The sequence below is a fragment of the Chiloscyllium plagiosum genome, unplaced genomic scaffold (genome assembly GCF_037043375.1).
Source record: "Chiloscyllium plagiosum isolate Xiang-an unplaced genomic scaffold, Cpla_swu_hap1 HiC_scaffold_84, whole genome shotgun sequence".
In the NCBI taxonomy this organism is placed as follows: Eukaryota; Metazoa; Chordata; class Chondrichthyes; order Orectolobiformes; family Hemiscylliidae; genus Chiloscyllium; species Chiloscyllium plagiosum.
The window spans coordinates 218353-289861 of NW_028270223.1; the positions used below are offsets into that span (position 1 = coordinate 218353).

General features: G+C 45.5%; 7 non-coding genes across 7 annotated transcripts; all 7 read left to right on the forward strand.

The window, feature by feature from the left end:
• Positions 1-18370: 18370 nt before the first annotated feature.
• trnal-cag (transfer RNA leucine (anticodon CAG)) lies at positions 18371-18452 on the forward strand. The gene has a single exon. It is a non-coding gene; the product is annotated as a tRNA-Leu (tRNA).
• A 1211-nt stretch (positions 18453-19663) lies between these two features.
• Positions 19664-19736, forward strand: trnag-ccc (transfer RNA glycine (anticodon CCC)). Its single transcript has one exon. It is a non-coding gene; the product is annotated as a tRNA-Gly (tRNA).
• A 7796-nt stretch (positions 19737-27532) lies between these two features.
• trnal-cag (transfer RNA leucine (anticodon CAG)) lies at positions 27533-27614 on the forward strand. The gene has a single exon. It is a non-coding gene; the product is annotated as a tRNA-Leu (tRNA).
• A 1211-nt stretch (positions 27615-28825) lies between these two features.
• Positions 28826-28898, forward strand: trnag-ccc (transfer RNA glycine (anticodon CCC)). Its single transcript has one exon. It is a non-coding gene; the product is annotated as a tRNA-Gly (tRNA).
• Positions 28899-53532: 24634 nt separating this feature from the next.
• On the forward strand, positions 53533-53605 carry trnag-ccc (transfer RNA glycine (anticodon CCC)). The gene has a single exon. It is a non-coding gene; the product is annotated as a tRNA-Gly (tRNA).
• Positions 53606-56589: 2984 nt separating this feature from the next.
• Positions 56590-56662, forward strand: trnag-ccc (transfer RNA glycine (anticodon CCC)). Its single transcript has one exon. It is a non-coding gene; the product is annotated as a tRNA-Gly (tRNA).
• Positions 56663-68802: 12140 nt separating this feature from the next.
• trnag-ccc (transfer RNA glycine (anticodon CCC)) lies at positions 68803-68875 on the forward strand. The gene has a single exon. It is a non-coding gene; the product is annotated as a tRNA-Gly (tRNA).
• Positions 68876-71509: the final 2634 nt, after the last annotated feature.

The following is a 71509-nucleotide window of genomic DNA, read 5'->3' on the forward strand; positions in this document are numbered from 1 at the left end:
TTTGTCACTGAGTCATTTCTTTGTTTTTGTTCAAATCCGGTGAGCAGAGGGTCCCAGTTGGAGCGTGCTGAGCCCATAACCCAGAGGTTAGACCATACTCTGTGAACTGTACTCTGCTTTTCATCATTTCACTAACTGCATGTAGATGTATCTATGCTCTGCAAATGTTCACGCCTTTTTTAAGAAGCAAGATAAACAGTTCCTGGTTCCTGCTTTTGTTGTCACACAGACTAAGATTGTAAATGCAGGGAACATGCACTGGTCGTGACTATTTGCTCTCCCACATCCGTTTTCTGCCCAGCAGGTGGTAAGATGATGGTCTGAATCGCTTTCTTCTGTTCCCTGTCACTGCGGGATGATGCGAGCTGTGAAATCTGTTCTCTGAGCTGGCGATAACGTGATAAAACATATGCACATCAGGTGCAACGTGCCTGAGCGACAGGACTCGCTGCAGTAACATTCCATGCTGATTCAGACAGCAGAGCCCTCGCTATGACTTCGAGAAGGACAAAGACACAGATGACTGGAAGAGATTCTCTCTTTCCCTGCAGTTCTTCACATTTCTATCTGTCTCAGATGGCGTTATTTGCACAAGTTTCCCTAAAGATTATTAAGTCCTGTGCATGCGCGATCTCTCTTTTGTACAGCTTTCCAGAATTTCCATAACTCCCACTACCTCTAACCCCCTCCCGCGCTCCACAACCCCGTGTTTGATAGTGGGCTGAAAAGCGTGTTCATGTTTCTCTCCCACAACACTAATTGCAAATTGAAGATGAGTTCGTCCAGCTACCAATTATGGGAGCCCGCTCGCAAAGGAAGTGGCTAGCACAGCCTCCGGGGAACCGGAAGTCAGAATGGCAAGGATCTGCTATTAAAACTCAGTGTGGCCTTCCCTCCGAAACAACAGAAATACCCTATTTTTTAAACAAGGAAACTCACCTGATTTATGGATCATGCTTCTGTTACGGTTCCGGTTTGTTGGTCTTGGTTGTGATATCGCCTCGGGTGGGTGATGTTCGTGTGAGAAGTCACACTTGAGCACTGGAGTTTTGCATTTGGTTCTATGTATGACGCAGAATGTATAATTTTGATGGGCTCGAGTTCAGACCAAGGCACCGAAGCTTAAAGACACACAAAAGCAACTTCTTCGAGGTCGTTACAAGACTGAGAAATGGATTCCCTAACTTCAAATGATGCTGATCCTGTTAATGTGGATTTTGCCGAGTGCACGTCCTGTGTGGAGTAACCTGAAAGCCTTAATCTGTCCAAAATTTTGTTTTACTTATGCTGTGATCTGCATGTCCTTGATTAGTATGATCTGCCTTTACCAATTGCAGACAAAAGTTTTCACTGTACTGAGGTTCATGTGATAATCAATCAATCAAATAAAGTCAATCAATCGACCGATATAGACATTTCCTTATTGTTTGGGGGCTGCATAGCCTCACTTTGCACTGTGACATATTTTGTGATTCTGAGTGAAATAACAGTTAAACCAACAGAATATGGCAAGTTAGTCACCGGTTATATTGACACAGCCAGGACACATCTGCGCCACATTGTGTCACACAATAATAGTGAAGACCTTTTGAAATCATTCTCTGAGGTACAAGCCACACGCCAGACCGAAAAGCTGAAGACTGTGTGAGACTGCTGTGGTCAGCGCTAACAGAGCCGCCCAGTGGGGCGTATTGGGCTCATAACCATGAAATTAATGGATTGAAAACATCCTCTACTCGTTGACAATTCCATGTTTCAGTGTGTGTACTGCCCCCTCCAGTGTTTCTCTATAATAGATCTCCATTCTACGCATTGCGTGCTGTGTCATTTCTGCTTCCTTTCATTCAATGTATCTGAAATGAATATTTCATACCGATACACGGGGGAAATTTACACAAATGAGGAAACACACTTGTGAAGTTCTGGAACATCTTTTCCTGTTCTCTGTCGGTGTGCTCTGATCTGATTCGCAAAATCTCTTGCCAGAGCTGGGAATAAACTGGTGAAGGTGAGATACATCAGTTGTAGAGTGCTCTATGTGCATGACGCCCTGCAGTTATTCCCCACGCCGTTTCACACAGCAGTGTTCTTCCTGTGAAATGAAAAGCTGTGAATTACAATTGGATCAATTTGTTGGAGACAGAATTGCGATACAGGGACAGCTCTGCATTATTAGGACATACATCACCAACTATGAATAACCACAGGGATATACAAGCGTCAGAGAGTCGCTAGGGACTCGATGGGCTGAACAGCTTCTATCGGCGCGTGACTGACGCCACGGATTGATGCTGTCCCTCTTCCTGTCTCTGTGCCAGAATGGCTGATGGTGAAACAAAGTCTCATTGTTAACCCTATCTTCTGCGTTAAACTGTCCCCACGTCCCTGCAGCTCAGGGACGTGGGGATGGCTCTCAGTGAGTGAGACTTTCAATCGGATTGTCTTTATCTAGGAAAGTTGGGGATCAGATGTTCACTGATGCCCGATTGCAGCAAAGAAGCCGATGTTAGTGTTACAAAAGCCTTTCTGCAGGATTGCTGTGTGAAGATGGATTTTGAACAGCAATCGGGCTGCACAAACATGCCCTCACATGACTTTACCTGAGGGTGGAGAGTCCGGATTACATTTGTGTCTTACCCACCAGCTCAACGTCTTTATCGTTGGCTCAGATAAATGATATTTACAGGAAGCTCCCAATCAAATTTGCTGATTCGCAGCACTTGATGGAACTGGCCGTGCCGATGACAGCGAGCTTTAGAGTGTAACCACACTTGCCTCTCCTCACACTACTTGCCGGTGGAGGGAAATAGCTGAATACTCTGCCGATGTAGACAACTTAGTCCAAGCAGAAGGGATAAACAGTACTGTTCTGTGAACAAGGAGGCAAAATGTCAAGGCAATATTCTGAAAACACTTTGATGCTTAAAAATCTGAGAACAAATTGGGATGTAGTTGGACCTGACCGAATCTCAGCAGGTTTGGTGTGGCAATGTAAGAGTGTCTAGGCCATGATCTTCGCTCAGCAGCTTGTGTTAATACTGGCATGGGAGAATGTCTTACTTCAAGTTGCCATCGAGCCTTGGTTGTTTGACTTCACTTTTGCACGGTCGTCCTATCAACTGTCTGATAAAAAGATGTAAATCATTAAGTTGCACCCTTTGAACTAATTTTAAGTTTTGGGGTCAGAAGTGTCATTGTAGTGGGCATGGCACAGTACCACATGTGGTGGAAGTCAAACAAGTGTTAGAGGATTTTCACCCACAGAATCCCACTCTGAGTAAATCCACCATCTGGATATTCGCATAGTTCTGGGTGTGAAACTTTAGGAAGTGGGGACGTGAAATGATTGAAAACAGCGCTGAACAGGTTGATGAGAATGGTGTGGTATATGAGGAATATCAACAATAAAGGTCATTTGGAAAGTTGGGGCAGGACTCCTTGGAGAGCAGAAGGCCAAAAGCTGGCCTTGTTCAATCTTTCCAAGACATGAGTAGGTGAGACAGGGGGAATAAGGAAGGGGGAATGCTCCTTACGCTTGAAAGGATCGAGAACGATTCGGCAGAGTTTTAAAGATATTAGTAAAAGAAGAAAATGTACATGAGGAGAAATGTTTTCACATCGGTAGTGGTTAGGGTCTGACATTGACAAAGACGCAGTTTCAATCGAGTTCTTGAAAAACTATTTCAATGTTCATGTTGAAAGCAAAAATGTGTAGAGTTACAGGGAGAAGGCAAGAGAATGATTCGAAAAGAGAAGCAGATTTATCTCTGTAGAGAGCCAGCACAGCTAAGGTGTTTTGTTACACATTTGTGATTCTGACTGGAATCACAGTTCAACCAACAGGATGTAGGGAGTTAAACAATGGTGATATTGGCAAAGCCGGGACACATGACACAATAGAAGGTTATCCAGCACGTACATGGCACAGGGAGGATGGCGCTGTCTGAAAATACAGCAGGATGTCCTGCGGAGCAGACACAGGAAATTTCACTATTCGAACCGAATCAGCCCGATGAAGGGGAGCCAAGGAGCCGGATGCGCCTGCTTCAGAACTCAATTACTAAAGAAGCTTAGGCTCGAGTCCCCCCACTGCAATTTCTGTGGCTGTGGCGTGTTCAAATAAAAAGCAGGTCTGGGAGTTTGCTTTACAGAGACGGGGCACAGTGTGCATCTTGTCATGATCGTGTTCGCTTCCCACACGGTAAATCGTAGGCTCAAGCTGCTTTACGTTCCTGGCAAGTTGAGGTATTAACAAATTGGGTACGATTCCTGGAGAGTTAACTGTGGTGTGGGAGAGTGCAGATTGTCTCAAAGTGTCTGTGCTGTCATGGTAGTACTCGCTTCCAGCACAAAAAACCGCAAGCAGCTCTACTGCTGCTTTATGTTCCAGGCAAGTTAAGCTTGTACTGGAACCGAATGCAGACTGTTATTTCATCGCTGTTGTGAAACAAAGTCCTGCGGTGACTCGACTCGCCCTAATTTGGTTTTCTGGCGAATGGAAAAATCGTTCCGAAGAATTTCGGTGTTATATGTTATTGAATTTCTCCCATTTCGTTCATTTCCGTCCTGGAAGGGACAGTCGAGTCTGTGATCTAATCGAGACTGTAAGTGGTGAAATTCACTTTTAATGGCCCATTCTTATTAGGTTCTTTCTTTCTCTCTTTGCAGCATTGTCTGTGAAATGGTGGTGCACGAAGTCTGCAGTATGTTTGAAAGAGTAGTTTGGAATTGCCCTGTTGTTAGTTGTGAGATAACTTTATAACTCATGCCGTCGGGCTGTCTCACATTTAGCATTCATGCATCTCTGTGTCTGAAAATGCATGAGGTATGCCAGTTTTGTTTCTGTTCCGTGTTAAATGCTTTCAGTTTTGCGATTCGCTCAAAACATTACGAGGTAACAGGGTTTCTGAGGTAACTTCCAGCAGCAAAAATTCTCAACTGAGAATCTGGGAAAATTTCACGGAGTATGGTCAGTCGGAGCAAAAGTAAGAAAGTCGTTCGTTTCTGCAGTGTTTCACAATACTACCTCTCCCGTGAGCAGTCGAACAGATTAAATGATAGTGCCACAGACTGCGACGGCAAGCTCCGCTAAAAAGTAATCCTTTAAAGCAGGTGGAAGCAACATGACGTAATTGGGGTACATCGTGGAAAAAGATACTTCAGTGGACCTCATCCGTGCTCACCAGATCGCCAAAGTTCACTCAGCAACCAGAGACGTGAAGGTGACTCAGGCGTGAAAGCTCTTCACATCGAGAACAAAAAGCACTCAAGGGCAGTTAGCACCTCTTCCGGAGTGGGGGGTGCGGTGAGGTAATTACCTTGTGACTTCTGTTACTATGTTCAGAAACTGCCGTTTTGATTGAGGTGAACAGAAACTGCATTTCTAAAAAGCACCATGGAATTTAACAAAATTTATCGAGTCGCTTGTCGTCGATTCCCACATAGGTTTCCAACGCAGTTGGTATCCATGTGGCTCATGTCCAGGTGTGAACATCTCTGCAGCACATTGCACGGTTAAGGTAAAAGGCAAGGAAAGTGGCTTCTAGAACTGGCTCCGAGGTCAGAGCATCCTCACAATGTGATCTGTCGTTCTCGGATTGTAATGTTACCTCCGGTTTTCGAGTGGAGAACATTCTTTGGGACTCTTATTCTGAAAAAAAAAACAGACACAGTGACTGAAACTATGCTGCACGGTATGATGTGGATTACGGCCTGCTCAGGTTTGTGCATTTTCCCTGTAGTCCGGTGTGTTTGGTGTTCCGTGTAAACGTGAAAGTCGTCCTGTTTCGAGCAATGGGTGAAATCATTTAGCAAAGCGAGATTCGAAATTGCAGTAATGTCAAGCAGCTCATGGTTATTTGACCAAATCATAAGCGAACCCATATTCTTAAGCACTCACAGATACATTTGTAGCTGAAAAGAGTCTGAGAAGATAGACTCAGTTTACCATTGATTTTTGTCTGGATTGATGGGCTATCAATATCTGCTGCGAAATTGACATTGTAGCTGTGCCAGTCCGAGAGGACATCCCAGCAGCTGTGCGAGTCCGAGAGGAATCATGGAACCCTTATCATGTGACTTTGCATCTGTTGTTATGCAGGAGCACAATTGGAAATACAAGAAAATGAGGAGGCGCGGCCGGCTGGTAGTATGGCCGAGCGGTCTAAGGCGCTGGATCCAGGTTCCAGTCTCGAAAGGGGCGTGAGTTCGAATCCCACCACTGCTATTTCTGCTGATCAACTCCAACGCTGCAGCTTGTTAAAATGCTGTTTCGGTGCCCACTGAAAATTGATGTTGAAAACAAAAGTAAAAGGGGTTTGCTTCCCAGGGAACTAACTGTGGTGTGGGATACTGCCAAATATTTCAAAATGTCTCTACTGTCATGATCGTGTTCGCCTCCCGCTCGGAAAATCGCAAACAGTTCTGCCATCCCAGGCAAGTTGAGCTTTTTGAAAGAGTCGTTTGGAAATGCCCTGTTGTTATTTGTGAGATTACTTTATGACTCATGCCCTCGGACTGTATCACATTTAGCATTCATGCATCTCTGTGTCTGAAAATGCATGAGATATGCCAGTTTGTTTGTGTTCCGTGTTAAATGCTTTCTGTTTTGCGATTCGCTCAATACATTTCGATTTAACAGGGTTTCTGAGGTAACTTCCAGCAGCAAAAATTCTCAGCAGAGGATCTGGGAAAATTTCGCAGAGTATGGTCAGTCGGAGCTAAAGTAAGGAAGTCGTTCGTTTCTGCAGTGTTTCACAATACTACCTCTCCCGTGAGCAATCGAACAGACTAAATGTTTGTGCCACAGACTGCGATGGCAAACTCCGCTAAAAAGTAATCCTTTAAAGCCGGTAACATGACGTAATTGGGGTACATCGTGGAAAAAGATACTTCGGTGGACCTCATCCGTGCTCACCACATCGCCAAAATTAAACAAGTCCCGTTCCCCAGCATTTGGCCCCAATCCCTCTAAACGCATCATATCCAGAAACTCACCCGATTACCTTTGCAATTTTCTGAGTGTAATAGCCTCCTCCACTTCCTCTGGTAGATCATTCAAAACACGCACAACCTTCTTTGTGGGAAATGCGCCTCAGGTCCTTTGTCACTTTCAGCCCAATCACCTTAAAGCTATGCTCTCGAGTTTTCAACTCACACCAACTTGGGTAAAACTCAGTTAACCACCCTTCCATAAGGTCATGTTGCAGCTGTTACGCTGCAGGGAAAGTCGTCCCAGCCTATTCCACCTCGCCCTACGGTACAAACATCGACGACAGCTTTGTCTATATTTTGTCATCAATTTAACGTGTCTTTTTTTTTTACGTTTTCAAGATGTCAATTACGCTGGACAACAACGAGCTATTGGAAACAAAAAGGTGAAACGTAGAACGGATTCAACTTTCAGTGTTGGACGCCATTGAGTCGCAGCACTGCCGACTCCGGCTTGTTTCTGTAGTGTAGTGGTCATCACGTTCGCCTCACACGCGAAAGGTCCCCAGTTCGAAACTGGGCAGAAACTGCTTTGTTCTTCAACTGCAGCCTTTTACATGGACAAGAGCTGAGCTTTCTTGCATGCTTTCCCATCTGCAAACCAGCCTTCGAATTTGCTTGAACAAATCTGCTCTGGGAGTGAAATGTAATGCAATTCCATTTAATTACAGTGCAAAGCGTTGTTAAGTTTTTCTCCAACCTGGTTCTGATCATATGCCATTCTGTTGGAGAGTGTAGTTACCGCCTTCTGATCCTTCCACGAAAAGCAGTACCGCATTTGCCTTCCTTGCGCAGGCGGCTCGGTTCAAAGACAGGAAAGAAGCAGATGCTCTGGTGTCACAGCGCACCACGAATTCCTGAACTTGTCTGTTTGTCAAATGTACCCCAAGGTCGTCTCAGAAAGACCTCATTTGGAAGCTGTCAATCGTGATTCAACGTGCGAGAATTGGCACCAGATATCCTGAATCATGTTTTGGAGCAATTCGCACGTTAGTGGCTCATTCAATCAGCAACAGCAATGAAAGAAATTGCACTCTCAGAGGAACCTTTCGACTTGCGCATTCATAGCGTCGCTAGTATTAAGGTCCGCCCCGAGATCTAAGTCATGTTGGAACTGAAACGGAGGAATCGACAGAGAGGCTACAGAATGACATCGCATCCATTTGGTTTTCTTTAAATTACTGACGAGCAGGAAAATGTAAACGGGGAGGGCGAGTGGAGAAGTGAGGCAGTTGCGGCTCTGGTGAAATTCCTTCTTTGTGATTCACTCAGCAACCAGAGACGTGAAGGTGACTCAGGCGTGAAAGCTCTTCACATCGAGAACAAAAAGCACTCAAGGGCAGTTAGCACCTCTTCCGGAGTGGGGGGTGCGGTGAGGTAATTACCTTGTGACTTCTGTTACTATGTTCAGAAACTGCCGTTTTGATTGAGGTGAACAGAAACTGCATTTCTAAAAAGCACCATGGAATTTAACAAAATTTATCGAGTCGCTTGTCGTCGATTCCCACATAGGTTTCCAACGCAGTTGGTATCCATGTGGCTCATGTCCAGGTGTGAACATCTCTGCAGCACATTGCACGGTTAAGGTAAAAGGCAAGGAAAGTGGCTTCTAGAACTGGCTCCGAGGTCAGAGCATCCTCACAATGTGATCTGTCGTTCTCGGATTGTAATGTTACCTCCGGTTTTCGAGTGGAGAACATTCTTTGGGACTCTTATTCTGAAAAAAAAACAGACACAGTGACTGAAACTATGCTGCACGGTATGATGTGGATTACGGCCTGCTCAGGTTTGTGCATTTTCCCTGTAGTCCGGTGTGTTTGGTGTTCCGTGTAAACGTGAAAGTCGTCCTGTTTCGAGCAATGGGTGAAATCATTTAGCAAAGCGAGATTCGAAATTGCAGTAATGTCAAGCAGCTCATGGTTATTTGACCAAATCATAAGCGAACCCATATTCTTAAGCACTCACAGATACATTTGTAGCTGAAAAGAGTCTGAGAAGATAGACTCAGTTTACCATTGATTTTTGTCTGGATTGATGGGCTATCAATATCTGCTGCGAAATTGACATTGTAGCTGTGCCAGTCCGAGAGGACATCCCAGCAGCTGTGCGAGTCCGAGAGGAATCATGGAACCCTTATCATGTGACTTTGCATCTGTTGTTATGCAGGAGCACAATTGGAAATACAAGAAAATAAGAAGGCGCGGCCGGCTGGTAGTGTGGCCGAGCGGTCTAAGGCGCTGGATCCAGGTTCCAGTCTCGAAAGGGGCGTGGGTTCGAATCCCACCACTGCCATTTCTGCTGATCAACTCCAACGCTGCAGCTTGTTAAAATGCTGTTTCGGTGCCCACTGTATATTGATGTTGAAAACAAAAGGAAAAAGGGGTTTGCTTCCCAGGGAACTAACTGTGGTGTGGGATACTGCCAAATATTTCAAAATGTCTCTACTGTCATGATCGTGTTCGCCTCCCGCTCGGAAAATCGCAAACAGTTCTGCCATCCCAGGCAAGTTGAGCTTTTTGAAAGAGTCGTTTGGAAATGCCCTGTTGTTATTTGTGAGATTACTTTATGACTCATGCCCTCGGACTGTATCACATTTAGCATTCATGCATCTCTGTGTCTGAAAATGCATGAGATATGCCAGTTTGTTTGTGTTCCGTGTTAAATGCTTTCTGTTTTGCGATTCGCTCAATACATTTCGATTTAACAGGGTTTCTGAGGTAACTTCCAGCAGCAAAAATTCTCAGCAGAGGATCTGGGAAAATTTCGCAGAGTATGGTCAGTCGGAGCTAAAGTAAGGAAGTCGTTCGTTTCTGCAGTGTTTCACAATACTACCTCTCCCGTGAGCAGTCGAACAGACTAAATGTTTGTGCCACAGACTGCGATGGCAAACTCCGCTAAAAAGTAATCCTTTAAAGCCGGTAACATGACGTAATTGGGGTACATCGTGGAAAAAGATACTTCGGTGGACCTCATCCGTGCTCACCACATCGCCAAAATTAAACAAGTCCCGTTCCCCAGCATTTGGCCCCAATCCCTCTAAACGCATCATATCCAGAAACTCACCCGATTACCTTTGCAATTTTCTGAGTGTAATAGCCTCCTCCACTTCCTCTGGTAGATCATTCAAAACACGCACAACCTTCTTTGTGGGAAATGCGCCTCAGGTCCTTTGTCACTTTCAGCCCAATCACCTTAAAGCTATGCTCTCGAGTTTTCAACTCACACCAACTTGGGTAAAACTCAGTTAACCACCCTTCCATAAGGTCATGTTGCAGCTGTTACGCTGCAGGGAAAGTCGTCCCAGCCTATTCCACCTCGCCCTACGGTACAAACATCGACGACAGCTTTGTCTATATTTTGTCATCAATTTAACGTGTCTTTTTTTTTTACGTTTTCAAGATGTCAATTACGCTGGACAACAACGAGCTATTGGAAACAAAAAGGTGAAACGTAGAACGGATTCAACTTTCAGTGTTGGACGCCATTGAGTCGCAGCACTGCCGACTCCGGCTTGTTTCTGTAGTGTAGTGGTCATCACGTTCGCCTCACACGCGAAAGGTCCCCAGTTCGAAACTGGGCAGAAACTGCTTTGTTCTTCAACTGCAGCCTTTTACATGGACAAGAGCTGAGCTTTCTTGCATGCTTTCCCATCTGCAAACCAGCCTTCGAATTTGCTTGAACAAATCTGCTCTGGGAGTGAAATGTAATGCAATTCCATTTAATTACAGTGCAAAGCGTTGTTAAGTTTTTCTCCAACCTGGTTCTGATCATATGCCATTCTGTTGGAGAGTGTAGTTACCGCCTTCTGATCCTTCCACGAAAAGCAGTACCGCATTTGCCTTCCTTGCGCAGGCGGCTCGGTTCAAAGACAGGAAAGAAGCAGATGCTCTGGTGTCACAGCGCACCACGAATTCCTGAACTTGTCTGTTTGTCAAATGTACCCCAAGGTCGTCTCAGAAAGACCTCATTTGGAAGCTGTCAATCGTGATTCAACGTGCGAGAATTGGCACCAGATATCCTGAATCATGTTTTGGAGCAATTCGCACGTTAGTGGCTCATTCAATCAGCAACAGCAATGAAAGAAATTGCACTCTCAGAGGAACCTTTCGACTTGCGCATTCATAGCGTCGCTAGTATTAAGGTCCGCCCCGAGATCTAAGTCATGTTGGAACTGAAACGGAGGAATCGACAGAGAGGCTACAGAATGACATCGCATCCATTTGGTTTTCTTTAAATTACTGACGAGCAGGAAAATGTAAACGGGGAGGGCGAGTGGAGAAGTGAGGCAGTTGCGGCTCTGGTGAAATTCCTTCTTTGTGATTCACTCAGCAACCAGAGACGTGAAGGTGACTCAGGCGTGAAAGCTCTTCACATCGAGAACAAAAAGCACTCAAGGGCAGTTAGCACCTCTTCCGGAGTGGGGGGTGCGGTGAGGTAATTACCTTGTGACTTCTGTTACTATGTTCAGAAACTGCCGTTTTGATTGAGGTGAACAGAAACTGCATTTCTAAAAAGCACCATGGAATTTAACAAAATTTATCGAGTCGCTTGTCGTCGATTCCCACATAGGTTTCCAACGCAGTTGGTATCCATGTGGCTCATGTCCAGGTGTGAACATCTCTGCAGCACATTGCACGGTTAAGGTAAAAGGCAAGGAAAGTGGCTTCTAGAACTGGCTCCGAGGTCAGAGCATCCTCACAATGTGATCTGTCGTTCTCGGATTGTAATGTTACCTCCGGTTTTCGAGTGGAGAACATTCTTTGGGACTCTTATTCTGAAAAAAAAACAGACACAGTGACTGAAACTATGCTGCACGGTATGATGTGGATTACGGCCTGCTCAGGTTTGTGCATTTTCCCTGTAGTCCGGTGTGTTTGGTGTTCCGTGTAAACGTGAAAGTCGTCCTGTTTCGAGCAATGGGTGAAATCATTTAGCAAAGCGAGATTCGAAATTGCAGTAATGTCAAGCAGCTCATGGTTATTTGACCAAATCATAAGCGAACCCATATTCTTAAGCACTCACAGATACATTTGTAGCTGAAAAGAGTCTGAGAAGATAGACTCAGTTTACCATTGATTTTTGTCTGGATTGATGGGCTATCAATATCTGCTGCGAAATTGACATTGTAGCTGTGCCAGTCCGAGAGGACATCCCAGCAGCTGTGCGAGTCCGAGAGGAATCATGGAACCCTTATCATGTGACTTTGCATCTGTTGTTATGCAGGAGCACAATTGGAAATACAAGAAAATAAGAAGGCGCGGCCGGCTGGTAGTGTGGCCGAGCGGTCTAAGGCGCTGGATCCAGGTTCCAGTCTCGAAAGGGGCGTGGGTTCGAATCCCACCACTGCCATTTCTGCTGATCAACTCCAACGCTGCAGCTTGTTAAAATGCTGTTTCGGTGCCCACTGTATATTGATGTTGAAAACAAAAGGAAAAAGGGGTTTGCTTCCCAGGGAACTAACTGTGGTGTGGGATACTGCCAAATATTTCAAAATGTCTCTACTGTCATGATCGTGTTCGCCTCCCGCTCGGAAAATCGCAAACAGTTCTGCCATCCCAGGCAAGTTGAGCTTTTTGAAAGAGTCGTTTGGAAATGCCCTGTTGTTATTTGTGAGATTACTTTATGACTCATGCCCTCGGACTGTATCACATTTAGCATTCATGCATCTCTGTGTCTGAAAATGCATGAGATATGCCAGTTTGTTTGTGTTCCGTGTTAAATGCTTTCTGTTTTGCGATTCGCTCAATACATTTCGATTTAACAGGGTTTCTGAGGTAACTTCCAGCAGCAAAAATTCTCAGCAGAGGATCTGGGAAAATTTCGCAGAGTATGGTCAGTCGGAGCTAAAGTAAGGAAGTCGTTCGTTTCTGCAGTGTTTCACAATACTACCTCTCCCGTGAGCAGTCGAACAGACTAAATGTTTGTGCCACAGACTGCGATGGCAAACTCCGCTAAAAAGTAATCCTTTAAAGCCGGTAACATGACGTAATTGGGGTACATCGTGGAAAAAGATACTTCGGTGGACCTCATCCGTGCTCACCACATCGCCAAAATTAAACAAGTCCCGTTCCCCAGCATTTGGCCCCAATCCCTCTAAACGCATCATATCCAGAAACTCACCCGATTACCTTTGCAATTTTCTGAGTGTAATAGCCTCCTCCACTTCCTCTGGTAGATCATTCCAAACACGCACAACCTTCTTTGTGGGAAATGTGCCTCAGGTCCTTTGTCACTTTCAGCCCAATCACCTAAAAGCTATGCTCTCGAGTTTTCAACTCACACCAACTTGGGTAAAACTCAGTTAACCACCCTTCCATAAGGTCATGTCGCAGCTGTAACGCTGCAGGGAAAGTCGTCCCAGCCTATTCCACCTCGCCCTACGGTACAAACATCGACGACAGCTTTGTCTATATTTTGTCATCAATTTAACGTGTCTTTTTTTTTTACGTTTTCAAGATGTCAATTACGCTGGACAACAACGAGCGATTGGAAACAAAAAGGTGAAACGTAGAACGGATTCAACTTTCAGTGTTGGACACCATTGAGTCGCAGCACTGCCGACTCCGGCTTGTTTCTGTAGTGTAGTGGTCATCACGTTCGCCTCACACGCGAAAGGTCCCCAGTTCGAAACTGGGCAGAAACTGCTTTGTTCTTCAACTGCAGCCTTTTACATGGACAAGAGCTGAGCTTTCTTGCATGCTTTCCCATCTGCAAACCAGCCTTCGAATTTGCTTGAACAAATCTGCTCTGGGAGTGAAATGTAATGCAATTCCATTTAATTACAGTGCAAAGCGTTGTTAAGTTTTTCTCCAACCTGGTTCTGATCATATGCCATTCTGTTGGAGAGTGTAGTTACCGCCTTCTGATCCTTCCACGAAAAGCAGTACCGCATTTGCCTTCCTTGCGCAGGCGGCTCGGTTCAAAGACAGGAAAGAAGCAGATGCTCTGGTGTCACAGCGCACCACGAATTCCTGAACTTGTCTGTTTGTCAAATGTACCCCAAGGTCGTCTCAGAAAGACCTCATTTGGAAGCTGTCAATCGTGATTCAACGTGCGAGAATTGGCACCAGATATCCTGAATCATGTTTTGGAGCAATTCGCACGTTAGTGGCTCATTCAATCAGCAACAGCAATGAAAGAAATTGCACTCTCAGAGGAACCTTTCGACTTGCGCATTCATAGCGTCGCTAGTATTAAGGTCCGCCCCGAGATCTAAGTCATGTTGGAACTGAAACGGAGGAATCGACAGAGAGGCTACAGAATGACATCGCATCCATTTGGTTTTCTTTAAATTACTGACGAGCAGGAAAATGTAAACGGGGAGGGCGAGTGGAGAAGTGAGGCAGTTGCAGCTCTGGTGAAATTCCTTCTTTGTGATTCACTCAGCAACCAGAGACGTGAAGGTGACTCAGGCGTGAAAGCTCTTCACATCGAGAACAAAAAGCACTCAAGGGCAGTTAGCACCTCTTGCGGAGTGGGGGGTGCGGTGAGGTAATTACCTTGTGACTTCTGTTACTATGTTCAGAAACTGACGTTTTGATTGAGGTGAACAGAAACTGCATTTCTAAAAAGCACCATGGAATTTAACAAAATTTATCGAGTCGCTTGTCGTCGATTCCCACATAGGTTTCCAACGCAGTTGGTATCCATGTGGCTCATGTCCAGGTGAGAACATCTCTGCAGCACATTGCACGGTTAAGGTAAAAGGCAAGGAAAGTCGCTTCTAGAACTGGCTCCGAGGTCAGAGCATCCTCACAATGTGATCTGTCGTTCTCGGATTGTAATGTTACCTCCGGTTTTCGGGTGGAGAACATTCTTTGGGACTCTTATTCTGAAAAAAAAACAGACACAGTGACTGAAACTATGCTGCACGGTATGATGTGGATTACGGCCTGCTCAGGTTTGTGCATTTTCCCTGTAGTCCGGTGTGTTTGGTGTTCCGTGTAAACGTGAAAGTCGTCCTGTTTCGAGCAATGGGTGAAATCATTTAGCAAAGCGAGATTCGAAATTGCAGTAATGTCAAGCAGCTCATGGTTATTTGACCAAATCATAAGCGAACCCATATTCTTAAGCACTCACAGATACATTTGTAGCTGAAAAGAGTCTGAGAAGATAGACTCAGTTTACCATTGATTTTTGTCTGGATTGATGGGCTATCAATATCTGCTGCGAAATTGACATTGTAGCTGTGCCAGTCCGAGAGGACATCCCAGCAGCTGTGCGAGTCCGAGAGGAATCATGGAACCCTTATCATGTGACTTTGCATCTGTTGTTATGCAGGAGCACAATTGGAAATACAAGAAAATGAGGAGGCGCGGCCGGCTGGTAGTATGGCCGAGCGGTCTAAGACGCTGGATCCAGGTTCCAGTCTCGAAAGGGGCGTGAGTTCGAATCCCACCACTGCTATTTCTGCTGATCAACTCCAACGCTGCAGCTTGTTAAAATGCTGTTTCGGTGCCCACTGTATATTGATGTTGAAAACAAAAGTAAAAGGGGTTTGCTTCCCAGGGAACTAACTGTGGTGTGGGATACTGCCAAATATTTCAAAATGTCTCTACTGTCATGATCGTGTTCGCCTCCCGCTCGGAAAATCGCAAACAGTTGTGCCATCCCAGGCAAGTTGAGCTTTTTGAAAGAGTCGTTTGGAAATGCCCTGTTGTTATTTGTGAGATTACTTTATGACTCATGCCCTCGGACTGTATCACATTTAGCATTCATGCATCTCTGTGTCTGAAAATGCATGAGATATGCCAGTTTGTTTGTGTTCCGTGTTAAATGCTTTCTGTTTTGCGATTCGCTCAATACATTTCGATTTAACAGGGTTTCTGAGGTAACTTCCAGCAGCAAAAATTCTCAGCAGAGGATCTGGGAAAATTTCGCAGAGTATGGTCAGTCGGAGCTAAAGTAAGGAAGTCGTTCGTTTCTGCAGTGTTTCACAATACTACCTCTCCCGTGAGCAGTCGAACAGACTAAATGTTTGTGCCACAGACTGCGATGGCAAACTCCGCTAAAAAGTAATCCTTTAAAGCCGGTAACATGACGTAATTGGGGTACATCGTGGAAAAAGATACTTCGGTGGACCTCATCCGTGCTCAACACATCGCCAAAATTAAACAAGTCCCGTTCCCCAGCATTTGGCCCCAATCCCTCTAAACGCATCATATCCAGAAACTCACCCGATTACCTTTGCAATTTTCTGAGTGTAATAGCCTCCTCCACTTCCTCTGGTAGATCATTCCAAACACGCACAACCTTCTTTGTGGGAAATGTGCCTCAGGTCCTTTGTCACTTTCAGCCCAATCACCTTAAAGCTATGCTCTCGAGTTTTCAACTCACACCAACTTGGGTAAAACTCAGTTAACCACCCTTCCATAAGGTCATGTCGCAGCTGTAACGCTGCAGGGAAAGTCGTCCCAGCCTATTCCACCTCGCCCTACGGTACAAACATCGACGACAGCTTTGTCTATATTTTGTCATCAATTTAACGTGTCTTTTTTTTTACGTTTTCAAGATGTCAATTACGCTGGACAACAACGAGCGATTGGAAACAAAAAGGTGAAACGTAGAACGGATTCAACTTTCAGTGTTGGACGCCATTGAGTCGCAGCACTGCCGACTCCGGCTTGTTTCTGTAGTGTAGTGGTCATCACGTTCGCCTCACACGCGAAAGGTCCCCAGTTCGAAACTGGGCAGAAACTGCTTAGTTCTTCAACTGCAGCCTTTTACATGGACAAGAGCTGAGCTTTCTTGCATGCTTTCCCATCTGCAAACCAGCCTTCGAATTTGCTTGAACAAATCTGCTCTGGGAGTGAAATGTAATGCAATTCCATTTAATTACAGTGCAAAGCGTTGTTAAGTTTTTCTCCAACCTGGTTCTGATCATATGCCATTCTGTTGGAGAGTGTAGTTACCGCCTTCTGATCCTTCCACGAAAAGCAGTACCGCATTTGCCTTCCTTGCGCAGGCGGCTCGGTTCAAAGACAGGAAAGAAGCAGATGCTCTGGTGTCACAGCGCACCACGAATTCCTGAACTTGTCTGTTTGTCAAATGTACCCCAAGGTCGTCTCAGAAAGACCTCATTTGGAAGCTGTCAATCGTGATTCAACGTGCGAGAATTGGCACCAGATATCCTGAATCATGTTTTGGAGCAATTCGCACGTTAGTGGCTCATTCAATCAGCAACAGCAATGAAAGAAATTGCACTCTCAGAGGAACCTTTCGACTTGCGCATTCATAGCGTCGCTAGTATTAAGGTCCGCCCCGAGATCTAAGTCATGTTGGAACTGAAACGGAGGAATCGACAGAGAGGCTACAGAATGACATCGCATCCATTTGGTTTTCTTTAAATTACTGACGAGCAGGAAAATGTAAACGGGGAGGGCGAGTGGAGAAGTGAGGCAGTTGCAGCTCTGGTGAAATTCCTTCTTTGTGATTCACTCAGCAACCAGAGACGTGAAGGTGACTCAGGCGTGAAAGCTCTTCACATCGAGAACAAAAAGCACTCAAGGGCAGTTAGCACCTCTTCCGGAGTGGGGGGTGCGGTGAGGTAATTACGTTGTGACTACTGTTACTATGTTCAGAAACTGACGTTTTGATTGAGGTGAACAGAAACTGCATTTCTAAAAAGCACCATGGAATTTAACAAAATTTATCGAGTCGCTTGTCGTCGATTCCCACATAGGTTTCCAACGCAGTTGGTATCCATGTGGCTCATGTCCAGGTGAGAACATCTCTGCAGCACATTGCACGGTTAAGGTAAAAGGCAAGGAAAGTCGCTTCTAGAACTGGCTCCGAGGTCAGAGCATCCTCACAATGTGATCTGTCGTTCTCGGATTGTAATGTTACCTCCGGTTTTCGGGTGGAGAACATTCTTTGGGACTCTTATTCTGAAAAAAAAAACAGACACAGTGACTGAAACTATGCTGCACGGTATGATGTGGATTACGGCCTGCTCAGGTTTGTGCATTTTCCCTGTAGTCCGGTGTGTTTGGTGTTCCGTGTAAACGTGAAAGTCGTCCTGTTTCGAGCAATGGGTGAAATCATTTAGCAAAGCGAGAATCGAAATTGCAGTAATGTCAAGCAGCTCATGGTTATTTGACCAAATCATAAGCGAACCCATATTCTTAAGCACTCACAGATACATTTGTAGCTGAAAAGAGTCTGAGAAGATAGACTCAGTTTACCATTGATTTTTGTCTGGATTGATGGGCTATCAATATCTGCTGCGAAATTGACATTGTAGCTGTGCCAGTCCGAGAGGACATCCCAGCAGCTGTGCGAGTCCGAGAGGAATCATGGAACCCTTATCATGTGACTTTGCATCTGTTGTTATGCAGGAGCACAATTGGAAATACAAGAAAATAAGAAGGCGCGGCCGGCTGGTAGTGTGGCCGAGCGGTCTAAGGCGCTGGATCCAGGTTCCAGTCTCGAATGGGGCGTGGGTTCGAATCCCACCACTGCCATTTCTGCTGATCAACTCCAACGCTGCAGCTTGTTAAAATGCTGTTTCGGTGCCCACTGTATATTGATGTTGAAAACAAAAGTTAAAGGGGTTTGCTTCCCAGGGAACTAACTGTGGTGTGGGATACTGCCAAATATTTCAAAATGTCTCTACTGTCATGAGCCTCCCGCTCGGAAAATCGCAAACAGTTGTGCCATCCCAGGCAAGTTGAGCTTTTTGAAAGAGTCGTTTGGAAATGCCCTGTTGTTATTTGTGAGATTACTTTATGACTCATGCCCTCGGACTGTATCACATTTAGCATTCATGCATCTCTGTGTCTGAAAATGCATGAGATATGCCAGTTTGTTTGTGTTCCGTGTTAAATGCTTTCTGTTTTGCGATTCGCTCAATACATTTCGATTTAACAGGGTTTCTGAGGTAACTTCCAGCAGCAAAAATTCTCAGCAGAGGATCTGGGAAAATTTCGCAGAGTATGGTCAGTCGGAGCTAAAGTAAGGAAGTCGTTCGTTTCTGCAGTGTTTCACAATACTACCTCTCCCGTGAGCAATCGAACAGACTAAATGTTTGTGCCACAGACTGCGATGGCAAACTCCGCTAAAAAGTAATCCTTTAAAGCCGGTAACATGACGTAATTGGGGTACATCGTGGAAAAAGATACTTCGGTGGACCTCATCCGTGCTCACCACATCGCCAAAATTAAACAAGTCCCGTTCCCCAGCATTTGGCCCCAATCCCTCTAAACGCATCATATCCAGAAACTCACCCGATTACCTTTGCAATTTTCTGAGTGTAATAGCCTCCTCCACTTCCTCTGGTAGATCATTCCAAACACGCACAACCTTCTTTGTGGGAAATGTGCCTCAGGTCCTTTGTCACTTTCAGCCCAATCACCTTAAAGCTATGCTCTCGAGTTTTCAACTCACACCAACTTGGGTAAAACTCAGTTAACCACCCTTCCATAAGGTCATGTCGCAGCTGTAACGCTGCAGGGAAAGTCGTCCCAGCCTATTCCACCTCGCCCTACGGTACAAACATCGACGACAGCTTTGTCTATATTTTGTCATCAATTTAACGTGTCTTTTTTTTTACGTTTTCAAGATGTCAATTACGCTGGACAACAACGAGCGATTGGAAACAAAAAGGTGAAACGTAGAACGGATTCAACTTTCAGTGTTGGACGCCATTGAGTCGCAGCAGTGCCGACTCCGGCTTGTTTCTGTAGTGTAGTGGTCATCACGTTCGCCTCCCACGCGAAAGGTCCCCAGTTCGAAACTGGGCAGAAACTGCTTTGTTCTTCAACTGCAGCCTTTTACATGGACAAGAGCTGAGCCTTCTTGCATGCTTTCCCATCTGCAAACCAGCCTTCGAATTTGCTTGAACAAATCTGCTCTGGGAGTGAAATGTAATGCAATTCCATTTAATTACAGTGCAAAGCGTTGTTAAGTTTTTCTCCAACCTGGTTCTGATCATATGCCATTCTGTTGGAGAGTGTAGTTACCGCCTTCTGATCCTTCCACGAAAAGCAGTACCGCATTTGCCTTCCTTGCGCAGGCGGCTCGGTTCAAAGACAGGAAAGAAGCAGATGCTCTGGTGTCACAGCGCACCACGAATTCCTGAACTTGTCTGTTTGTCAAATGTACCCCAAGGTCGTCTCAGAAAGACCTCATTTGGAAGCTGTCAATCGTGATTCAACGTGCGAGAATTGGCACCAGATATCCTGAATCATGTTTTGGAGCAATTCGCACGTTAGTGGCTCATTCAATCAGCAACAGCAATGAAAGAAATTGCACTCTCAGAGGAACCTTTCGACTTGCGCATTCATAGCGTCGCTAGTATTAAGGTCCGCCCCGAGATCTAAGTCATGTTGGAACTGAAACGGAGGAATCGACAGAGAGGCTACAGAATGACATCGCATCCATTTGGTTTTCTTTAAATTACTGACGAGCAGGAAAATGTAAACGGGGAGGGCGAGTGGAGAAGTGAGGCAGTTGCAGCTCTGGTGAAATTCCTTCTTTGTGATTCACTCAGCAACCAGAGACGTGAAGGTGACTCAGGCGTGAAAGCTCTTCACATCGAGAACAAAAAGCACTCAAGGGCAGTTAGCACCTCTTCCGGAGTGGGGGGTGCGGTGAGGTAATTACCTTGTGACTTCTGTTACTATGTTCAGAAACTGACGTTTTGATTGAGGTGAACAGAAACTGCATTTCTAAAAAGCACCATGGAATTTAACAAAATTTATCGAGTCGCTTGTCGTCGATTCCCACATAGGTTTCCAACGCAGTTGGTATCCATGTGGCTCATGTCCAGGTGAGAACATCTCTGCAGCACATTGCACGGTTAAGGTAAAAGGCAAGGAAAGTCGCTTCTAGAACTGGCTCCGAGGTCAGAGCATCCTCACAATGTGATCTGTCGTTCTCGGATTGTAATGTTACCTCCGGTTTTCGGGTGGAGAACATTCTTTGGGACTCTTATTCTGAAAAAAAAAACAGACACAGTGACTGAAACTATGCTGCACGGTATGATGTGGATTACGGCCTGCTCAGGTTTGTGCATTTTCCCTGTAGTCCGGTGTGTTTGGTGTTCCGTGTAAACGTGAAAGTCGTCCTGTTTCGAGCAATGGGTGAAATCATTTAGCAAAGCGAGATTCGAAATTGCAGTAATGTCAAGCAGCTCATGGTTATTTGACCAAATCATAAGCGAACCCATATTCTTAAGCACTCACAGATACATTTGTAGCTGAAAAGAGTCTGAGAAGATAGACTCAGTTTACCATTGATTTTTGTCTGGATTGATGGGCTATCAATATCTGCTGCGAAATTGACATTGTAGCTGTGCCAGTCCGAGAGGACATCCCAGCAGCTGTGCGAGTCCGAGAGGAATCATGGAACCCTTATCATGTGACTTTGCATCTGTTGTTATGCAGGAGCACAATTGGAAATACAAGAAAATGAGGAGGCGCGGCCGGCTGGTAGTGTGGCCGAGCGGTCTAAGGCGCTGGATCCAGGTTCCAGTCTCGAAAGGGGCGTGGGTTCGAATCCCACCACTGCCATTTCTGCTGATCAACTCCAACGCTGCAGCTTGTTAAAATGCTGTTTCGGTGCCCACTGTATATTGATGTTGAAAACAAAAGTTAAAGGGGTTTGCTTCCCAGGGAACTAACTGTGGTGTGGGATACTGCCAAATATTTCAAAATGTCTCTACTGTCATGATCGTGTTCGCCTCCCGCTCGGAAAATCGCAAACAGTTGTGCCATCCCAGGCAAGTTGAGCTTTTTGAAAGAGTCGTTTGGAAATGCCCTGTTGTTATTTGTGAGATTACTTTATGACTCATGCCCTCGGACTGTATCACATTTAGCATTCATGCATCTCTGTGTCTGAAAATGCATGAGATATGCCAGTTTGTTTGTGTTCCGTGTTAAATGCTTTCTGTTTTGCGATTCGCTCAATACATTTCGATTTAACAGGGTTTCTGAGGTAACTTCCAGCAGCAAAAATTCTCAGCAGAGGATCTGGGAAAATTTCGCAGAGTATGGTCAGTCGGAGCTAAAGTAAGGAAGTCGTTCGTTTCTGCAGTGTTTCACAATACTACCTCTCCCGTGAGCAGTCGAACAGACTAAATGTTTGTGCCACAGACTGCGATGGCAAACTCCGCTAAAAAGTAATCCTTTAAAGCCGGTAACATGACGTAATTGGGGTACATCGTGGAAAAAGATACTTCGGTGGACCTCATCCGTGCTCACCACATCGCCAAAATTAAACAAGTCCCGTTCCCCAGCATTTGGCCCCAATCCCTCTAAACGCATCATATCCAGAAACTCACCCGATTACCTTTGCAATTTTCTGAGTGTAATAGCCTCCTCCACTTCCTCTGGTAGATCATTCCAAACACGCACAACCTTCTTTGTGGGAAATGTGCCTCAGGTCCTTTGTCACTTTCAGCCCAATCACCTTAAAGCTATGCTCTCGAGTTTTCAACTCACACCAACTTGGGTAAAACTCAGTTAACCACCCTTCCATAAGGTCATGTCGCAGCTGTTACGCTGCAGGGAAAGTCGTCCCAGCCTATTCCACCTCGCCCTACGGTACAAACATCGACGACAGCTTTGTCTATATTTTGTCATCAATTTAACGTGTCTTTTTTTTTTTACGTTTTCAAGATGTCAATTACGCTGAACAACAACGAGCTATTGGAAACAAAAAGGTGAAACGTAGAACGGATTCAACGTTCAGTGTTGGACGCCATTGAGTCGCAGCACTGCCGACTCCGGCTTGTTTCTGTAGTGTAGTGGTCATCACGTTCGCCTCACACGCGAAAGGTCCCCAGTTCGAAACTGGGCAGAAACTGCTTTGTTCTTCAACTGCAGCCTTTTACATGGACAAGAGCTGAGCTTTCTTGCATGCTTTCCCATCTGCAAACCAGCCTTCGAATTTGCTTGAACAAATCTGCTCTGGGAGTGAAATGTAATGCAATTCCATTTAATTACAGTGCAAAGCGTTGTTAAGTTTTTCTCCAACCTGGTTCTGATCATATGCCATTCTGTTGGAGAGTGTAGTTACCGCCTTCTGATCCTTCCACGAAAAGCAGTACCGCATTTGCCTTCCTTGCGCAGGCGGCTCGGTTCAAAGACAGGAAAGAAGCAGATGCTCTGGTGTCACAGCGCACCACGAATTCCTGAACTTGTCTGTTTGTCAAATGTACCCCAAGGTCGTCTCAGAAAGACCTCATTTGGAAGCTGTCAATCGTGATTCAACGTGCGAGAATTGGCACCAGATATCCTGAATCATGTTTTGGAGCAATTCGCACGTTAGTGGCTCATTCAATCAGCAACAGCAATGAAAGAAATTGCACTCTCAGAGGAACCTTTCGACTTGCGCATTCATAGCGTCGCTAGTATTAAGGTCCGCCCCGAGATCTAAGTCATGTTGGAACTGAAACGGAGGAATCGACAGAGAGGCTACAGAATGACATCGCATCCATTTGGTTTTCTTTAAATTACTGACGAGCAGGAAAATGTAAACGGGGAGGGCGAGTGGAGAAGTGAGGCAGTTGCAGCTCTGGTGAAATTCCTTCTTTGTGATTCACTCAGCAACCAGAGACGTGAAGGTGACTCAGGCGTGAAAGCTCTTCACATCGAGAACAAAAAGCACTCAAGGGCAGTTAGCACCTCTTCCGGAGTGGGGGGTGCGGTGAGGTAATTACCTTGTGACTTCTGTTACTATGTTCAGAAACTGACGTTTTGATTGAGGTGAACAGAAACTGCATTTCTAAAAAGCACCATGGAATTTAACAAAATTTATCGAGTCGCTTGTCGTCGATTCCCACATAGGTTTCCAACGCAGTTGGTATCCATGTGGCTCATGTCCAGGTGAGAACATCTCTGCAGCACATTGCACGGTTAAGGTAAAAGGCAAGGAAAGTCGCTTCTAGAACTGGCTCCGAGGTCAGAGCATCCTCACAATGTGATCTGTCGTTCTCGGATTGTAATGTTACCTCCGGTTTTCGGGTGGAGAACATTCTTTGGGACTCTTATTCTGAAAAAAAAAACAGACACAGTGACTGAAACTATGCTGCACGGTATGATGTGGATTACGGCCTGCTCAGATTTGTGCATTTTCCCTGTAGTCCGGTGTGTTTGGTGTTCCGTGTAAACGTGAAAGTCGTCCTGTTTCGAGCAATGGGTGAAATCATTTAGCAAAGCGAGAATCGAAATTGCAGTAATGTCAAGCAGCTCATGGTTATTTGACCAAATCATAAGCGAACCCATATTCTTAAGCACTCACAGATACATTTGTAGCTGAAAAGAGTCTGAGAAGATAGACTCAGTTTACCATTGATTTTTGTCTGGATTGATGGGCTATCAATACCTGCTGCGAAATTGACATTGTAGCTGTGCCAGTCCGAGAGGACATCCCAGCAGCTGTGCGAGTCCGAGAGGAATCATGGAACCCTTATCATGTGACTTTGCATCTGTTGTTATGCAGGAGCACAATTGGAAATACAAGAAAATGAGGAGGCGCGGCCGGCTGGTAGTATGGCCGAGCGGTCTAAGACGCTGGATCCAGGTTCCAGTCTCGAAAGGGGCGTGAGTTCGAATCCCACCACTGCTATTTCTGCTGATCAACTCCAACGCTGCAGCTTGTTAAAATGCTGTTTCGGTGCCCACTGTATATTGATGTTGAAAACAAAAGTAAAAGGGGTTTGCTTCCCAGGGAACTAACTGTGGTGTGGGATACTGCCAAATATTTCAAAATGTCTCTACTGTCATGATCGTGTTCGCCTCCCGCTCGGAAAATCGCAAACAGTTGTGCCATCCCAGGCAAGTTGAGCTTTTTGAAAGAGTCGTTTGGAAATGCCCTGTTGTTATTTGTGAGATTACTTTATGACTCATGCCCTCGGACTGTATCACATTTAGCATTCATGCATCTCTGTGTCTGAAAATGCATGAGATATGCCAGTTTGTTTGTGTTCCGTGTTAAATGCTTTCTGTTTTGCGATTCGCTCAATACATTTCGATTTAACAGGGTTTCTGAGGTAACTTCCAGCAGCAAAAATTCTCAGCAGAGGATCTGGGAAAATTTCGCAGAGTATGGTCAGTCGGAGCTAAAGTAAGGAAGTCGTTCGTTTCTGCAGTGTTTCACAATACTACCTCTCCCGTGAGCAGTCGAACAGACTAAATGTTTGTGCCACAGACTGCGATGGCAAACTCCGCTAAAAAGTAATCCTTTAAAGCCGGTAACATGACGTAATTGGGGTACATCGTGGAAAAAGATACTTCGGTGGACCTCATCCGTGCTCAACACATCGCCAAAATTAAACAAGTCCCGTTCCCCAGCATTTGGCCCCAATCCCTCTAAACGCATCATATCCAGAAACTCACCCGATTACCTTTGCAATTTTCTGAGTGTAATAGCCTCCTCCACTTCCTCTGGTAGATCATTCCAAACACGCACAACCTTCTTTGTGGGAAATGTGCCTCAGGTCCTTTGTCACTTTCAGCCCAATCACCTTAAAGCTATGCTCTCGAGTTTTCAACTCACACCAACTTGGGTAAAACTCAGTTAACCACCCTTCCATAAGGTCATGTCGCAGCTGTAACGCTGCAGGGAAAGTCGTCCCAGCCTATTCCACCTCGCCCTACGGTACAAACATCGACGACAGCTTTGTCTATATTTTGTCATCAATTTAACGTGTCTTTTTTTTTACGTTTTCAAGATGTCAATTACGCTGGACAACAACGAGCGATTGGAAACAAAAAGGTGAAACGTAGAACGGATTCAACTTTCAGTGTTGGACGCCATTGAGTCGCAGCACTGCCGACTCCGGCTTGTTTCTGTAGTGTAGTGGTCATCACGTTCGCCTCACACGCGAAAGGTCCCCAGTTCGAAACTGGGCAGAAACTGCTTAGTTCTTCAACTGCAGCCTTTTACATGGACAAGAGCTGAGCTTTCTTGCATGCTTTCCCATCTGCAAACCAGCCTTCGAATTTGCTTGAACAAATCTGCTCTGGGAGTGAAATGTAATGCAATTCCATTTAATTACAGTGCAAAGCGTTGTTAAGTTTTTCTCCAACCTGGTTCTGATCATATGCCATTCTGTTGGAGAGTGTAGTTACCGCCTTCTGATCCTTCCACGAAAAGCAGTACCGCATTTGCCTTCCTTGCGCAGGCGGCTCGGTTCAAAGACAGGAAAGAAGCAGATGCTCTGGTGTCACAGCGCACCACGAATTCCTGAACTTGTCTGTTTGTCAAATGTACCCCAAGGTCGTCTCAGAAAGACCTCATTTGGAAGCTGTCAATCGTGATTCAACGTGCGAGAATTGGCACCAGATATCCTGAATCATGTTTTGGAGCAATTCGCACGTTAGTGGCTCATTCAATCAGCAACAGCAATGAAAGAAATTGCACTCTCAGAGGAACCTTTCGACTTGCGCATTCATAGCGTCGCTAGTATTAAGGTCCGCCCCGAGATCTAAGTCATGTTGGAACTGAAACGGAGGAATCGACAGAGAGGCTACAGAATGACATCGCATCCATTTGGTTTTCTTTAAATTACTGACGAGCAGGAAAATGTAAACGGGGAGGGCGAGTGGAGAAGTGAGGCAGTTGCAGCTCTGGTGAAATTCCTTCTTTGTGATTCACTCAGCAACCAGAGACGTGAAGGTGACTCAGGCGTGAAAGCTCTTCACATCGAGAACAAAAAGCACTCAAGGGCAGTTAGCACCTCTTCCGGAGTGGGGGGTGCGGTGAGGTAATTACGTTGTGACTACTGTTACTATGTTCAGAAACTGACGTTTTGATTGAGGTGAACAGAAACTGCATTTCTAAAAAGCACCATGGAATTTAACAAAATTTATCGAGTCGCTTGTCGTCGATTCCCACATAGGTTTCCAACGCAGTTGGTATCCATGTGGCTCATGTCCAGGTGAGAACATCTCTGCAGCACATTGCACGGTTAAGGTAAAAGGCAAGGAAAGTCGCTTCTAGAACTGGCTCCGAGGTCAGAGCATCCTCACAATGTGATCTGTCGTTCTCGGATTGTAATGTTACCTCCGGTTTTCGGGTGGAGAACATTCTTTGGGACTCTTATTCTGAAAAAAAAAACAGACACAGTGACTGAAACTATGCTGCACGGTATGATGTGGATTACGGCCTGCTCAGGTTTGTGCATTTTCCCTGTAGTCCGGTGTGTTTGGTGTTCCGTGTAAACGTGAAAGTCGTCCTGTTTCGAGCAATGGGTGAAATCATTTAGCAAAGCGAGAATCGAAATTGCAGTAATGTCAAGCAGCTCATGGTTATTTGACCAAATCATAAGCGAACCCATATTCTTAAGCACTCACAGATACATTTGTAGCTGAAAAGAGTCTGAGAAGATAGACTCAGTTTACCATTGATTTTTGTCTGGATTGATGGGCTATCAATATCTGCTGCGAAATTGACATTGTAGCTGTGCCAGTCCGAGAGGACATCCCAGCAGCTGTGCGAGTCCGAGAGGAATCATGGAACCCTTATCATGTGACTTTGCATCTGTTGTTATGCAGGAGCACAATTGGAAATACAAGAAAATAAGAAGGCGCGGCCGGCTGGTAGTGTGGCCGAGCGGTCTAAGGCGCTGGATCCAGGTTCCAGTCTCGAATGGGGCGTGGGTTCGAATCCCACCACTGCCATTTCTGCTGATCAACTCCAACGCTGCAGCTTGTTAAAATGCTGTTTCGGTGCCCACTGTATATTGATGTTGAAAACAAAAGTTAAAGGGGTTTGCTTCCCAGGGAACTAACTGTGGTGTGGGATACTGCCAAATATTTCAAAATGTCTCTACTGTCATGAGCCTCCCGCTCGGAAAATCGCAAACAGTTGTGCCATCCCAGGCAAGTTGAGCTTTTTGAAAGAGTCGTTTGGAAATGCCCTGTTGTTATTTGTGAGATTACTTTATGACTCATGCCCTCGGACTGTATCACATTTAGCATTCATGCATCTCTGTGTCTGAAAATGCATGAGATATGCCAGTTTGTTTGTGTTCCGTGTTAAATGCTTTCTGTTTTGCGATTCGCTCAATACATTTCGATTTAACAGGGTTTCTGAGGTAACTTCCAGCAGCAAAAATTCTCAGCAGAGGATCTGGGAAAATTTCGCAGAGTATGGTCAGTCGGAGCTAAAGTAAGGAAGTCGTTCGTTTCTGCAGTGTTTCACAATACTACCTCTCCCGTGAGCAATCGAACAGACTAAATGTTTGTGCCACAGACTGCGATGGCAAACTCCGCTAAAAAGTAATCCTTTAAAGCCGGTAACATGACGTAATTGGGGTACATCGTGGAAAAAGATACTTCGGTGGACCTCATCCGTGCTCACCACATCGCCAAAATTAAACAAGTCCCGTTCCCCAGCATTTGGCCCCAATCCCTCTAAACGCATCATATCCAGAAACTCACCCGATTACCTTTGCAATTTTCTGAGTGTAATAGCCTCCTCCACTTCCTCTGGTAGATCATTCCAAACACGCACAACCTTCTTTGTGGGAAATGTGCCTCAGGTCCTTTGTCACTTTCAGCCCAATCACCTTAAAGCTATGCTCTCGAGTTTTCAACTCACACCAACTTGGGTAAAACTCAGTTAACCACCCTTCCATAAGGTCATGTCGCAGCTGTAACGCTGCAGGGAAAGTCGTCCCAGCCTATTCCACCTCGCCCTACGGTACAAACATCGACGACAGCTTTGTCTATATTTTGTCATCAATTTAACGTGTCTTTTTTTTTACGTTTTCAAGATGTCAATTACGCTGGACAACAACGAGCGATTGGAAACAAAAAGGTGAAACGTAGAACGGATTCAACTTTCAGTGTTGGACGCCATTGAGTCGCAGCAGTGCCGACTCCGGCTTGTTTCTGTAGTGTAGTGGTCATCACGTTCGCCTCCCACGCGAAAGGTCCCCAGTTCGAAACTGGGCAGAAACTGCTTTGTTCTTCAACTGCAGCCTTTTACATGGACAAGAGCTGAGCCTTCTTGCATGCTTTCCCATCTGCAAACCAGCCTTCGAATTTGCTTGAACAAATCTGCTCTGGGAGTGAAATGTAATGCAATTCCATTTAATTACAGTGCAAAGCGTTGTTAAGTTTTTCTCCAACCTGGTTCTGATCATATGCCATTCTGTTGGAGAGTGTAGTTACCGCCTTCTGATCCTTCCACGAAAAGCAGTACCGCATTTGCCTTCCTTGCGCAGGCGGCTCGGTTCAAAGACAGGAAAGAAGCAGATGCTCTGGTGTCACAGCGCACCACGAATTCCTGAACTTGTCTGTTTGTCAAATGTACCCCAAGGTCGTCTCAGAAAGACCTCATTTGGAAGCTGTCAATCGTGATTCAACGTGCGAGAATTGGCACCAGATATCCTGAATCATGTTTTGGAGCAATTCGCACGTTAGTGGCTCATTCAATCAGCAACAGCAATGAAAGAAATTGCACTCTCAGAGGAACCTTTCGACTTGCGCATTCATAGCGTCGCTAGTATTAAGGTCCGCCCCGAGATCTAAGTCATGTTGGAACTGAAACGGAGGAATCGACAGAGAGGCTACAGAATGACATCGCATCCATTTGGTTTTCTTTAAATTACTGACGAGCAGGAAAATGTAAACGGGGAGGGCGAGTGGAGAAGTGAGGCAGTTGCAGCTCTGGTGAAATTCCTTCTTTGTGATTCACTCAGCAACCAGAGACGTGAAGGTGACTCAGGCGTGAAAGCTCTTCACATCGAGAACAAAAAGCACTCAAGGGCAGTTAGCACCTCTTCCGGAGTGGGGGGTGCGGTGAGGTAATTACCTTGTGACTTCTGTTACTATGTTCAGAAACTGACGTTTTGATTGAGGTGAACAGAAACTGCATTTCTAAAAAGCACCATGGAATTTAACAAAATTTATCGAGTCGCTTGTCGTCGATTCCCACATAGGTTTCCAACGCAGTTGGTATCCATGTGGCTCATGTCCAGGTGAGAACATCTCTGCAGCACATTGCACGGTTAAGGTAAAAGGCAAGGAAAGTCGCTTCTAGAACTGGCTCCGAGGTCAGAGCATCCTCACAATGTGATCTGTCGTTCTCGGATTGTAATGTTACCTCCGGTTTTCGGGTGGAGAACATTCTTTGGGACTCTTATTCTGAAAAAAAAAACAGACACAGTGACTGAAACTATGCTGCACGGTATGATGTGGATTACGGCCTGCTCAGGTTTGTGCATTTTCCCTGTAGTCCGGTGTGTTTGGTGTTCCGTGTAAACGTGAAAGTCGTCCTGTTTCGAGCAATGGGTGAAATCATTTAGCAAAGCGAGATTCGAAATTGCAGTAATGTCAAGCAGCTCATGGTTATTTGACCAAATCATAAGCGAACCCATATTCTTAAGCACTCACAGATACATTTGTAGCTGAAAAGAGTCTGAGAAGATAGACTCAGTTTACCATTGATTTTTGTCTGGATTGATGGGCTATCAATATCTGCTGCGAAATTGACATTGTAGCTGTGCCAGTCCGAGAGGACATCCCAGCAGCTGTGCGAGTCCGAGAGGAATCATGGAACCCTTATCATGTGACTTTGCATCTGTTGTTATGCAGGAGCACAATTGGAAATACAAGAAAATGAGGAGGCGCGGCCGGCTGGTAGTGTGGCCGAGCGGTCTAAGGCGCTGGATCCAGGTTCCAGTCTCGAAAGGGGCGTGGGTTCGAATCCCACCACTGCCATTTCTGCTGATCAACTCCAACGCTGCAGCTTGTTAAAATGCTGTTTCGGTGCCCACTGTATATTGATGTTGAAAACAAAAGTTAAAGGGGTTTGCTTCCCAGGGAACTAACTGTGGTGTGGGATACTGCCAAATATTTCAAAATGTCTCTACTGTCATGATCGTGTTCGCCTCCCGCTCGGAAAATCGCAAACAGTTGTGCCATCCCAGGCAAGTTGAGCTTTTTGAAAGAGTCGTTTGGAAATGCCCTGTTGTTATTTGTGAGATTACTTTATGACTCATGCCCTCGGACTGTATCACATTTAGCATTCATGCATCTCTGTGTCTGAAAATGCATGAGATATGCCAGTTTGTTTGTGTTCCGTGTTAAATGCTTTCTGTTTTGCGATTCGCTCAATACATTTCGATTTAACAGGGTTTCTGAGGTAACTTCCAGCAGCAAAAATTCTCAGCAGAGGATCTGGGAAAATTTCGCAGAGTATGGTCAGTCGGAGCTAAAGTAAGGAAGTCGTTCGTTTCTGCAGTGTTTCACAATACTACCTCTCCCGTGAGCAGTCGAACAGACTAAATGTTTGTGCCACAGACTGCGATGGCAAACTCCGCTAAAAAGTAATCCTTTAAAGCCGGTAACATGACGTAATTGGGGTACATCGTGGAAAAAGATACTTCGGTGGACCTCATCCGTGCTCACCACATCGCCAAAATTAAACAAGTCCCGTTCCCCAGCATTTGGCCCCAATCCCTCTAAACGCATCATATCCAGAAACTCACCCGATTACCTTTGCAATTTTCTGAGTGTAATAGCCTCCTCCACTTCCTCTGGTAGATCATTCCAAACACGCACAACCTTCTTTGTGGGAAATGTGCCTCAGGTCCTTTGTCACTTTCAGCCCAATCACCTTAAAGCTATGCTCTCGAGTTTTCAACTCACACCAACTTGGGTAAAACTCAGTTAACCACCCTTCCATAAGGTCATGTCGCAGCTGTTACGCTGCAGGGAAAGTCGTCCCAGCCTATTCCACCTCGCCCTACGGTACAAACATCGACGACAGCTTTGTCTATATTTTGTCATCAATTTAACGTGTCTTTTTTTTTTTACGTTTTCAAGATGTCAATTACGCTGAACAACAACGAGCTATTGGAAACAAAAAGGTGAAACGTAGAACGGATTCAACGTTCAGTGTTGGACGCCATTGAGTCGCAGCACTGCCGACTCCGGCTTGTTTCTGTAGTGTAGTGGTCATCACGTTCGCCTCACACGCGAAAGGTCCCCAGTTCGAAACTGGGCAGAAACTGCTTTGTTCTTCAACTGCAGCCTTTTACATGGACAAGAGCTGAGCTTTCTTGCATGCTTTCCCATCTGCAAACCAGCCTTCGAATTTGCTTGAACAAATCTGCTCTGGGAGTGAAATGTAATGCAATTCCATTTAATTACAGTGCAAAGCGTTGTTAAGTTTTTCTCCAACCTGGTTCTGATCATATGCCATTCTGTTGGAGAGTGTAGTTACCGCCTTCTGATCCTTCCACGAAAAGCAGTACCGCATTTGCCTTCCTTGCGCAGGCGGCTCGGTTCAAAGACAGGAAAGAAGCAGATGCTCTGGTGTCACAGCGCACCACGAATTCCTGAACTTGTCTGTTTGTCAAATGTACCCCAAGGTCGTCTCAGAAAGACCTCATTTGGAAGCTGTCAATCGTGATTCAACGTGCGAGAATTGGCACCAGATATCCTGAATCATGTTTTGGAGCAATTCGCACGTTAGTGGCTCATTCAATCAGCAACAGCAATGAAAGAAATTGCACTCTCAGAGGAACCTTTCGACTTGCGCATTCATAGCGTCGCTAGTATTAAGGTCCGCCCCGAGATCTAAGTCATGTTGGAACTGAAACGGAGGAATCGACAGAGAGGCTACAGAATGACATCGCATCCATTTGGTTTTCTTTAAATTACTGACGAGCAGGAAAATGTAAACGGGGAGGGCGAGTGGAGAAGTGAGGCAGTTGCAGCTCTGGTGAAATTCCTTCTTTGTGATTCACTCAGCAACCAGAGACGTGAAGGTGACTCAGGCGTGAAAGCTCTTCACATCGAGAACAAAAAGCACTCAAGGGCAGTTAGCACCTCTTCCGGAGTGGGGGGTGCGGTGAGGTAATTACCTTGTGACTTCTGTTACTATGTTCAGAAACTGACGTTTTGATTGAGGTGAACAGAAACTGCATTTCTAAAAAGCACCATGGAATTTAACAAAATTTATCGAGTCGCTTGTCGTCGATTCCCACATAGGTTTCCAACGCAGTTGGTATCCATGTGGCTCATGTCCAGGTGAGAACATCTCTGCAGCACATTGCACGGTTAAGGTAAAAGGCAAGGAAAGTCGCTTCTAGAACTGGCTCCGAGGTCAGAGCATCCTCACAATGTGATCTGTCGTTCTCGGATTGTAATGTTACCTCCGGTTTTCGGGTGGAGAACATTCTTTGGGACTCTTATTCTGAAAAAAAAAACAGACACAGTGACTGAAACTATGCTGCACGGTATGATGTGGATTACGGCCTGCTCAGATTTGTGCATTTTCCCTGTAGTCCGGTGTGTTTGGTGTTCCGTGTAAACGTGAAAGTCGTCCTGTTTCGAGCAATGGGTGAAATCATTTAGCAAAGCGAGAATCGAAATTGCAGTAATGTCAAGCAGCTCATGGTTATTTGACCAAATCATAAGCGAACCCATATTCTTAAGCACTCACAGATACATTTGTAGCTGAAAAGAGTCTGAGAAGATAGACTCAGTTTACCATTGATTTTTGTCTGGATTGATGGGCTATCAATACCTGCTGCGAAATTGACATTGTAGCTGTGCCAGTCCGAGAGGACATCCCAGCAGCTGTGCGAGTCCGAGAGGAATCATGGAACCCTTATCATGTGACTTTGCATCTGTTGTTATGCAGGAGCACAATTGGAAATACAAGAAAATAAGAAGGCGCGGCCGGCTGGTAGTGTGGCCGAGCGGTCTAAGGCGCTGGATCCAGGTTCCAGTCTCGAAAGGGGCGTGGGTTCGAATCCCACCACTGCCATTTCTGCTGATCAACTCCAACGCTGCAGCTTGTTAAAATGCTGTTTCGGTGCCCACTGTATATTGATGTTGAAAACAAAAGTTAAAGGGGTTTGCTTCCCAGGGAACTAACTGTGGTGTGGGATACTGCCAAATATTTCAAAATGTCTCTACTGTCATGAGCCTCCCGCTCGGAAAATCGCAAACAGTTCTGCCATCCCAGGCAAGTTGAGCTTTTTGAAAGAGTCGTTTGGAAATGCCCTGTTGTTAGTTGTGAGATTACTTTATGACTCATGCCCTCGGACTGTATCACATTTAGCATTCATGCATCTCTGTGTCTGAAAATGCATGAGATATGCCAGTTTGTTTGTGTTCCGTGTTAAATGCTTTCTGTTTTGCGATTCGCTCAATACATTTCGATTTAACAGGGTTTCTGAGGTAACTTCCAGCAGCAAAAATTCTCAGCAGAGGATCTGGGAAAATTTCGCAGAGTATGGTCAGTCGGAGCTAAAGTAAGGAAGTCGTTCGTTTCTGCAGTGTTTCACAATACTACCTCTCCCGTGAGCAGTCGAACAGACTAAATGTTTGTGCCACAGACTGCGATGGCAAACTCCGCTAAAAAGTAATCCTTTAAAGCCGGTAACATGACGTAATTGGGGTACATCGTGGAAAAAGATACTTCGGTGGACCTCATCCGTGCTCACCACATCGCCAAAATTAAACAAGTCCCGTTCCCCAGCATTTGGCCCCAATCCCTCTAAACGCATCATATCCAGAAACTCACCCGATTACCTTTGCAATTTTCTGAGTGTAATAGCCTCCTCCACTTCCTCTGGTAGATCATTCCAAACACGCACAACCTTCTTTGTGGGAAATGTGCCTCAGGTCCTTTGTCACTTTCAGCCCAATCACCTTAAAGCTATGCTCTCGAGTTTTCAACTCACACCAACTTGGGTAAAACTCAGTTAACCACCCTTCCATAAGGTCATGTCGCAGCTGTAACGCTGCAGGGAAAGTCGTCCCAGCCTATTCCACCTCGCCCTACGGTACAAACATCGACGACAGCTTTGTCTATATTTTGTCATCAATTTAACGTGTCTTTTTTTTTTACGTTTTCAAGATGTCAATTACGCTGGACAACAACGAGCTATTGGAAACAAAAAGGTGAAACGTAGAACGGATTCAACGTTCAGTGTTGGACGCCATTGAGTCGCAGCACTGCCGACTCCGGCTTGTTTCTGTAGTGTAGTGGTCATCACGTTCGCCTCACACGCGAAAGGTCCCCAGTTCGAAACTGGGCAGAAACTGCTTTGTTCTTCAACTGCAGCCTTTTACATGGACAAGAGCTGAGCTTTCTTGCATGCTTTCCCATCTGCAAACCAGCCTTCGAATTTGCTTGAACAAATCTGCTCTGGGAGTGAAATGTAATGCAATTCCATTTAATTACAGTGCAAAGCGTTGTTAAGTTTTTCTCCAACCTGGTTCTGATCATATGCCATTCTGTTGGAGAGTGTAGTTACCGCCTTCTGATCCTTCCACGAAAAGCAGTACCGCATTTGCCTTCCTTGCGCAGACGGCTCGGTTCAAAGACAGGAAAGAAGCAGATGCTCTGGTGTCACAGCGCACCACGAATTCCTGAACTTGTCTGTTTGTCAAATGTACCCCAAGGTCGTCTCAGAAAGACCTCATTTGGAAGCTGTCAATCGTGATTCAACGTGCGAGAATTGGCACCAGATATCCTGAATCATGTTTTGGAGCAATTCGCACGTTAGTGGCTCATTCAATCAGCAACAGCAATGAAAGAAATTGCACTCTCAGAGGAACCTTTCGACTTGCGCATTCATAGCGTCGCTAGTATTAAGGTCCGCCCCGAGATCTAAGTCATGTTGGAACTGAAACGGAGGAATCGACAGAGAGGCTACAGAATGACATCGCATCCATTTGGTTTTCTTTAAATTACTGACGAGCAGGAAAATGTAAACGGGGAGGGCGAGTGGAGAAGTGAGGCAGTTGCAGCTCTGGTGAAATTCCTTCTTTGTGATTCACTCAGCAACCAGAGACGTGAAGGTGACTCAGGCGTGAAAGCTCTTCACATCGAGAACAAAAAGCACTCAAGGGCAGTTAGCACCTCTTCCGGAGTGGGGGGTGCGGTGAGGTAATTACCTTGTGACTTCTGTTACTATGTTCAGAAACTGACGTTTTGATTGAGGTGAACAGAAACTGCATTTCTAAAAAGCACCATGGAATTTAACAAAATTTATCGAGTCGCTTGTCGTCGATTCCCACATAGGTTTCCAACGCAGTTGGTATCCATGTGGCTCATGTCCAGGTGAGAACATCTCTGCAGCACATTGCACGGTTAAGGTAAAAGGCAAGGAAAGTCGCTTCTAGAACTGGCTCCGAGGTCAGAGCATCCTCACAATGTGATCTGTCGTTCTCGGATTGTAATGTTACCTCCGGTTTTCGGGTGGAGAACATTCTTTGGGACTCTTATTCTGAAAAAAAAAACAGACACAGTGACTGAAACTATGCTGCACGGTATGATGTGGATTACGGCCTGCTCAGGTTTGTGCATTTTCCCTGTAGTCCGGTGTGTTTGGTGTTCCGTGTAAACGTGAAAGTCGTCCTGTTTCGAGCAATGGGTGAAATCATTTAGCAAAGCGAGATTCGAAATTGCAGTAATGTCAAGCAGCTCATGGTTATTTGACCAAATCATAAGCGAACCCATATTCTTAAGCACTCACAGATACATTTGTAGCTGAAAAGAGTCTGAGAAGATAGACTCAGTTTACCATTGATTTTTGTCTGGATTGATGGGCTATCAATATCTGCTGCGAAATTGACATTGTAGCTGTGCCAGTCCGAGAGGACATCCCAGCAGCTGTGCGAGTCCGAGAGGAATCATGGAACCCTTATCATGTGACTTTGCATCTGTTGTTATGCAGGAGCACAATTGGAAATACAAGAAAATAAGAAGGCGCGGCCGGCTGGTAGTGTGGCCGAGCGGTCTAAGGCGCTGGATCCAGGTTCCAGTCTCGAAAGGGGCGTGGGTTCGAATCCCACCACTGCCATTTCTGCTGATCAACTCCAACGCTGCAGCTTGTTAAAATGCTGTTTCGGTGCCCACTGTATATTGATGTTGAAAACAAAAGTAAAAGGGGTTTGCTTCCCAGGGAACTAACTGTGGTGTGGGATACTGCCAAATATTTCAAAATGTCTCTACTGTCATGAGCCTCCCGCTCGGAAAATCGCAAACAGTTGTGCCATCCCAGGCAAGTTGAGCTTTTTGAAAGAGTCGCTTGGAAATGCCCTGTTGTTAGTTGTGAGATTACTTTATGACTCATGCCCTCGGACTGTATCACATTTAGCATTCATGCATCTCTGTGTCTGAAAATGCATGATATATGCCAGTTTGTTTGTGTTCCGTGTTAAATGCTTTCTGTTTTGCGATTCGCTCAATACATTTCGATTTAACAGGGTTTCTGAGGTAACTTCCAGCAGCAAAAATTCTCAGCAGAGGATCTGGGAAAATTTCGCAGAGTATGGTCAGTCGGAGCTAAAGTAAGGAAGTCGTTCGTTTCTGCAGTGTTTCACAATACTACCTCTCCCGTGAGCAGTCGAACAGACTAAATGTTTGTGCCACAGACTGCGATGGCAAACTCCGCTAAAAAGTAATCCTTTAAAGCCGGTAACATGACGTAATTGGGGTACATCGTGGAAAAAGATACTTCGGTGGACCTCATCCGTGCTCACCACATCGCCAAAATTAAACAAGTCCCGTTCCCCAGCATTTGGCCCCAATCCCTCTAAACGCATCATATCCAGAAACTCACCCGATTACCTTTGCAATTTTCTGAGTGTAATAGCCTCCTCCACTTCCTCTGGTAGATCATTCCAAACACGCACAACCTTCTTTGTGGGAAATGTGCCTCAGGTCCTTTGTCACTTTCAGCCCAATCACCTTAAAGCTATGCTCTCGAGTTTTCAACTCACACCAACTTGGGTAAAACTCAGTTAACCACCCTTCCATAAGGTCATGTCGCAGCTGTAACGCTGCAGGGAAAGTCGTCCCAGCCTATTCCACCTCGCCGTACGGTACAAACAACGACGACAGCTTTGTCTATATTTTGTCATCAATTTAACGTGTCTTTTTTTTTACGTTTTCAAGATGTCAATTACGCTGGACAACAACGAGCGATTGGAAACAAAAAGGTGAAACGAAGAACGGATTCAACTTTCAGTGTTGGACGCCATTGAGTCGCAGCACTGCCGACTCCGGCTTGTTTCTGTAGTGTAGTGGTCATCACGTTCGCCTCACACGCGAAAGGTCCCCAGTTCGAAACTGGGCAGAAACTGCTTTGTTCTTCAACTGCAGCCTTTTACATGGACAAGAGCTGAGCTTTCTTGCATGCTTTCCCATCTGCAAACCAGCCTTCGAATTTGCTTGAACAAATCTGCTCTGGGAGTGAAATGTAATGCAATTCCATTTAATTACAGTGCAAAGCGTTGTTAAGTTTTTCTCCAACCTGGTTCTGATCATATGCCATTCTGTTGGAGAGTGTAGTTACCGCCTTCTGATCCTTCCACGAAAAGCAGTACCGCATTTGCCTTCCTTGCGCAGGCGGCTCGGTTCAAAGACAGGAAAGAAGCAGATGCTCTGGTGTCACAGCGCACCACGAATTCCTGAACTTTTCTGTTTGTCAAATGTACCCCAAGGTCGTCTCAGAAAGACCTCATTTGGAAGCTGTCAATCGTGATTCAACGTGCGAGAATTGGCACCAGATATCCTGAATCATGTTTTGGAGCAATTCGCACGTTAGTGGCTCATTCAATCAGCAACAGCAATGAAAGAAATTGCACTCTCAGAGGAACCTTTCGACTTGCGCATTCATAGCGTCGCTAGTATTAAGGTCCGCCCCGAGATCTAAGTCATGTTGGAACTGAAACGGAGGAATCGACAGAGAGGCTACAGAATGACATCGCATCCATTTGGTTTTCTTTAAATTACTGACGAGCAGGAAAATGTAAACGGGGAGGGCGAGTGGAGAAGTGAGGCAGATGCAGCTCTGGTGAAATTCCTTCTTTGTGATTCACTCAGAAACCAGAGACGTGAAGGTGACTCAGGCGTGAAAGCTCTTCACATCGAGAACAAAAAGCACTCAAGGGCAGTTAGCACCTCTTCTGGAGTGGGGGGTGCGGTGAGGTAATTACCTTGTGACTTCTGTTACTATGTTCAGAAACTGTCGTTTTGATTGAGGTGAACAGAAACTGCATTTCTAAAAAGCACCATGGAATTTAACAAAATTTATCGAGTCGCTTGTCGTCGATTCCCACATAGGTTTCCAACGCAGTTGGTATCCATGTGGCTCATGTCCAGGTGTGAACATCCCTGCAGCACATTGCACGGTTAAGATAAAAGGCAAGGAAAGTGGCTTCTAGAACTGGCTCCGAGCTCTTCACATCGAGAACAAAAAGCACTCAAGGGCAGTTAGCACCTCTTCCGGAGTGGGGGGTGCGGTGAGGTAATTACCTTGTGACTTCTGTTACTATGTTCAGAAACTGCCGTTTTGATTGAGGTGAACAGAAACTGCATTTCTAAAAAGCACCATGGAATTTAACAAAATTTATCGAGTCGCTTGTCGTCGATTCCCACATAGGTTTCCAACGCAGTTGGTATCCATGTGGCTCATGTCCAGGTGTGAACATCTCTGCAGCACATTGCACGGTTAAGGTAAAAGGCAAGGAAAGTGGCTTCTAGAACTGGCTCCGAGGTCAGAGCATTCTCACAATGTGATTGTAATGTTACCTCCGGTTTTCGGGTGGAGAACATTCTTTGGGACTCTTATTCTGAAAAAAAAACAGACACAGTGACTGAAACTATGCTGCACGGTATGATGTGGATTACGGCCTGCTCAGGTTTGTGCATTTTCCCTGTAGTCCGGTGTGTTTGGTGTTCCGTGTAAACGTGAAAGTCGTCCTGTTTCGAGCAATGGGTGAAATCATTTAGCAAAGCGAGAATCGAAATTGCAGTAATGTCAAGCAGCTCATGGTTATTTGACCAAATCATAAGCGAACCCATATTCTTAAGCACTCACAGATACATTTGTAGCTGAAAAGAGTCTGAGAAGATAGACTCAGTTTACCATTGATTTTTGTCTGGATTGATGGGCTATCAATATCTGCTGCGAAATTGACATTGTAGCTGTGCCAGTCCGAGAGGACATCCCAGCAGCTGTGCGAGTCCGAGAGGAATCATGGAAACCTTATCATGTGACTTTGCATCTGTTGTTATGCAGGAGCACAATTGGAAATACAAGAAAATGAGGAGGCGCGGCCGGCTGGTAGTGTGGCCGAGCGGTCTAAGGCGCTGGATCCAGGTTCCAGTCTCGAAAGGGGCGTGGGTTCGAATCCCACCACTGCCATTTCTGCTGATCAACTCCAACGCTGCAGCTTGTTAAAATGCTGTTTCGGTGCCCACTGTATATTGATGTTGAAAACAAAAGTAAAAGGGGTTTGCTTCCCAGGGAACTAACTGTGGTGTGGGATACTGCCAAATATTTCAAAATGTCTCCACTGTCATGAGCCTCCCGCTCGGAAAATCGCAAACAGTTCTGCCATCCCAGGCAAGTTGAGCTTTTTGAAAGAGTCGTTTGGAAATGCCCTGTTGTTAGTTGTGAGATTACTTTATGACTCATGCCCTCGGACTGTATCACATTTAGCATTCATGCATCTCTGTGTCTGAAAATGCATGAGATATGCCAGTTTGTTTGTGTTCCGTGTTAAATGCTTTCTGTTTTGCGATTCGCTCAATACATTTCGATTTAACAGGGTTTCTGTGGTAACTTCCAGCAGCAAAAATTCTCAGCAGAGGATCTGGGAAAATTTCGCAGAGTATGGTCAGTCGGAGCTAAAGTAAGGAAGTCGTTCGTTTCTGCAGTGTTTCACAATACTACCTCTCCCGTGAGCAGTCGAACAGACTAAATGTTTGTGCCACAGACTGCGATGGCAAACTCCGCTAAAAAGTAATCCTTTAAAGCCGGTAACATGACGTAATTGGGGTACATCGTGGAAAAAGATACTTCGGTGGACCTCATCCGTGCTCACCACATCGCCAAAATTAAACAAGTCCCGTTCCCCAGCATTTGGCCCCAATCCCTCTAAACGCATCATATCCAGAAACTCACCCGATTACCTTTGCAATTTTCTGAGTGTAATAGCCTCCTCCACTTCCTCTGGTAGATCATTCCAAACACGCACAACCTTCTTTGTGGGAAATGTGCCTCAGGTCCTTTGTCACTTTCAGCCCAATCACCTTAAAGCTATGCTCTCGAGTTTTCAACTCACACCAACTTGGGTAAAACTCAGTTAACCACCCTTCCATAAGGTCATGTCGCAGCTGTAACGCTGCAGGGAAAGTCGTCCCAGCCTATTCCACCTCGCCCTACGGTACAAACATCGACGACAGCTTTGTCTATATTTTGTCATCAATTTAACGTGTCTTTTTTTTTTACGTTTTCAAGATGTCAATTACGCTGGACAACAACGAGCGATTGGAAACAAAAAGGTGAAACGTAGAACGGATTCAACGTTCAGTGTTGGACGCCATTGAGTCGCAGCACTGCCGTCTCCGGCTTGTTTCTGTAGTGTAGTGGTCATCACGTTCGCCTCACACGCGAAAGGTCCCCAGTTCGAAACTGGGCAGAAACTGCTTTGTTCTTCAACTGCAGCCTTTTACATGGACAAGAGCTGAGCTTTCTTGCATGCTTTCCCATCTGCAAACCAGCCTTCGAATTTGCTTGAACAAATCTGCTCTGGGAGTGAAATGTAATGCAATTCCATTTAATTACAGTGCAAAGCGTTGTTAAGTTTTTCTCCAACCTGGTTCTGATCATATGCCATTCTGTTGGAGAGTGTAGTTACCGCCTTCTGATCCTTCCACGAAAAGCAGTACCGCATTTGCCTTCCTTGCGCAGGCGGCTCGGTTCAAAGACAGGAAAGAAGCAGATGCTCTGGTGTCACAGCGCACCACGAATTCCTGAACTTGTCTGTTTGTCAAATGTACCCCAAGGTCGTCTCAGAAAGACCTCATTTGGAAGCTGTCAATCGTGATTCAACGTGCGAGAATTGGCACCAGATATCCTGAATCATGTTTTGGAGCAATTCGCACGTTAGTGGCTCATTCAATCAGCAACAGCAATGAAAGAAATTGCACTCTCAGAGGAACCTTTCGACTTGCGCATTCATAGCGTCGCTAGTATTAAGGTCCGCCCCGAGATCTAAGTCATGTTGGAACTGAAACGGAGGAATCGACAGAGAGGCTACAGAATGACATCGCATCCATTTGGTTTTCTTTAAATTACTGACGAGCAGGAAAATGTAAACGGGGAGGGCGAGTGGAGAAGTGAGGCAGTTGCAGCTCTGGTGAAATTCCTTCTTTGTGATTCACTCAGCAACCAGAGACGTGAAGGTGACTCAGGCGTGAAAGCTCTTCACATCGAGAACAAAAAGCACTCAAGGGCAGTTAGCACCTCTTCCGGAGTGGGGGGTGCGGTGAGGTAATTACCTTGTGACTTCTGTTACTATGTTCAGAAACTGACGTTTTGATTGAGGTGAACAGAAACTGCATTTCTAAAAAGCACCATGGAATTTAACAAAATTTATCGAGTCGCTTGTCGTCGATTCCCACATAGGTTTCCAACGCAGTTGGTATCCATGTGGCTCATGTCCAGGTGAGAACATCTCTGCAGCACATTGCACGGTTAAGGTAAAAGGCAAGGAAAGTCGCTTCTAGAACTGGCTCCGAGGTCAGAGCATCCTCACAATGTGATCTGTCGTTCTCGGATTGTAATGTTACCTCCGGTTTTCGGGTGGAGAACATTCTTTGGGACTCTTATTCTGAAAAAAAAAACAGACACAGTGACTGAAACTATGCTGCACGGTATGATGTGGATTACGGCCTGCTCAGGTTTGTGCATTTTCCCTGTAGTCCGGTGTGTTTGGTGTTCCGTGTAAACGTGAAAGTCGTCCTGTTTCGAGCAATGGGTGAAATCATTTAGCAAAGCGAGATTCGAAATTGCAGTAATGTCAAGCAGCTCATGGTTATTTGACCAAATCATAAGCGAACCCATATTCTTAAGCACTCACAGATACATTTGTAGCTGAAAAGAGTCTGAGAAGATAGACTCAGTTTACCATTGATTTTTGTCTGGATTGATGGGCTATCAATATCTGCTGCGAAATTGACATTGTAGCTGTGCCAGTCCGAGAGGACATCCCAGCAGCTGTGCGAGTCCGAGAGGAATCATGGAACCCTTATCATGTGACTTTGCATCTGTTGTTATGCAGGAGCACAATTGGAAATACAAGAAAATAAGAAGGCGCGGCCGGCTGGTAGTGTGGCCGAGCGGTCTAAGGCGCTGGAACCAGGTTCCAGTCTCGAAAGGGGCGTGGGTTCGAATCCCACCACTGCCATTTCTGCTGATCAACTCCAACGCTGCAGCTTGTTAAAATGCTGTTTCGGTGCCCACTGTATATTGATGTTGAAAACAAAAGTAAAAGGGGTTTGCTTCCCAGGGAACTAACTGTGGTGTGGGATACTGCCAAATATTTCAAAATGTCTCTACTGTCATGAGCCTCCCGCTCGGAAAATCGCAAACAGTTCTGCCATCCCAGGCAAGTTGAGCTTTTTGAAAGAGTCGTTTGGAAATGCCCTGTTGTTAGTTGTGAGATTACTTTATGACTCATGCCCTCGGACTGTATCACATTTAGCATTCATGCATCTCTGTGTCTGAAAATGCATGAGATATGCCAGTTTGTTTGTGTTCCGTGTTAAATGCTTTCTGTTTTGCGATTCGCTCAATACATTTCGATTTAACAGGGTTTCTGAGGTAACTTCCAGCAGCAAAAATTCTCAGCAGAGGATCTGGGAAAATTTCGCAGAGTATGGTCAGTCGGAGCTAAAGTAAGGAAGTCGTTCGTTTCTGCAGTGTTTCACAATACTACCTCTCCCGTGAGCAGTCGAACAGACTAAATGTTTGTGCCACAGACTGCGATGGCAAACTCCGCTAAAAAGTAATCCTTTAAAGCCGGTAACATGACGTAATTGGGGTACATCGTGGAAAAAGATACTTCGGTGGACCTCATCCGTGCTCACCACATCGCCAAAATTAAACAAGTCCCGTTCCCCAGCATTTGGCCCCAATCCCTCTAAACGCATCATATCCAGAAACTCACCCGATTACCTTTGCAATTTTCTGAGTGTAATAGCCTCCTCCACTTCCTCTGGTAGATCATTCCAAACACGCACAACCTTCTTTGTGGGAAATGTGCCTCAGGTCCTTTGTCACTTTCAGCCCAATCACCTTAAAGCTATGCTCTCGAGTTTTCAACTCACACCAACTTGGGTAAAACTCAGTTAACCACCCTTCCATAAGGTCATGTCGCAGCTGTAACGCTGCAGGGAAAGTCGTCCCAGCCTATTCCACCTCGCCCTACGGTACAAACATCGACGACAGCTTTGTCTATATTTTGTCATCAATTTAACGTGTCTTTTTTTTTACGTTTTCAAGATGTCAATTACGCTGGACAACAACGAGCGATTGGAAACAAAAAGGTGAAACGAAGAACGGATTCAACTTTCAGTGTTGGACGCCATTGAGTCGCAGCACTGCCGACTCCGGCTTGTTTCTGTAGTGTAGTGGTCATCACGTTCGCCTCACACGCGAAAGGTCCCCAGTTCGAAACTGGGCAGAAACTGCTTTGTTCTTCAACTGCAGCCTTTTACATGGACAAGAGCTGAGCTTTCTTGCATGCTTTCCCATCTGCAAACCAGCCTTCGAATTTGCTTGAACAAATCTGCTCTGGGAGTGAAATGTAATGCAATTCCATTTAATTACAGTGCAAAGCGTTGTTAAGTTTTTCTCCAACCTGGTTCTGATCATATGCCATTCTGTTGGAGAGTGTAGTTACCGCCTTCTGATCCTTCCACGAAAAGCAGTACCGCATTTGCCTTCCTTGCGCAGGCGGCTCGGTTCAAAGACAGGAAAGAAGCAGATGCTCTGGTGTCACAGCGCACCACGAATTCCTGAACTTGTCTGTTTGTCAAATGTACCCCAAGGTCGTCTCAGAAAGACCTCATTTGGAAGCTGTCAATCGTGATTCAACGTGCGAGAATTGGCACCAGATATCCTGAATCATGTTTTGGAGCAATTCGCACGTTAGTGGCTCATTCAATCAGCAACAGCAATGAAAGAAATTGCACTCTCAGAGGAACCTTTCGACTTGCGCATTCATAGCGTCGCTAGTATTAAGGTCCGCCCCGAGATCTAAGTCATGTTGGAACTGAAACGGAGGAATCGACAGAGAGGCTACAGAATGACATCGCATCCATTTGGTTTTCTTTAAATTACTGACGAGCAGGAAAATGTAAACGGGGAGGGCGAGTGGAGAAGTGAGGCAGTTGCAGCTCTGGTGAAATTCCTTCTTTGTGATTCACTCAGCAACCAGAGACGTGAAGGTGACTCAGGCGTGAAAGCTATTCACAGCGAGAACAAAAAGCACTCAAGGGCAGTTAGCACCTCTTCCGGAGTGGGGGGTGCGGTGAGGTAATTACCTTGTGACTTCTGTTACTATGTTCAGAAACTGACGTTTTGATTGAGGTGAACAGAAACTGCATTTCTAAAAAGCACCATGGAATTTAACAAAATTTATCGAGTCGCTTGTCGTCGATTCCCACATAGGTTTCCAACGCAGTTGGTATCCATGTGGCTCATGTCCAGGTGAGAACATCTCTGCAGCACATTGCACGGTTAAGGTAAAAGGCAAGGAAAGTCGCTTCTAGAACTGGCTCCGAGGTCAGAGCATCCTCACAATGTGATCTGTCGTTCTCGGATTGTAATGTTACCTCCGGTTTTCGGGTGGAGAACATTCTTTGGGACTCTTATTCTGAAAAAAAAAACAGACACAGTGACTGAAACTATGCTGCACGGTATGATGTGGATTACGGCCTGCTCAGGTTTGTGCATTTTCCCTGTAGTCCGGTGTGTTTGGTGTTCCGTGTAAACGTGAAAGTCGTCCTGTTTCGAGCAATGGGTGAAATCATTTAGCAAAGCGAGAATCGAAATTGCAGTAATGTCAAGCAGCTCATGGTTATTTGACCAAATCATAAGCGAACCCATATTCTTAAGCACTCACAGATACATTTGTAGCTGAAAAGAGTCTGAGAAGATAGACTCAGTTTACCATTGATTTTTGTCTGGATTGATGGGCTATCAATATCTGCTGCGAAATTGACATTGTAGCTGTGCCAGTCCGAGAGGACATCCCAGCAGCTGTGCGAGTCCGAGAGGAATCATGGAACCCTTATCATGTGACTTTGCATCTGTTGTTATGCAGGAGCACAATTGGAAATACAAGAAAATAAGAGCGCGCGGCCGGCTGGTAGTGTGGCCGAGCGGTCTAAGGCGCTGGATCCAGGTTCCAGTCTCGAAAGGGGCGTGGGTTCGAATCCCACCACTGCCATTTCTGCTGATCAACTTCAACGCTGCAGCTTGTTAAAATGCTGTTTCGGTGCCCACTGTATATTGATGTTGAAAACAAAAGTAAAAGGGGTTTGCTTCCCAGGGAACTAACTGTGGTGTGGGATACTGCCAAATATTTCAAAATGTCTCTACTGTCATGAGCCTCCCGCTCGGAAAATCGCAAACAGTTCTGCCATCCCAGGCAAGTTGAGCTTTTTGAAAGAGTCGTTTGGAAATGCCCTGTTGTTAGTTGTGAGATTACTTTATGACTCATGCCCTCGGACTGTATCACATTTAGCATTCCTGCATCTCTGTGTCTGAAAATGCATGAGATATGCCAGTTTGTTTGTGTTCCGTGTTAAATGCTTTCTGTTTTGCGATTCGCTCAATACATTTCGATTTAACAGGGTTTCTGAGGTAACTTCCAGCAGCAAAAATTCTCAGCAGAGGATCTGGGAAAATTTCGCAGAGTATGGTCAGTCGGAGCTAAAGTAAGGAAGTCGTTCGTTTCTGCAGTGTTTCACAATACTACCTCTCCCGTGAGCAGTCGAACAGACTAAATGTTTGTGCCACAGACTGCGATGGCAAACTCCGCTAAAAAGTAATCCTTTAAAGCCGGTAACATGACGTAATTGGGGTACATCGTGGAAAAAGATACTTCGGTGGACCTCATCCGTGCTCACCACATCGCCAAAATTAAACAAGTCCCGTTCCCCAGCATTTGGCCCCAATCCCTCTAAACGCATCATATCCAGAAACTCACCCGATTACCTTTGCAATTTTCTGAGTGTAATAGCCTCCTCCACTTCCTCTGGTAGATCATTCCAAACACGCACAACCTTCTTTGTGGGAAATGTGCCTCAGGTCCTTTGTCACTTTCAGCCCAATCACCTTAAAGCTATGCTCTCGAGTTTTCAACTCACACCAACTTGGGTAAAACTCAGTTAACCACCCTTCCATAAGGTCATGTCGCAGCTGTAACGCTGCAGGGAAAGTCGTCCCAGCCTATTCCACCTCGCCCTACGGTACAAACATCGACGACAGCTTTGTCTATATTTTGTCATCAATTTAACGTGTCTTTTTTTTTACGTTTTCAAGATGTCAATTACGCTGGACAACAACGAGCGATTGGAAACAAAAAGGTGAAACGTAGAACGGATTCAACTTTCAGTGTTGGACGCCATTGAGTCGCAGCACTGCCGACTCCGGCTTGTTTCTGTAGTGTAGTGATCATCACGTTCGCCTCACACGCGAAAGGTCCCCAGTTCGAAACTGGGTAGAAACTGCTTTGTTCTTCAACTGCAGCCTTTTACATGGACAAGAGCTGAGCTTTCTTGCATGCTTTCCCATCTGCAAACCAGCCTTCGAATTTGCTTGAACAAATCTGCTCTGGGAGTGAAATGTAATGCAATTCCATTTAATTACAGTGCAAAGCGTTGTTAAGTTTTTCTCCAACCTGGTTCTGATCATATGCCATTCTGTTGGAGAGTGTAGTTACCGCCTTCTGATCCTTCCACGAAAAGCAGTACCGCATTTGCCTTCCTTGCGCAGGCGGCTCGGTTCAAAGACAGGAAAGAAGCAGATGCTCTGGTGTCACAGCGCACCACGAATTCCTGAACTTGTCTGTTTGTCAAATGTACCCCAAGGTCGTCTCAGAAAGACCTCATTTGGAAGCTGTCAATCGTGATTCAACGTGCGAGAATTGGCACCAGATATCCTGAATCATGTTTTGGAGCAATTCGCACGTTAGTGGCTCATTCAATCAGCAACAGCAATGAAAGAAATTGCACTCTCAGAGGAACCTTTCGACTTGCGCATTCATAGCGTCGCTAGTATTAAGGTCCGCCCCGAGATCTAAGTCATGTTGGAACTGAAACGGAGGAATCGACAGAGAGGCTACAGAATGACATCGCATCCATTTGGTTTTCTTTAAATTACTGACGAGCAGGAAAATGTAAACGGGGAGGGCGAGTGGAGAAGTGAGGCAGTTGCAGCTCTGGTGAAATTCCTTCTTTGTGATTCACTCAGCAACCAGAGACGTGAAGGTGACTCAGGCGTGAAAGCTCTTCACATCGAGAACAAAAAGCACTCAAGGGCAGTTAGCACCTCTTCCGGAGTGGGGGGTGCGGTGAGGTAATTACCTTGTGACTTCTGTTACTATGTTCAGAAACTAACGTTTTGATTGAGGTGAACAGAAACTGCATTTCTAAAAAGCACCATGGAATTTAACAAAATTTATCGAGTCGCTTGTCGTCGATTCCCACATAGGTTTCCAACGCAGTTGGTATCCATGTGGCTCATGTCCAGGTGAGAACATCTCTGCAGCACATTGCACGGTTAAGGTAAAAGGCAAGGAAAGTCGCTTCTAGAACTGGCTCCGAGGTCAGAGCATCCTCACAATGTGATCTGTCGTTCTCGGATTGTAATGTTACCTCCGGTTTTCGGGTGGAGAACATTCTTTGGGACTCTTATTCTGAAAAAAAAAACAGACACAGTGACTGAAACTATGCTGCACGGTATGATGTGGATTACGGCCTGCTCAGGTTTGTGCATTTTCCCTGTAGTCCGGTGTGTTTGGTGTTCCGTGTAAACGTGAAAGTCGTCCTGTTTCGAGCAATGGGTGAAATCATTTAGCAAAGCGAGAATCGAAATTGCAGTAATGTCAAGCAGCTCATGGTTATTTGACCAAATCATAAGCGAACCCATATTCTTAAGCACTCACAGATACATTTGTAGCTGAAAAGAGTCTGAGAAGATAGACTCAGTTTACCATTGATTTTTGTCTGGATTGATTGGCTATCAATATCTGCTGCGAAATTGACATTGTAGCTGTGCCAGTCCGAGAGGACATCCCAGCAGCTGTGCGAGTCCGAGAGGAATCATGGAACCCTTATCATGTGACTTTGCATCTGTTGTTATGCAGGAGCACAATTGGAAATACAAGAAAATAAGAAGGCGCGGCCGGCTGGTAGTGTGGCCGAGCGGTCTAAGGCGCTGAATCCAGGTTCCAGTCTCGAAAGGGGCGTGGGTTCGAATCCCACCACTGCCATTTCTACTGATCAACTCCAACGCTGCAGCTTGTTAAAATGCTGTTTCGGTGCCCACTGTATATTGATGTTGAAAACAAAAGTAAAAGGGGTTTGCTTCCCAGGGAACTAACTGTGGTGTGGGATACTGCCAAATATTTCAAAATGTCTCTACTGTCATGAGCCTCCCGCTCGGAAAATCGCAAACAGTTCTGCCATCCCAGGCAAGTTGAGCTTTTTGAAAGAGTCGTTTGGAAATGCCCTGTTGTTAGTTGTGAGATTACTTTATGACTCATGCCCTCGGACTGTATCACATTTAGCATTCATGCATCTCTGTGTCTGAAAATGCATGAGATATGCCAGTTTGTTTGTGTTCCGTGTTAAATGCTTTCTGTTTTGCGATTCGCTCAATACATTTCGATTTAACAGGGTTTCTGAGGTAACTTCCAGCAGCAAAAATTCTCAGCAGAGGATCTGGGAAAATTTCGCAGAGTATGGTCAGTCGGAGCTAAAGTAAGGAAGTCGTTCGTTTCTGCAGTGTTTCACAATACTACCTCTCCCGTGAGCAGTCGAACAGACTAAATGTTTGTGCCACAGACTGCGATGGCAAACTCCGCTAAAAAGTAATCCTTTAAAGCCGGTAACATGACGTAATTGGGGTACATCGTGGAAAAAGATACTTCGGTGGACCTCATCCGTGCTCACCACATCGCCAAAATTAAACAAGTCCCGTTCCCCAGCATTTGGCCCCAATCCCTCTAAACGCATCATATCCAGAAACTCACCCGATTACCTTTGCAATTTTCTGAGTGTAATAGCCTCCTCCACTTCCTCTGGTAGATCATTCCAAACACGCACAACCTTCTTTGTGGGAAATGTGCCTCAGGTCCTTTGTCACTTTCAGCCCAATCACCTTAAAGCTATGCTCTCGAGTTTTCAACTCACACCAACTTGGGTAAAACTCAGTTAACCACCCTTCCATAAGGTCATGTCGCAGCTGTAACGCTGCAGGGAAAGTCGTCCCAGCCTATTCCACCTCGCCCTACGGTACAAACATCGACGACAGCTTTGTCTATATTTTGTCATCAATTTAACGTGTCTTTTTTTTTACGTTTTCAAGATGTCAATTACGCTGGACAACAACGAGCGATTGGAAACAAAAAGGTGAAACGTAGAACGGATTCAACTTTCAGTGTTGGACGCCATTGAGTCGCAGCACTGCCGACTCCGGCTTGTTTCTGTAGTGTAGTGGTCATCACGTTCGCCTCACACGCGAAAGGTCCCCAGTTCGAAACTGGGCAGAAACTGCTTTGTTCTTCAACTGCAGCCTTTTACATGGACAAGAGCTGAGCTTTCTTGCATGCTTTCCCATCTGCAAACCAGCCTTCGAATTTGCTTGAACAAATCTTCTCTGGGAGTGAAATGTAATGCAATTCCATTTAATTACAGTGCAAAGCGTTGTTAAGTTTTTCTCCAACCTGGTTCTGATCATATGCCATTCTGTTGGAGAGTGTAGTTACCGCCTTCTGATCCTTCCACGAAAAGCAGTACCGCATTTGCCTTCCTTGCGCAGGCGGCTCGGTTCAAAGACAGGAAAGAAGCAGATGCTCTGGTGTCACAGCGCACCACGAATTCCTGAACTTGTCTGTTTGTCAAATGTACCCCAAGGTCGTCTCAGAAAGACCTCATTTGGAAGCTGTCAATCGTGATTCAACGTGCGAGAATTGGCACCAGATATCCTGAATCATGTTTTGGAGCAATTCGCACGTTAGTGGCTCATTCAATCAGCAACAGCAATGAAAGAAATTGCACTCTCAGAGGAACCTTTCGACTTGCGCATTCATAGCGTCGCTAGTATTAAGGTCCGCCCCGAGATCTAAGTCATGTTGGAACTGAAACGGAGGAATCGACAGAGAGGCTACAGAATGACATCGCATCCATTTGGTTTTCTTTAAATTACTGACGAGCAGGAAAATGTAAACGGGGAGGGCGAGTGGAGAAGTGAGGCAGTTGCAGCTCTGGTGAAATTCCTTCTTTGTGATTCACTCAGCAACCAGAGACGTGAAGGTGACTCAGGCGTGAAAGCTCTTCACATCGAGAACAAAAAGCACTCAAGGGCAGTTAGCACCTCTTCCGGAGTGGGGGGTGCGGTGAGGTAATTACCTTGTGACTACTGTTACTATGTTCAGAAACTGACGTTTTGATTGAGGTGAACAGAAACTGCATTTCTAAAAAGCACCATGGAATTTAACAAAATTTATCGAGTCGCTTGTCGTCGATTCCCACATAGGTTTCCAACGCAGTTGGTATCCATGTGGCTCATGTCCAGGTGAGAACATCTCTGCAGCACATTGCACGGTTAAGGTAAAAGGCAAGGAAAGTCGCTTCTAGAACTGGCTCCGAGGTCAGAGCATCCTCACAATGTGATCTGTCGTTCTCGGATTGTAATGTTTCCTCCGGTTTTCGGGTGGAGAACATTCTTTGGGACTCTTATTCTGAAAAAAAAAACAGACACAGTGACTGAAACTATGCTGCACGGTATGATGTGGATTACGGCCTGCTCAGGTTTGTGCATTTTCCCTGTAGTCCGGTGTGTTTGGTGTTCCGTGTAAACGTGAAAGTCGTCCTGTTTCGAGCAATGGGTGAAATCATTTAGCAAAGCGAGAATCGAAATTGCAGTAATGTCAAGCAGCTCATGGTTATTTGACCAAATCATAAGCGAACCCATATTCTTAAGCACTCACAGATACATTTGTAGCTGAAAAGAGTCTGAGAAGATAGACTCAGTTTACCATTGATTTTTGTCTGGATTGATGGGCTATCAATATCTGCTGCGAAATTGACATTGTAGCTGTGCCAGTCCGAGAGGACATCCCAGCAGCTGTGCGAGTCCGAGAGGAATCATGGAACCCTTATCATGTGACTTTGCATCTGTTGTTATGCAGGAGCACAATTGGAAATACAAGAAAATAAGAAGGCGCGGCCGGCTGGTAGTGTGGCCGAGCGGTCTAAGGCGCTGGATCCAGGTTCCAGTCTCGAAAGGGGCGTGGGTTCGAATCCCACCACTGCCATTTCTGCTGATCAACTCCAACGCTGCAGCTTGTTAAAATGCTGTTTCGGTGCCCCCTGTATATTGATGTTGAAAACAAAAGTTAAAGGGGTTTGCTTCCCAGGGAACTAACTGTGGTGTGGGATACTGCCAAATATTTCAAAATGTCTCTACTGTCATGATCGTGTTCGCCTCCCGCTCGGAAAATCGCAAACAGTTGTGCCATCCCAGGCAAGTTGAGCTTTTTGAAAGAGTCGTTTGGAAATGCCCTGTTGTTATTTGTGAGATTACTTTATGACTCATGCCCTCGGACTGTATCACATTTAGCATTCATGCATCTCTGTGTCTGAAAATGCATGAGATATGCCAGTTTGTTTGTGGTCCGTGTTAAATGCTTTCTGTTTTGCGATTCGCTCAATACATTTCGATTTAACAGGGTTTCTGAGGTAACTTCCAGCAGCAAAAATTCTCAGCAGAGGATCTGGGAAAATTTCGCAGAGTATGGTCAGTCGGAGCTAAAGTAAGGAAGTCGTTCGTTTCTGCAGTGTTTCACAATACTACCTCTCCCGTGAGCAATCGAACAGACTAAATGTTTGTGCCACAGACTGCGATGGCAAACTCCGCTAAAAAGTAATCCTTTAAAGCCGGTAACATGACGTAATTGGGGTACATCGTGGAAAAAGATACTTCGGTGGACCTCATCCGTGCTCACCACATCGCCAAAATTAAACAAGTCCCGTTCCCCAGCATTTGGCCCCAATCCCTCTAAACGCATCATATCCAGAAACTCACCCGATTACCTTTGCAATTTTCTGAGTGTAATAGCCTCCTCCACTTCCTCTGGTAGATCATTCCAAACACGCACAACCTTCTTTGTGGGAAATGTGCCTCAGGTCCTTTGTCACTTTCAGCCCAATCACCTTAAAGCTATGCTCTCGAGTTTTCAACTCACACCAACTTGGGTAAAACTCAGTTAACCACCCTTCCATAAGGTCATGTCGCAGCTGTAACGCTGCAGGGAAAGTCGTCCCAGCCTATTCCACCTCGCCCTACGGTACAAACATCGACGACAGCTTTGTCTATATTTTGTCATCAATTTAACGTGTCTTTTTTTTTACGTTTTCAAGATGTCAATTACGCTGGACAACAACGAGCGATTGGAAACAAAAAGGTGAAACGTAGAACGGATTCAACTTTCAGTGTTGGACGCCATTGAGTCGCAGCAGTGCCGACTCCGGCTTGTTTCTGTAGTGTAGTGGTCATCACGTTCGCCTCCCACGCGAAAGGTCCCCAGTTCGAAACTGGGCAGAAACTGCTTTGTTCTTCAACTGCAGCCTTTTACATGGACAAGAGCTGAGCTTTCTTGCATGCTTTCCCATCTGCAAACCAGCCTTCGAATTTGCTTGAACAAATCTGCTCTGGGAGTGAAATGTAATGCAATTCCATTTAATTACAGTGCAAAGCGTTGTTAAGTTTTTCTCCAACCTGGTTCTGATCATATGCCATTCTGTTGGAGAGTGTAGTTACCGCCTTCTGATCCTTCCACGAAAAGCAATACCGCATTTGCCTTCCTTGCGCAGGCGGCTCGGTTCAAAGACAGGAAAGAAGCAGATGCTCTGGTGTCACAGCGCACCACGAATTCCTGAACTTGTCTGTTTGTCAAATGTACCCCAAGGTCGTCTCAGAAAGACCTCATTTGGAAGCTGTCAATCGTGATTCAACGTGCGAGAATTGGCACCAGATATCCTGAATCATGTTTTGGAGCAATTCGCACGTTAGTGGCTCATTCAATCAGCAACAGCAATGAAAGAAATTGCACTCTCAGAGGAACCTTTCGACTTGCGCATTCATAGCGTCGCTAGTATTAAGGTCCGCCCCGAGATCTAAGTCATGTTGGAACTGAAACGGAGGAATCGACAGAGAGGCTACAGAATGACATCGCATCCATTTGGTTTTCTTTAAATTACTGACGAGCAGGAAAATGTAAACGGGGAGGGCGAGTGGAGAAGTGAGGCAGTTGCAGCTCTGGTGAAATTCCTTCTTTGTGATTCACTCAGCAACCAGAGACGTGAAGGTGACTCAGGCGTGAAAGCTCTTCACATCGAGAACAAAAAGCACTCAAGGGCAGTTAGCACCTCTTCCGGAGTGGGGGGTGCGGTGAGGTAATTACCTTGTGACTTCTGTTACTATGTTCAGAAACTGACGTTTTGATTGAGGTGAACAGAAACTGCATTTCTAAAAAGCACCATGGAATTTAACAAAATTTATCGAGTCGCTTGTCGTCGATTCCCACATAGGTTTCCAACGCAGTTGGTATCCATGTGGCTCATGTCCAGGTGAGAACATCTCTGCAGCACATTGCACGGTTAAGGTAAAAGGCAAGGAAAGTCGCTTCTAGAACTGGCTCCGAGGTCAGAGCATCCTCACAATGTGATCTGTCGTTCTCGGATTGTAATGTTACCTCCGGTTTTCGGGTGGAGAACATTCTTTGGGACTCTTATTCTGAAAAAAAAAACAGACACAGTGACTGAAACTATGCTGCACGGTATGATGTGGATTACGGCCTGCTCAGGTTTGTGCATTTTCCCTGTAGTCCGGTGTGTTTGGTGTTCCGTGTAAACGTGAAAGTCGTCCTGTTTCGAGCAATGGGTGAAATCATTTAGCAAAGCGAGATTCGAAATTGCAGTAATGTCAAGCAGCTCATGGTTATTTGACCAAATCATAAGCGAACCCATATTCTTAAGCACTCACAGATACATTTGTAGCTGAAAAGAGTCTGAGAAGATAGACTCAGTTTACCATTGATTTTTGTCTGGATTGATGGGCTATCAATATCTGCTGCGAAATTGACATTGTAGCTGTGCCAGTCCGAGAGGACATCCCAGCAGCTGTGCGAGTCCGAGAGGAATCATGGAACCCTTATCATGTGACTTTGCATCTGTTGTTATGCAGGAGCACAATTGGAAATACAAGAAAATAAGAAGGCGAGGCCGGCTGATAGTGTGGCCGAGCGGTCTAAGGCGCTGGATCCAGGTTCCAGTCTCGAAAGGGGCGTGGGTTCGAATCCCACCACTGCCATTTCTGCTGATCAACTCCAACGCTGCAGCTTGTTAAAATGCTGTTTCGGTGCCCACTGTATATTGATGTTGAAAACAAAAGTAAAAAGGGGTTTGCTTCCCAGGGAACTAACTGTGGTGTGGGATACTGCCAAATATTTCAAAAAGTCTCTACTGTCATGATCGTGTTCGCCTCCCGCTCGGAAAATCGCAAACAGTTGTGCCATCCCAGGCAAGTTGAGCTTTTTGAAAGAGTCGTTTGGAAATGCCCTGTTGTTATTTGTGAGATTACTTTATGACTCATGCCCTCGGACTGTATCACATTTAGCATTCATGCATCTCTGTGTCTGAAAATGCATGAGATATGCCAGTTTGTTTGTGTTCCGTGTTAAATGCTTTCTGTTTTGCGATTCGCTCAATACATTTCGATTTAACAGGGTTTCTGAGGTAACTTCCAGCAGCAAAAATTCTCAGCAGAGGATCTGGGAAAATTTCGCAGAGTATGGTCAGTCGGAGCTAAAGTAAGGAAGTCGTTCGTTTCTGCAGTGTTTCACAATACTACCTCTCCCGTGAGCAATCGAACAGACTAAATGTTTGTGCCACAGACTGCGATGGCAAACTCCGCTAAAAAGTAATCCTTTAAAGCCGGTAACATGACGTAATTGGGGTACATCGTGGAAAAAGATACTTCGGTGGACCTCATCCGTGCTCACCACATCGCCAAAATTAAACAAGTCCCGTTCCCCAGCATTTGGCCCCAATCCCTCTAAACGCATCATATCCAGAAACTCACCCGATTACCTTTGCAATTTTCTGAGTGTAATAGCCTCCTCAACTTCCTCTGGTAGATCATTCCAAACACGCACAACCTTCTTTGTGGGAAATGTGCCTCAGGTCCTTTGTCACTTTCAGCCCAATCACCTTAAAGCTATGCTCTCGAGTTTTCAACTCACACCAACTTGGGTAAAACTCAGTTAACCACCCTTCCATAAGGTCATGTCGCAGCTGTAACGCTGCAGGGAAAGTCGTCCCAGCCTATTCCACCTCGCCCTACGGTACAAACATCGACGACAGCTTTGTCTATATTTTGTCATCAATTTAACGTGTCTTTTTTTTTACGTTTTCAAGATGTCAATTACGCTGGACAACAACGAGCGATTGGAAACAAAAAGGTGAAACGTAGAACGGATTCAACTTTCAGTGTTGGACGCCATTGAGTCGCAGCACTGCCGACTCCGGCTTGTTTCTGTAGTGTAGTGGTCATCACGTTCGCCTCCCACGCGAAAGGTCCCCAGTTCGAAACTGGGCAGAAACTGCTTTGTTCTTCAACTGCAGCCTTTTACATGGACAAGAGCTGAGCTTTCTTGCATGCTTTCCCATCTGCAAACCAGCCTTCGAATTTGCTTGAACAAATCTGCTCTGGGAGTGAAATGTAATGCAATTCCATTTAATTACAGTGCAAAGCGTTGTTAAGTTTTTCTCCAACCTGGTTCTGATCATATGCCATTCTGTTGGAGAGTGTAGTTACCGCCTTCTGATCCTTCCACGAAAAGCAGTACCGCATTTGCCTTCCTTGCGCAGGCGGCTCGGTTCAAAGACAGGAAAGAAGCAGATGCTCTGGTGTCACAGCGCACCACGAATTCCTGAACTTGTCTGTTTGTCAAATGTACCCCAAGGTCGTCTCAGAAAGACCTCATTTGGAAGCTGTCAATCGTGATTCAACGTGCGAGAATTGGCACCAGATATCCTGAATCATGTTTTGGAGCAATTCGCACGTTAGTGGCTCATTCAATCAGCAACAGCAATGAAAGAAATTGCACTCTCAGAGGAACCTTTCGACTTGCGCATTCATAGCGTCGCTAGTATTAAGGTCCGCCCCGAGATCTAAGTCATGTTGGAACTGAAACGGAGGAATCGACAGAGAGGCTACAGAATGACATCGCATCCATTTGGTTTTCTTTAAATTACTGACGAGCAGGAAAATGTAAACGGGGAGGGCGAGTGGAGAAGTGAGGCAGTTGCAGCTCTGGTGAAATTCCTTCTTTGTGATTCACTCAGCAACCAGAGACGTGAAGGTGACTCAGGCGTGAAAGCTCTTCACATCGAGAACAAAAAGCACTCAAGGGCAGTTAGCACCTCTTCCGGAGTGGGGGGTGCGGTGAGGTAATTACCTTGTGACTTCTGTTACTATGTTCAGAAACTGACGTTTTGATTGAGGTGAACAGAAACTGCATTTCTAAAAAGCACCATGGAATTTAACAAAATTTATCGAGTCGCTTGTCGTCGATTCCCACATAGGTTTCCAACGCAGTTGGTATCCATGTGGCTCATGTCCAGGTGAGAACATCTCTGCAGCACATTGCACGGTTAAGGTAAAAGGCAAGGAAAGTCGCTTCTAGAACTGGCTCCGAGGTCAGAGCATCCTCACAATGTGATCTGTCGTTCTCGGATTGTAATGTTACCTCCGGTTTTCGGGTGGAGAACATTCTTTGGGACTCTTATTCTGAAAAAAAAAACAGACACAGTGACTGAAACTATGCTGCACGGTATGATGTGGATTACGGCCTGCTCAGGTTTGTGCATTTTCCCTGTAGTCCGGTGTGTTTGGTGTTCCGTGTAAACGTGAAAGTCGTCCTGTTTCGAGCAATGGGTGAAATCATTTAGCAAAGCGAGAATCGAAATTGCAGTAATGTCAAGCAGCTCATGGTTATTTGACCAAATCATAAGCGAACCCATATTCTTAAGCACTCACAGATACATTTGTAGCTGAAAAGAGTCTGAGAAGATAGACTCAGTTTACCATTGATTTTTGTCTGGATTGATGGGCTATCAATATCTGCTGCGAAATTGACATTGTAGCTGTGCCAGTCCGAGAGGACATCCCAGCAGCTGTGCGAGTCCGAGAGGAATCATGGAACCCTTATCATGTGACTTTGCATCTGTTGTTATGCAGGAGCACAATTGGAAATACAAGAAAATAAGAAGGCGCGGCGGGCTGGTAGTGTGGCCGAGCGGTCTAAGGCGCTGGATCCAGGTTCCAGTCTCGAAAGGGGCGTGGGTTCGAATCCCACCACTGCCATTTCTGCTGATCAACTCCAACGCTGCAGCTTGTTAAAATGCTGTTTCGGTGCCCACTGTATATTGATGTTGAAAACAAAAGTAAAAGGGGTTTGCTTCCCAGGGAACTAACTGTGGTGTGGGATACTGCCAAATATTTCAAAATGTCTCTACTGTCATGATCGTGTTCGCCTCCCGCTCGGAAAATCGCAAACAGTTGTGCCATCCCAGGCAAGTTGAGCTTTTTGAAAGAGTCGTTTGGAAATGCCCTGTTGTTATTTGTGAGATTACTTTATGACTCATGCCCTCGGACTGTATCACATTTAGCATTCATGCATCTCTGTGTCTGAAAATGCATGAGATATGCCAGTTTGTTTGTGTTCCGTGTTAAATGCTTTCTGTTTTGCGATTCGCTCAATACATTTCGATTTAACAGGGTTTCTGAGGTAACTTCCAGCAGCAAAAATTCTCAGCAGAGGATCTGGGAAAATTTCGCAGAGTATGGTCAGTCGGAGCTAAAGTAAGGAAGTCGTTCGTTTCTGCAGTGTTTCACAATACTACCTCTCCCGTGAGCAGTCGAACAGACTAAATGTTTGTGCCACAGACTGCGATGGCAAACTCCGCTAAAAAGTAATCCTTTAAAGCCGGTAACATGACGTAATTGGGGTACATCGTGGAAAAAGATACTTCGGTGGACCTCATCCGTGCTCACCACATCGCCAAAATTAAACAAGTCCCGTTCCCCAGCATTTGGCCCCAATCCCTCTAAACGCATCATATCCAGAAACTCACCCGATTACCTTTGCAATTTTCTGAGTGTAATAGCCTCCTCCACTTCCTCTGGTAGATCATTCCAAACACGCACAACCTTCTTTGTGGGAAATGTGCCTCAGGTCCTTTGTCACTTTCAGCCCAATCACCTTAAAGCTATGCTCTCGAGTTTTCAACTCACACCAACTTGGGTAAAACTCAGTTAACCACCCTTCCATAAGGTCATGTCGCAGCTGTTACGCTGCAGGGAAAGTCGTCCCAGCCTATTCCACCTCGCCCTACGGTACAAACATCGACGACAGCTTTGTCTATATTTTGTCATCAATTTAACGTGTCTTTTTTTTTTTACGTTTTCAAGATGTCAATTACGCTGAACAACAACGAGCTATTGGAAACAAAAAGGTGAAACGTAGAACGGATTCAACGTTCAGTGTTGGACGCCATTGAGTCGCAGCACTGCCGACTCCGGCTTGTTTCTGTAGTGTAGTGGTCATCACGTTCGCCTCACATGCGAAAGGTCCCCAGTTCGAAACTGGGCAGAAACTGCTTTGTTCTTCAACTGCAGCCTTTTACATGGACAAGAGCTGAGCTTTCTTGCATGCTTTCCCATCTGCAAACCAGCCTTCGAATTTGCTTGAACAAATCTGCTCTGGGAGTGAAATGTAATGCAATTCCATTTAATTACAGTGCAAAGCGTTGTTAAGTTTTTCTCCAACCTGGTTCTGATCATATGCCATTCTGTTGGAGAGTGTAGTTACCGCCTTCTGATCCTTCCACGAAAAGCAGTACCGCATTTGCCTTCCTTGCGCAGGCGGCTCGGTTCAAAGACAGGAAAGAAGCAGATGCTCTGGTGTCACAGCGCACCACGAATTCCTGAACTTGTCTGTTTGTCAAATGTACCCCAAGGTCGTCTCAGAAAGACCTCATTTGGAAGCTGTCAATCGTGATTCAACGTGCGAGAATTGGCACCAGATATCCTGAATCATGTTTTGGAGCAATTCGCACGTTAGTGGCTCATTCAATCAGCAACAGCAATGAAAGAAATTGCACTCTCAGAGGAACCTTTCGACTTGCGCATTCATAGCGTCGCTAGTATTAAGGTCCGCCCCGAGATCTAAGTCATGTTGGAACTGAAACGGAGGAATCGACAGAGAGGCTACAGAATGACATCGCATCCATTTGGTTTTCTTTAAATTACTGACGAGCAGGAAAATGTAAACGGGGAGGGCGAGTGGAGAAGTGAGGCAGTTGCAGCTCTGGTGAAATTCCTTCTTTGTGATTCACTCAGCAACCAGAGACGTGAAGGTGACTCAGGCGTGAAAGCTCTTCACATCGAGAACAAAAAGCACTCAAGGGCAGTTAGCACCTCTTCCGGAGTGGGGGGTGCGGTGAGGTAATTACCTTGTGACTTCTGTTACTATGTTCAGAAACTGACGTTTTGATTGAGGTGAACAGAAACTGCATTTCTAAAAAGCACCATGGAATTTAACAAAATTTATCGAGTCGCTTGTCGTCGATTCCCACATAGGTTTCCAACGCAGTTGGTATCCATGTGGCTCATGTCCAGGTGAGAACATCTCTGCAGCACATTGCACGGTTAAGGTAAAAGGCAAGGAAAGTCGCTTCTAGAACTGGCTCCGAGGTCAGAGCATCCTCACAATGTGATCTGTCGTTCTCGGATTGTAATGTTACCTCCGGTTTTCGGGTGGAGAACATTCTTTGGGACTCTTATTCTGAAAAAAAAAACAGACACAGTGACTGAAACTATGCTGCACGGTATGATGTGGATTACGGCCTGCTCAGATTTGTGCATTTTCCCTGTAGTCCGGTGTGTTTGGTGTTCCGTGTAAACGTGAAAGTCGTCCTGTTTCGAGCAATGGGTGAAATCATTTAGCAAAGCGAGAATCGAAATTGCAGTAATGTCAAGCAGCTCATGGTTATTTGACCAAATCATAAGCGAACCCATATTCTTAAGCACTCACAGATACATTTGTAGCTGAAAAGAGTCTGAGAAGATAGACTCAGTTTACCATTGATTTTTGTCTGGATTGATGGGCTATCAATACCTGCTGCGAAATTGACATTGTAGCTGTGCCAGTCCGAGAGGACATCCCAGCAGCTGTGCGAGTCCGAGAGGAATCATGGAACCCTTATCATGTGACTTTGCATCTGTTGTTATGCAGGAGCACAATTGGAAATACAAGAAAATAAGAAGGCGCGGCCGGCTGGTAGTGTGGCCGAGCGGTCTAAGGCGCTGGATCCAGGTTCCAGTCTCGAAAGGGGCGTGGGTTCGAATCCCACCACTGCCATTTCTGCTGATCCACTCCAACGCTGCAGCTTGTTAAAATGCTGTTTCGGTGCCCACTGTATATTGATGTTGAAAACAAAAGTTAAAGGGGTTTGCTTCCCAGGGAACTAACTGTGGTGTGGGATACTGCCAAATATTTCAAAATGTCTCTACTGTCATGAGCCTCCCGCTCGGAAAATCGCAAACAGTTCTGCCATCCCAGGCAAGTTGAGCTTTTTGAAAGAGTCGTTTGGAAATGCCCTGTTGTTAGTTGTGAGATTACTTTATGACTCATGCCCTCGGACTGTATCACATTTAGCATTCATGCATCTCTGTGTCTGAAAATGCATGAGATATGCCAGTTTGTTTGTGTTCCGTGTTAAATGCTTTCTGTTTTGCGATTCGCTCAATACATTTCGATTTAACAGGGTTTCTGAGGTAACTTCCAGCAGCAAAAATTCTCAGCAGAGGATCTGGGAAAATTTCGCAGAGTATGGTCAGTCGGAGCTAAAGTAAGGAAGTCGTTCGTTTCTGCAGTGTTTCACAATACTACCTCTCCCGTGAGCAGTCGAACAGACTAAATGTTTGTGCCACAGACTGCGATGGCAAACTCCGCTAAAAAGTAAACCTTTAAAGCCGGTAACATGACGTAATTGGGGTACATCGTGGAAAAAGATACTTCGGTGGACCTCATCCGTGCTCACCACATCGCCAAAATTAAACAAGTCCCGTTCCCCAGCATTTGGCCCCAATCCCTCTAAACGCATCATATCCAGAAACTCACCCGATTACCTTTGCAATTTTCTGAGTGTAATAGCCTCCTCCACTTCCTCTGGTAGATCATTCCAAACACGCACAACCTTCTTTGTGGGAAATGTGCCTCAGGTCCTTTGTCACTTTCAGCCCAATCACCTTAAAGCTATGCTCTCGAGTTTTCAACTCACACCAACTTGGGTAAAACTCAGTTAACCACCCTTCCATAAGGTCATGTCGCAGCTGTAACGCTGCAGGGAAAGTCGTCCCAGCCTATTCCACCTCGCCCTACGGTACAAACATCGACGACAGCTTTGTCTATATTTTGTCATCAATTTAACGTGTCTTTTTTTTTTACGTTTTCAAGATGTCAATTACGCTGGACAACAACGAGCTATTGGAAACAAAAAGGTGAAACGTAGAACGGATTCAACGTTCAGTGTTGGACGCCATTGAGTCGCAGCACTGCCGACTCCGGCTTGTTTCTGTAGTGTAGTGGTCATCACGTTCGCCTCACACGCGAAAGGTCCCCAGTTCGAAACTGGGCAGAAACTGCTTTGTTCTTCAACTGCAGCCTTTTACATGGACAAGAGCTGAGCTTTCTTGCATGCTTTCCCATCTGCAAACCAGCCTTCGAATTTGCTTGAACAAATCTGCTCTGGGAGTGAAATGTAATGCAATTCCATTTAATTACAGTGCAAAGCGTTGTTAAGTTTTTCTCCAACCTGGTTCTGATCATATGCCATTCTGTTGGAGAGTGTAGTTACCGCCTTCTGATCCTTCCACGAAAAGCAGTACCGCATTTGCCTTCCTTGCGCAGACGGCTCGGTTCAAAGACAGGAAAGAAGCAGATGCTCTGGTGTCACAGCGCACCACGAATTCCTGAACTTGTCTGTTTGTCAAATGTACCCCAAGGTCGTCTCAGAAAGACCTCATTTGGAAGCTGTCAATCGTGATTCAACGTGCGAGAATTGGCACCAGATATCCTGAATCATGTTTTGGAGCAATTCGCACGTTAGTGGCTCATTCAATCAGCAACAGCAATGAAAGAAATTGCACTCTCAGAGGAACCTTTCGACTTGCGCATTCATAGCGTCGCTAGTATTAAGGTCCGCCCCGAGATCTAAGTCATGTTGGAACTGAAACGGAGGAATCGACAGAGAGGCTACAGAATGACATCGCATCCATTTGGTTTTCTTTAAATTACTGACGAGCAGGAAAATGTAAACGGGGAGGGCGAGTGGAGAAGTGAGGCAGTTGCAGCTCTGGTGAAATTCCTTCTTTGTGATTCACTCAGCAACCAGAGACGTGAAGGTGACTCAGGCGTGAAAGCTCTTCACATCGAGAACAAAAAGCACTCAAGGGCAGTTAGCACCTCTTCCGGAGTGGGGGGTGCGGTGAGGTAATTACCTTGTGACTTCTGTTACTATGTTCAGAAACTGACGTTTTGATTGAGGTGAACAGAAACTGCATTTCTAAAAAGCACCATGGAATTTAACAAAATTTATCGAGTCGCTTGTCGTCGATTCCCACATAGGTTTCCAACGCAGTTGGTATCCATGTGGCTCATGTCCAGGTGAGAACATCTCTGCAGCACATTGCACGGTTAAGGTAAAAGGCAAGGAAAGTCGCTTCTAGAACTGGCTCCGAGGTCAGAGCATCCTCACAATGTGATCTGTCGTTCTCGGATTGTAATGTTACCTCCGGTTTTCGGGTGGAGAACATTCTTTGGGACTCTTATTCTGAAAAAAAAAACAGACACAGTGACTGAAACTATGCTGCACGGTATGATGTGGATTACGGCCTGCTCAGGTTTGTGCATTTTCCCTGTAGTCCGGTGTGTTTGGTGTTCCGTGTAAACGTGAAAGTCGTCCTGTTTCGAGCAATGGGTGAAATCATTTAGCAAAGCGAGATTCGAAATTGCAGTAATGTCAAGCAGCTCATGGTTATTTGACCAAATCATAAGCGAACCCATATTCTTAAGCACTCACAGATACATTTGTAGCTGAAAAGAGTCTGAGAAGATAGACTCAGTTTACCATTGATTTTTGTCTGGATTGATGGGCTATCAATACCTGCTGCGAAATTGACATTGTAGCTGTGCCAGTCCGAGAGGACATCCCAGCAGCTGTGCGAGTCCGAGAGGAATCATGGAACCCTTATCATGTGACTTTGCATCTGTTGTTATGCAGGAGCACAATTGGAAATACAAGAAAATAAGAAGGCGCGGCCGGCTGGTAGTGTGGCCGAGCGGTCTAAGGCGCTGGATCCAGGTTCCAGTCTCGAAAGGGGCGTGGGTTCGAATCCCACCACTGCCATTTCTGCTGATCCACTCCAACGCTGCAGCTTGTTAAAATGCTGTTTCGGTGCCCACTGTATATTGATGTTGAAAACAAAAGTTAAAGGGGTTTGCTTCCCAGGGAACTAACTGTGGTGTGGGATACTGCCAAATATTTCAAAATGTCTCTACTGTCATGAGCCTCCCGCTCGGAAAATCGCAAACAGTTCTGCCATCCCAGGCAAGTTGAGCTTTTTGAAAGAGTCGTTTGGAAATGCCCTGTTGTTAGTTGTGAGATTACTTTATGACTCATGCCCTCGGACTGTATCACATTTAGCATTCATGCATCTCTGTGTCTGAAAATGCATGAGATATGCCAGTTTGTTTGTGTTCCGTGTTAAATGCTTTCTGTTTTGCGATTCGCTCAATACATTTCGATTTAACAGGGTTTCTGAGGTAACTTCCAGCAGCAAAAATTCTCAGCAGAGGATCTGGGAAAATTTCGCAGAGTATGGTCAGTCGGAGCTAAAGTAAGGAAGTCGTTCGTTTCTGCAGTGTTTCACAATACTACCTCTCCCGTGAGCAGTCGAACAGACTAAATGTTTGTGCCACAGACTGCGATGGCAAACTCCGCTAAAAAGTAAACCTTTAAAGCCGGTAACATGACGTAATTGGGGTACATCGTGGAAAAAGATACTTCGGTGGACCTCATCCGTGCTCACCACATCGCCAAAATTAAACAAGTCCCGTTCCCCAGCATTTGGCCCCAATCCCTCTAAACGCATCATATCCAGAAACTCACCCGATTACCTTTGCAATTTTCTGAGTGTAATAGCCTCCTCCACTTCCTCTGGTAGATCATTCCAAACACGCACAACCTTCTTTGTGGGAAATGTGCCTCAGGTCCTTTGTCACTTTCAGCCCAATCACCTTAAAGCTATGCTCTCGAGTTTTCAACTCACACCAACTTGGGTAAAACTCAGTTAACCACCCTTCCATAAGGTCATGTCGCAGCTGTAACGCTGCAGGGAAAGTCGTCCCAGCCTATTCCACCTCGCCCTACGGTACAAACATCGACGACAGCTTTGTCTATATTTTGTCATCAATTTAACGTGTCTTTTTTTTTTACGTTTTCAAGATGTCAATTACGCTGGACAACAACGAGCTATTGGAAACAAAAAGGTGAAACGTAGAACGGATTCAACGTTCAGTGTTGGACGCCATTGAGTCGCAGCACTGCCGACTCCGGCTTGTTTCTGTAGTGTAGTGGTCATCACGTTCGCCTCACACGCGAAAGGTCCCCAGTTCGAAACTGGGCAGAAACTGCTTTGTTCTTCAACTGCAGCCTTTTACATGGACAAGAGCTGAGCTTTCTTGCATGCTTTCCCATCTGCAAACCAGCCTTCGAATTTGCTTGAACAAATCTGCTCTGGGAGTGAAATGTAATGCAATTCCATTTAATTACAGTGCAAAGCGTTGTTAAGTTTTTCTCCAACCTGGTTCTGATCATATGCCATTCTGTTGGAGAGTGTAGTTACCGCCTTCTGATCCTTCCACGAAAAGCAGTACCGCATTTGCCTTCCTTGCGCAGACGGCTCGGTTCAAAGACAGGAAAGAAGCAGATGCTCTGGTGTCACAGCGCACCACGAATTCCTGAACTTGTCTGTTTGTCAAATGTACCCCAAGGTCGTCTCAGAAAGACCTCATTTGGAAGCTGTCAATCGTGATTCAACGTGCGAGAATTGGCACCAGATATCCTGAATCATGTTTTGGAGCAATTCGCACGTTAGTGGCTCATTCAATCAGCAACAGCAATGAAAGAAATTGCACTCTCAGAGGAACCTTTCGACTTGCGCATTCATAGCGTCGCTAGTATTAAGGTCCGCCCCGAGATCTAAGTCATGTTGGAACTGAAACGGAGGAATCGACAGAGAGGCTACAGAATGACATCGCATCCATTTGGTTTTCTTTAAATTACTGACGAGCAGGAAAATGTAAACGGGGAGGGCGAGTGGAGAAGTGAGGCAGTTGCAGCTCTGGTGAAATTCCTTCTTTGTGATTCACTCAGCAACCAGAGACGTGAAGGTGACTCAGGCGTGAAAGCTCTTCACATCGAGAACAAAAAGCACTCAAGGGCAGTTAGCACCTCTTCCGGAGTGGGGGGTGCGGTGAGGTAATTACCTTGTGACTTCTGTTACTATGTTCAGAAACTGACGTTTTGATTGAGGTGAACAGAAACTGCATTTCTAAAAAGCACCATGGAATTTAACAAAATTTATCGAGTCGCTTGTCGTCGATTCCCACATAGGTTTCCAACGCAGTTGGTATCCATGTGGCTCATGTCCAGGTGAGAACATCTCTGCAGCACATTGCACGGTTAAGGTAAAAGGCAAGGAAAGTCGCTTCTAGAACTGGCTCCGAGGTCAGAGCATCCTCACAATGTGATCTGTCGTTCTCGGATTGTAATGTTACCTCCGGTTTTCGGGTGGAGAACATTCTTTGGGACTCTTATTCTGAAAAAAAAAACAGACACAGTGACTGAAACTATGCTGCACGGTATGATGTGGATTACGGCCTGCTCAGGTTTGTGCATTTTCCCTGTAGTCCGGTGTGTTTGGTGTTCCGTGTAAACGTGAAAGTCGTCCTGTTTCGAGCAATGGGTGAAATCATTTAGCAAAGCGAGATTCGAAATTGCAGTAATGTCAAGCAGCTCATGGTTATTTGACCAAATCATAAGCGAACCCATATTCTTAAGCACTCACAGATACATTTGTAGCTGAAAAGAGTCTGAGAAGATAGACTCAGTTTACCATTGATTTTTGTCTGGATTGATGGGCTATCAATATCTGCTGCGAAATTGACATTGTAGCTGTGCCAGTCCGAGAGGACATCCCAGCAGCTGTGCGAGTCCGAGAGGAATCATGGAACCCTTATCATGTGACTTTGCATCTGTTGTTATGCAGGAGCACAATTGGAAATACAAGAAAATAAGAAGGCGAGGCCGGCTGATAGTGTGGCCGAGCGGTCTAAGGCGCTGGATCCAGGTTCCAGTCTCGAAAGGGGCGTGGGTTCGAATCCCACCACTGCCATTTCTGCTGATCAACTCCAACGCTGCAGCTTGTTAAAATGCTGTTTCGGTGCCCACTGTATATTGATGTTGAAAACAAAAGTAAAAAGGGGTTTGCTTCCCAGGGAACTAACTGTGGTGTGGGATACTGCCAAATATTTCAAAATGTCTCTACTGTCATGATCGTGTTCGCCTCCCGCTCGGAAAATCGCAAACAGTTGTGCCATCCCAGGCAAGTTGAGCTTTTTGAAAGAGTCGTTTGGAAATGCCCTGTTGTTATTTGTGAGATTACTTTATGACTCATGCCCTCGGACTGTATCACATTTAGCATTCATGCATCTCTGTGTCTGAAAATGCATGAGATATGCCAGTTTGTTTGTGTTCCGTGTTAAATGCTTTCTGTTTTGCGATTCGCTCAATACATTTCGATTTAACAGGGTTTCTGAGGTAACTTCCAGCAGCAAAAATTCTCAGCAGAGGATCTGGGAAAATTTCGCAGAGTATGGTCAGTCGGAGCTAAAGTAAGGAAGTCGTTCGTTTCTGCAGTGTTTCACAATACTACCTCTCCCGTGAGCAATCGAACAGACTAAATGTTTGTGCCACAGACTGCGATGGCAAACTCCGCTAAAAAGTAATCCTTTAAAGCCGGTAACATGACGTAATTGGGGTACATCGTGGAAAAAGATACTTCGGTGGACCTCATCCGTGCTCACCACATCGCCAAAATTAAACAAGTCCCGTTCCCCAGCATTTGGCCCCAATCCCTCTAAACGCATCATATCCAGAAACTCACCCGATTACCTTTGCAATTTTCTGAGTGTAATAGCCTCCTCCACTTCCTCTGGTAGATCATTCCAAACACGCACAACCTTCTTTGTGGGAAATGTGCCTCAGGTCCTTTGTCACTTTCAGCCCAATCACCTTAAAGCTATGCTCTCGAGTTTTCAACTCACACCAACTTGGGTAAAACTCAGTTAACCACCCTTCCATAAGGTCATGTCGCAGCTGTAACGCTGCAGGGAAAGTCGTCCCAGCCTATTCCACCTCGCCCTACGGTACAAACATCGACGACAGCTTTGTCTATATTTTGTCATCAATTTAACGTGTCTTTTTTTTTACGTTTTCAAGATGTCAATTACGCTGGACAACAACGAGCGATTGGAAACAAAAAGGTGAAACGTAGAACGGATTCAACTTTCAGTGTTGGACGCCATTGAGTCGCAGCACTGCCGACTCCGGCTTGTTTCTGTAGTGTAGTGGTCATCACGTTCGCCTCCCACGCGAAAGGTCCCCAGTTCGAAACTGGGCAGAAACTGCTTTGTTCTTCAACTGCAGCCTTTTACATGGACAAGAGCTGAGCTTTCTTGCATGCTTTCCCATCTGCAAACCAGCCTTCGAATTTGCTTGAACAAATCTGCTCTGGGAGTGAAATGTAATGCAATTCCATTTAATTACAGTGCAAAGCGTTGTTAAGTTTTTCTCCAACCTGGTTCTGATCATATGCCATTCTGTTGGAGAGTGTAGTTACCGCCTTCTGATCCTTCCACGAAAAGCAGTACCGCATTTGCCTTCCTTGCGCAGGCGGCTCGGTTCAAAGACAGGAAAGAAGCAGATGCTCTGGTGTCACAGCGCACCACGAATTCCTGAACTTGTCTGTTTGTCAAATGTACCCCAAGGTCGTCTCAGAAAGACCTCATTTGGAAGCTGTCAATCGTGATTCAACGTGCGAGAATTGGCACCAGATATCCTGAATCATGTTTTGGAGCAATTCGCACGTTAGTGGCTCATTCAATCAGCAACAGCAATGAAAGAAATTGCACTCTCAGAGGAACCTTTCGACTTGCGCATTCATAGCGTCGCTAGTATTAAGGTCCGCCCCGAGATCTAAGTCATGTTGGAACTGAAACGGAGGAATCGACAGAGAGGCTACAGAATGACATCGCATCCATTTGGTTTTCTTTAAATTACTGACGAGCAGGAAAATGTAAACGGGGAGGGCGAGTGGAGAAGTGAGGCAGTTGCAGCTCTGGTGAAATTCCTTCTTTGTGATTCACTCAGCAACCAGAGACGTGAAGGTGACTCAGGCGTGAAAGCTCTTCACATCGAGAACAAAAAGCACTCAAGGGCAGTTAGCACCTCTTCCGGAGTGGGGGGTGCGGTGAGGTAATTACCTTGTGACTTCTGTTACTATGTTCAGAAACTGACGTTTTGATTGAGGTGAACAGAAACTGCATTTCTAAAAAGCACCATGGAATTTAACAAAATTTATCGAGTCGCTTGTCGTCGATTCCCACATAGGTTTCCAACGCAGTTGGTATCCATGTGGCTCATGTCCAGGTGAGAACATCTCTGCAGCACATTGCACGGTTAAGGTAAAAGGCAAGGAAAGTCGCTTCTAGAACTGGCTCCGAGGTCAGAGCATCCTCACAATGTGATCTGTCGTTCTCGGATTGTAATGTTACCTCCGGTTTTCGGGTGGAGAACATTCTTTGGGACTCTTATTCTGAAAAAAAAAACAGACACAGTGACTGAAACTATGCTGCACGGTATGATGTGGATTACGGCCTGCTCAGGTTTGTGCATTTTCCCTGTAGTCCGGTGTGTTTGGTGTTCCGTGTAAACGTGAAAGTCGTCCTGTTTCGAGCAATGGGTGAAATCATTTAGCAAAGCGAGATTCGAAATTGCAGTAATGTCAAGCAGCTCATGGTTATTTGACCAAATCATAAGCGAACCCATATTCTTAAGCACTCACAGATACATTTGTAGCTGAAAAGAGTCTGAGAAGATAGACTCAGTTTACCATTGATTTTTGTCTGGATTGATGGGCTATCAATATCTGCTGCGAAATTGACATTGTAGCTGTGCCAGTCCGAGAGGACATCCCAGCAGCTGTGCGAGTCCGAGAGGAATCATGGAACCCTTATCATGTGACTTTGCATCTGTTGTTATGCAGGAGCACAATTGGAAATACAAGAAAATAAGAAGGCGCGGCGGGCTGGTAGTGTGGCCGAGCGGTCTAAGGCGCTGGATCCAGGTTCCAGTCTCGAAAGGGGCGTGGGTTCGAATCCCACCACTGCCATTTCTGCTGATCAACTCCAACGCTGCAGCTTGTTAAAATGCTGTTTCGGTGCCCACTGTATATTGATGTTGAAAACAAAAGTAAAAGGGGTTTGCTTCCCAGGGAACTAACTGTGGTGTGGGATACTGCCAAATATTTCAAAATGTCTCTACTGTCATGATCGTGTTCGCCTCCCGCTCGGAAAATCGCAAACAGTTGTGCCATCCCAGGCAAGTTGAGCTTTTTGAAAGAGTCGTTTGGAAATGCCCTGTTGTTATTTGTGAGATTACTTTATGACTCATGCCCTCGGACTGTATCACATTTAGCATTCATGCATCTCTGTGTCTGAAAATGCATGAGATATGCCAGTTTGTTTGTGTTCCGTGTTAAATGCTTTCTGTTTTGCGATTCGCTCAATACATTTCGATTTAACAGGGTTTCTGAGGTAACTTCCAGCAGCAAAAATTCTCAGCAGAGGATCTGGGAAAATTTCGCAGAGTATGGTCAGTCGGAGCTAAAGTAAGGAAGTCGTTCGTTTCTGCAGTGTTTCACAATACTACCTCTCCCGTGAGCAGTCGAACAGACTAAATGTTTGTGCCACAGACTGCGATGGCAAACTCCGCTAAAAAGTAATCCTTTAAAGCCGGTAACATGACGTAATTGGGGTACATCGTGGAAAAAGATACTTCGGTGGACCTCATCCGTGCTCACCACATCGCCAAAATTAAACAAGTCCCGTTCCCCAGCATTTGGCCCCAATCCCTCTAAACGCATCATATCCAGAAACTCACCCGATTACCTTTGCAATTTTCTGAGTGTAATAGCCTCCTCCACTTCCTCTGGTAGATCATTCCAAACACGCACAACCTTCTTTGTGGGAAATGTGCCTCA